At 38.5% G+C, this 72,089-nt stretch overlaps 2 protein-coding genes across 2 annotated transcripts; both read left to right on the top strand.

The window, feature by feature from the left end:
- The first annotated feature begins 8,507 nt into the window (after window positions 1–8,507).
- LOC113200885 (mas-related G-protein coupled receptor member X1-like) lies at window positions 8,508–19,304 on the top strand. Its single transcript, XM_026414477.2, has 2 exons — window positions 8,508–8,539; window positions 18,296–19,304. The coding sequence occupies exons 1-2, from the start codon at window positions 8,508–8,510 to the stop codon at window positions 19,302–19,304; spliced, it is 1,041 nt and encodes a 346-aa protein (XP_026270262.2).
- Window positions 19,305–49,306: 30,002 nt separating this feature from the next.
- On the top strand, window positions 49,307–50,434 carry LOC113200884 (mas-related G-protein coupled receptor member X2-like). Its single transcript, XM_026414476.2, has one exon. It carries the CDS (start codon window positions 49,307–49,309, stop codon window positions 50,432–50,434), a length of 1,128 nt encoding a protein of 375 aa, XP_026270261.1.
- The last annotated feature ends 21,655 nt before the right edge of the window (window positions 50,435–72,089 follow it).

Genomic DNA, 72,089 nt, shown 5'->3' on the forward strand with positions numbered 1-72,089 from the left:
ACAGGTAAAAGATGGAAGCAACTTAAACATCTATCCATCAGTGGATGATGGGATAAATAAAATATATATAAATAAAAAAAAAAAAAGAAATAATGATCTCCTATCTCTCTCTGCCTGTGCTGTTAGCAATTAGTCTTGTGTGGGTGTTGGGACATTGATGCAGATAGAAAGCTTGATTATGAATGAGTGAGTTCTGGTACAGTAAATCTAGCTGAATGCTGTCACTTTTGAAGGCAGAGTCTCTACTTGCATAACAACAACTCAGGAAATTAGTTCATGAAAAGTCTTCTGGTAACATTTGTCCATGGCATGGTGATAAATTGGTCTTGGCTTTCAGCAGTTAAAACCATGAGTATTAGTAAGTGGTTACTTAGCGGTTTACTGTACAAGTACTCAACCTAGAAACATGTTGCATAACCTGAAATTGTGGCATGTGTAGGGACAGAGATCCTGAGATCGCTAGATTATAGATTGTACAACACTTGGAGTCAGGACACCTGGATTCTCAAGTTGATCCCATGATTAAATTGGGAGATACGCTCACCCCAGGCACCCTAAAGAGGTACTAAATTTATTGAATAACCAAATCTAAATCTTATGCCATTTGTGAACTAGAATCTGTGTTTCAAAATAAGATAGGGGCATATAACTCACTATGAACATGGATTAAAGGAAACAGCATTGTGAGACAGCCAGCCTGAGAAGTTGACAACATTAGACCTTTGATTTGGGGGACTGGCTTGTTTTACTTAGCATGATAGTGTCCAGATCCATCCACTTACTGGAAAATGCGCTCAAGTCATTCTTCTTTATGGCTGAATAGTAATCCACTGAGTATATGTATTATATTTTCTTTATCCATTCATTTGTTAAGGAGCACCTGGGTTACCTCCAAAACTTGACTATTATGAATTGTGCTGGTATAAACATAGATGTTGCTGCATCACTGTAGTATTCTGATTTTCAATCATTTGGATATGTACTGACAACTGGAATAGTTGGGTTATATGATGGTTTCATTACCGTTTTTTTTTTTTTGAGGAATCTCCATATTGATATGCAAAAGCAATTCCAAATAAGGGGGGGATAAAAGAAAGCTCAATGGAGTAGACAAAGGGACTGAAGGGAAAGGATGAAGAATGGGATAGGAAAAGACAGTGAAATGGATCTGACCTAACATTCCTATGTACATATGTGAATATACCACAATGAATCTCACCATTGCATACATCCACAAGACACTAAAAACTATGGTTTTTTAAAAACCATAACAAAATAGCAGAAAGATCAGAAGAGTAGAGGGAAAGGAACAGGAGGTGAAAAGAAGGAATGGGAAGGGGAAGTAGTGGAGACTTGATTAGAACAAATTATATTCCATGCATTCACAATTGTGTCAAAATGAATCCTGCTGTCATGCATAACTGAAAAGAACCAATAAAAAACAGTCCGTGTGTCTACTTCTGGCTATAATCACAGTGAGCATGCATTCTTCAACCTATGTGGCAGGTACTTGCACTCAGTAGATCTTGTGGTATATTTTGGGAATCAATATCATTCATACAAAAAAGCTCACTTAGTAATTTTTTTCTTTCTTCTTTAGAAAACCAGTGTACAGTTTAAAAGAAATTATCTCCTTAGAGATCTGATGTACTTGGCCTAATCATCCCAGCATACAAACAGAGACTTAGGGATAAGCGTGAAAGAAGATTTCACAAGTAAGTGTGTTTGTGGTGGCCAGTAGAGAGGGAAGTCTTCTTGAAATACCCAGAATTTGAACTGATAATTCAACCGTTACCTAGCATGTGCCTTTGCCAATTTTTCAGTCACATCACTACTTGAGTTTGGCAATGAAAAATGAATAGGCCTTGGATGGATGGAAATGGGAAAAGAGGTGATTCATAGTGACAATAAAGTAAGGACACTTAAGTAGGTCACCATAAAGAAAGTGGAATACAATGAGGTCTTCCTGGACTTATCTGTCAATAATAACTTGAATGTAAATGAATTACATTCCCAAATACAAACATGGAGAGTGATTTATAGGATTTCAAAATGAAACAAAACCTTACTATATACTGCCTATAAGATATTCACTTCATTCCAATTGGCACACAAAAATTTAAAGTGAAAATATGAAGTCTGGAGATGTAGCTGTTTTAGAGAATTTGACCAGCATGCATAAGTCCCTAGGCTCAATACCCAGAACTCCAAAATTGTGGGAAAGAAAAAAAAGATATTCTATACCACTGTAAACCAGATGAAGTTAGATAGATAGATAGATGATAGATAGATAGATAGATAGATAGATAGATAGATAGATAGATGATAGATAGATAGATAGATTAACGGATGATGGATCAGATGAACTCAGCTTTAGGTCAAGCATATAAAAAGAGACAAAGAACACATTGTGTTATAAAAAGGAGGTCAATTAATCAGGAGGATATAATGATTGTAAATATATATGCACCCAACATGGGAGCCCATATACATATATACAAAGCAAATATTCAAGGACCTAAAGGATCAGATAGATTGCAGTATAATAATAGTGAGAGATTTCAAATATGCCACTTTCAATAATGGACACCTAATTCAAAAAGAAAACTGATAAAGAAACATTTAACTTGAAAAACAATTTAGGCTAAATTCAAACCTCACAGACATATAGAGAACACTTTATCCAACTGAAAGACAATACCTCTTCCCCTCAGGTGCACATGGAACATCTGCCAAGATTGATCATAAGTAGGATACAAAACAAACATTGGAAAATCTAAGAATATCAATATCATAAAATGTTGACAACTAAGATATAAAGTAAGAATAATAGAAAAAGAAGATGAAGATGAAGAAAAGAAGGAGGAGGAGAATTGGGGTGGGAGGATAGTTTGTTCACAGGATTTAAAGACAATACAAAGTCAACTCTGTCAAGCACATGCCATTTCTCATTCACTCAGGTACAAACTTGTCTTTTTTCCCCAGACAAAAATTCCTAAAATCCCCATTTTAGAAATAAATCTGCTTTAATGGAACGAAGCCCAATTCTTACATGCATTGAAAAAACAAGGTGATAAATAGGCATTGCCTTCCAGTCGTGAGGTGCTGTGAACCTGATTTCACTGATTTACTTGCTTTTCAAAATTATTCAAAATTGTGGATATGAAAATTCCAAAGGAGGAAACAGATGAATCAATCTGAATACTTAAGGAAGATTCTATGAAAGAACTGTGTACAAAATTGGGCAGAATGATGCATAAGTACCCTAAGCAATAGTGAAACATCATTTTCATCCTTTTAGATTTAAAATGACAAGGCAAAGAGCATGTGCCAAAGCCAGTGGCCATAACTGTAGCTGCAGCAGTAGGAGATGATGATCAGGCAGAAGAGGCCCTGCCATCGCAACACTGGGCCTGTGGGAACATGTATTCTTTATTCATTACAGTCAGACTGCTGTCACAGACACCAATTGTCATGAGTCTTAGACAAAATACAAAGGTGTTTTCTACCTGAGCTATAAGCTCCAAGGCCTCAGACATCATAACTCCTTCCAAACTGCTACTCTTCAATCCAGCAAAGGTGCCTTCATCCTGGTTTTCCTACAAGGTTCCAGGATGTGTCTACCAGGAAGTCTGGGAAGAGCAGGAGAGACTATCCACTTCTATTAATCCCATGAGCCAGGATTTGGTTACATCAACTCTTCTCACCTCCTCTGGGTCAGTACAGAGCCACATGGTTTTCTCAACATCAAGGAAAACAGACATATGGGTTTTTTCCTGATATAATCCTCTTAGAAATATTACGTGATGAAGGAAATAATGGAATTGAAGAAAATTGGGCGATTCTGTCTCTCAGATTCTGTGAGGATATAAAAATAATTTCAAAGCTTCCTAAGTAAAGAATGGTGTAAGAGAGAATAGTTAGAAAGCCCTGAAAAAAACATGAAGAGACCAGGGAGTGGTGTTGGAATGACTCTTCATGATATGATTTCAGGAAAATGCCTTGCTCTGTAAGCCTCAGTTTCTTCCTGTATTAAGTGAGGGTCTTATATGAGAAGGCCATGGAAGAACTTAAGGTCCAAATGTGAACACACCAGGAATTGCTCATTCAAATTCTCAGTGAATGATGCCAGGGGCTAATAGTTCATCCTTTTGAGCTGCAAATCCATCCTCTGTAAAATGGGAAAATACTGAGTTTCTGTTTCCTCCCTGGTAAAGGCGTTATAGTAAATCCCACATAGAATTGTGACCCTGAGACTAGTAATCATACAGCAGGTGTTCATGCCTGGTTTGTATTCCCAGGAGTACCAGTGGAGTATTCTGAGCATGAACCCAAAAAACACACCAACAAGTGGAACTTTCTACAAGAAGATTCTGAACTCAGAAATAGTGATCCTCATCTGTGTTCTTCTTGATCTGACAAGCAACATAGATGTGCTGTGTCAAATCCTAAGCTTCTGCATATGCAGGAACATTACTCCATCTACATCCTTCCTTTATGGGTATGCATTCTAATCCTATCTTCCTTTAAGAACACATGTCATCTTATAGAAGTTCCATCCTAATTGATTCTTCTTAACAATTAGCTCCAGAAGGACACCATCTCCAGATACAGTCATTCTGAGATAATGAGGAATTAGAGCTTCCAAATATAAATATTGTAGATCTTCCAGAAGTAAATATTGAAAGGACATAATTCAACCCATAACATTATCCTCACTTAAATATTTTCTGAATTAACCCACTGAAGAAATTTTCTGAATGTTTTAATTAGCTTATTTATGAGTCAGCATTTTTTGCTACAACAGAATTCCTGACACAGCCTACTCATGAAATCAAAAGGTGAAATTAAGCGAGCACTGGACCAAGATCCATGGTTAATGGTAGGAGTACATTTGGAAGTAGAATCATATCCAGCTAGGAAGAAGAGGGCTGTTTGAGGCCATCCTTGCTCTTTCAACTCTCTCACAAGAACTCTATAGGTAGCAAGAAAACCAAATATGAGAACAAATGCCAATGACCTAAGGAGCTCCCACAAGGCCCCATCCCTTAAAGGCTCCACAGAAGTCTCAACACCATCAACCGGCGGACCAATCACATGAATGCTTGGGGTGGCGGGGGGGGGAATTAAGCAATATCCAAACCATAGAGTTCCACCAATGACCCCCAAGGTTTATGTCCATCTTAGCTCCTAATTCAAGTTACATTATTTGAAAAATGACAAGTCTAACATGATTAGAGTATGAAGAGTCAAAGTGAAGCCATGTATGATAAGACTTCAAATGTTAAGTGCCTACACTGCGTTAAAATCTATAAAAATTTCATGAAGTGCAGAGATGACAAAAAATAAATGTGCTCAACATTTCATATTTCATATGGAAGTCAGTTAGTTAACTTCTTCATACTGACAATTTAAAAACAGAAATATAAGTTTTGTTTCAGAGGTAATAATGAGGAAATAAAAATTGGTAGGATGAGGAAGTAGTGAGATCAGGAGAGTAGAATTCAATAAGATTTTGATTTTGTTTACATTTCTCTGTAATTTAGAACAAAGTATACAGGTAAATACATTACTTCAGAAGTAAACTACTAAAAACACGTCAGGGTGTGATAAACCTTGAATGACCCAATGATATACTTTATTACTTAGTAATAAAGCTCCATTATAACAGCTCACATTCATAGTTATACTACTTACAATTATAGGTGACAACTAAAAGAGAGAGGAGCAATAACTCTAGGAAGACACACCAAAAGGAATAAGATGGAAGAGACTGATATGTGAGTGGACATAGGGAAGATTCCCAGAAAGATCTCCATGAGGGATGAAGTCTCAAATGGACCTGGTCTCCAATTTGCTCAGGAAATCAGAGGAGCCATTCACAATCTTGATAGACTATAGGAATTCTGACCATGGAAATGTACAGGGAAGCATTTCCTTATTTCCCACCCTTAGAATGCCCTGTAATCTCTCTTATGATCTAATAATATAGCTAATGAGTGTGCAATATCTAGCTGATATGGCAATGCCCTGAGAAGACTCTGTGTTAGAGCCTCACCAAGCCTCGACCTTAATCTGAAGCACATATCTCCTGGGAATAAAGGAAATTGCTTGCTTGATAACTACAAGATTTCACCAAGCTCAGGTACTCTGGGATCTGCCTGCCTAACAGTAACTTCAGACAATGAGCTTTCTTGAGAACTGCACAAGGCTCCTAAAATTGCATATTGTAACTGTGAAATGGAACTATAGAATAAGCAACTTTACTGATACTCTAAATAATGAAGTGGTTATGGTATTAGTGACCTAATGTAAGCAATTGGTACAAATAAACATGGCCACTTGAATGAAGAGCCACTCTACCACCTTCCCTGCCCCTGCACCTTGTCTCTCTTTCTCCTTATTATTATTATTATTCACTATACACTTAATTGGTCAGCAGATTTTACTCCAGCTTCTGTAGGCATCTCCACACATAAAGATCCAAGGAATGTACTGTGGTTCTGCTCAGTCTGAGAAAGACTTATCATTGTCAGTTTTCCAGCTCTGGACAGGAGAATGGAAGAGAGGTAAGGGTATATTTGAAGAACTCTCAGATTTCCTGTGATGGTGTTTGCTCTGAGTCACATCCTATGTTTCTCCCATAGGATGCTACGTGGAGGAGGTCATGGTGCTTCTATCAAGGAAATGCAGGAGACAGAATCAACCTTGTGAAAACTGGGTACCAGCAGCTCTTGCATGGGAGTTTAAAAAGGAATTAATGGGAAATTCCTTCACTTTAATCAAATACTACATCTTCTCCTCTTTCTTCCAACCATGCACATCTTCTATCTTGAATAAATTGCTGACTATTTAATTCATTTAAAAAGCAAAGCCACTTGGAGGTGTTGGATGGTAGAGCTAACATGCTGTACAATAGTTATATTTTCTTTTATATGATTTTCAAAATATTCTTCTCATGTGTTTCTGAAGGTTTCTATAAGAAACACACGGTTCCATTGGAATAATTAAACTGTCCTCCAGGAAGATCCATTTCCAGAGATGTGCAAGATTAAGGGGGAAATGGTAATGCATGGTGAAGTGCTCTGAGGAAAGCAAGAATATTTCCACCGCTAGTGTATGAGGAAGGGAAGGAGCAGCTCCCAGGGATAAAGCACAGCCATATCTGTAGCTGTGTTACTAGGAAATGGCCAGGAAGGTGAGGAAGTGCCACTGCCAACACAGGGCCTCAATGGAGAGATCTATGAGATCAAAAACTCAAATCCCTCTCCCTCTGCACTCCACTGTGCTGCTGGTGTCACCCAGTATCTTCAATCAGATACAGACAAGAAAAGGATGCCACTAAATAGATTTAAAAAAAAGGATAGTTGCACATAGACACAGCGCACACAGTCACCTGATACTCCACAAAGTTGTTGAAAACATGTTGGAGAAAAAATAACCTTTTTAACAAATGGTGATGAGACACTGGATATCCATTATCTAGAAGAATGAAACTAGATTCCTTTCTTTTACCCTGCACAAAAGACAACAAAAAGTGGATCAAAAACTTAGAATTTAAACAAAAAAAAAAAAACTACAAACACTAGAAGAAAACAGAGGATTAACACTCCAACATATTCGTGCAAGCACCAACTTCCTTTAATAGCTCCCACGAAGCTCAACAAATAAAGCCAAAAATCAGTAGATGAGGTGACATTAAAACAAAATTTTCTGCACAGAACAACCAAGAGTATGAAAAGAGTGCCTACAGAATGGAAGAAATCGTTGACACTTACTCTTCTGATAGATCCAGTATCTCAGAATATGCCAAGAACTCAAAAAACACCAAAAACATCAAATTACCCAATAAAAAAAATTGGCTAAAGTACTAAACACAAATTTCTCAAAAGAAGAACACATGACCTACAAATATATGAAAAATGTTCAATAACCCTAGCAATCAGAGAAATGCAAACCAAAACTACACTGGGGTTTCATCACATTCCAATTAGAATGGCAATCATTAAGAAAACAAATAATAAAAACTGCTTGTGAGAATGTGGGGATAAGGGTACACTCATACATTGCAGGGGACTGGACATCAATACAACCACTTAGGAAAACAGTACAGATTTTTCAAAGACTAGGATTATACCATCATATGATCACAGTTCTCTCACTCATTGGTATTTATCCAAAAGTACTCAAATCAGCATACCATAGTGACAAATGCACATCAATAATTACAGCAGCACAATTAAGAAAAGAATACCATAGACCCGGAGTACGAGCCCTGCCAGCCAGCGTTGGCCTTGTGACAGACTGGAGGAGGAGCCGGCGTGGGCTGCTGGGGGTGCAGACCTGAGGAGGCCCAGAATGCAGAGGCTTTGCTTGTGGGTCACCAGAAGGAGCTCTGGACAAATATAAGGTCTCCCCAGCACCCCCCACTTCACCAAACAACTTACGAGGGAAACAGAACCCATCCTGGAAAATTCCATCAACCCTTAAATCCCATCAACCGGGGCATGGCTACCAGCAGCGTTCTGCAGCTCATCAGGTACCCGGTTTCCAACTCCCCCACCCTTAGCTGCGATAACTCAAAAAATTTTTTCCACAAACTTTTGAGGGGTGTAGCTATCAACACAAAACAACAACTGTACAGGCACCTGGTTTCCATCTCAGAGACTAAGAGTAGGGAGGCTACAGGTGGAAGCTCAAGTCCTCTCACACTGGCTACCTGCACCACCCTGAACACAGAGACTCAAGCTAGGAATAGACAACGCCACCTACTGGAAGAAAAGAAAATAGAGTTCTGAGGGACTTTTTTTTTTTTTTTTTTTTTTTTTTTTGCTTTCTTTTCTTCTCTCTCTCTTTTCATCCATTCATCCAGTCTCTTCTACCCTTCCCCCTCTGGTCCTCACAACCTCAACATATGTGAAACCAAGAACTGTGCATGAAATAGGACTTTAACAACTGAATCACCAGAATAATATAATATAGAGGAATTGCATATGCCCCACCTCCCCCCCCCTTTTTTTCTTATTTTCTTTTTTCTTTTCTCTTTTTTCTCTTTCTTTCCTTGTTATTTTTTCCTTCTTACTCCCTCTATCCCACTTTTAATCATCTAATTTTTACTACTTATACATAGGGTATACTAGCTGTTTTAGAGCATTTGATCAGCATGCATAAGGCCCTAGGCTCAATATCCAGAACCCCAAAAATGTGGGAAAGAAAAAAAATTATATTCTATACCACTGTAAACCAAATGAAGTTAGGTAGGTAGGTAGGTAGGTAGGTAGGTACATAGATAGATAGATAGACGATAGAGCACATGAGCTAGTCTTTAGGTCAAGCATATAAAAAGAGACAAAGAACACATTGTGTTATAAAAAGGAGGTCAATTAATCAAGAGGATATAATGATTGTAAATATATATGTTACCTGGCATTGGAATATATATATATATAATATATATTCAAGTATCTAAAGGATCTGATAGATTGCAATATAATAATAGTGGGAGATTTCAATATGCCGCTTTCAATAATGGACACCTAATCCAGACAGAAAACTGATAAAGAAACATTGAACCTGAAAAACACTTTAAGCCAAATGAACCTCACAGACATATAGAGAACACTTTATCCAACTGAAAGACAATATCTCTTCCCCTCAGGTGCACATGGAACATCTGTCAAGATTTATCATAAGTAGGATACAAAACAAATATTGGAAAACCTAAGAATATTGATATCATAAAATGTTGACAACAAAGGTATAAAGTAAGAAGAATAGAGAAAAAAATGAAGACAAAGAAAGGAAAAGAAGGATTGGGGTGGAAGGATAGGCTTTTCACAGGATTTAAAGACAATAGAAGGTCAACTCTCAAGCACATACCATTTCTCATTTGCTCAGGTACAAACTTATCTTTTTCCCGGGCTAAAAATTTCTAAAATTTCTATTTTAGAAATAAATCTGATTTAATGGAAAGAATGCCACTTCTTACATGCATTGAAAAAATAATATGACAAAAAGCCATTGCCTTCCAGTCATGAGGTGCTGTGAACCTGATTTCAAAATTATTCAACATTGTGGATATGAAAATTCCAAAGGAGAAACAGATGAATCAATCTGAATATTTAAGGAAGATTCTATGAAAAGACTATGTACAAAATTGGGCAGAATGATGCATAAGTACCCTAAGCAATAGTGAAACATCATTTTCATCCTTTTAGATTTAAAACGACAAGGCAAAGAGCAGGTGCCATTGCCAGTGGCCACAACTGTAGCTGCAGCAGTAGGAGATGATGATCAGACAGAAGAGGCCCTGCCATTGCACCACTGGGCCTGTGGGAACATGCACTCTTTATTCATTACAGTCAGACTGCTGTCACAGACACCAATTGTCATAATTCTTTGACAAAATATAAAGGTGTTTTCTACCTGAGCTGTAAGCTCCAAGGCCTCAGACACCAGAACTCCTTCCAAATTGCTACTCTTCAATTCAGCAAAGGTGCCTTCATCCTGGTTTTCCTACAAGGTTCCAAGATGTGTCTACCAGGAAGTCTGGGAACGGCAAGAGAGATTTCCCTCTTCTATTAATCCCATGAGCCAAGATTTGGTTACATCAACTCTTCTCACCTCCTCTGGGTCAGTACAGAGCCACATAGTTTTCTCAAACATCAAGGAAAACAGAAACATGGGTTTTTTCTGATATAATACTCTTAGAAATGTTATATCATAAAGGGAATAATGGATATTAAAGAAAACTGGGAGCCTATCATATGTGAGGTCCTGGGTTCAATCCTCAGCACCACATAAAAATAAATAAGTAAAATAAAGGTATTGTGTCCATGTACAACTAAAAAATAGATATTTTATAAAGAAGGAAAATTGGTAGATTCTGAAGCCCCATTATGTCTCTCAGATTCTGTGAGGATATAAAAATAATTTTAAAACTTTCTACAAGTAATGAATGGTGTAAGAGAGAATAGTGAGAGCCCTGGAAAAAAACATGAAGGGACCAGGGAATGGTGTTGGAAATCCTTTGTCTGTAAGCCTCAGTTTCTTCCTGTATTAAGTGAGGATCTTATAAGAGAAGGCCATGGAGGAACATAGGGTCCGAATGTGAACAAACCAGTTCCTTATAGAGCTGAATATCACACACTAAAGAAAAATATGAATGCTAAGTCCCCTGCTGTGTGGGTTCTCTCTCATCCGGTAAGGACGTCCAGTGGTAGAGGAGAGTGTGGCTGTGGAGTCACTACTCAAGACCTCTGGAGACCAAGCAGGAAGCAGGTCTGATTTTATTGTGTAGTTGCCATGTATATGTACTCAGGCAATAGCTAAGCAGATTATAGGCAGCCACAAATACAATTCCTTACATACATCTAAAATATTGGCACAACTATCTCTGCATACTTCCAGGATTCAAAATGAGATGGGGAGGAGAGAAGGAGAAGATCTCATTAGCAAGGGTGTGTGCAGAAATGAGTAAATCTGGGAAGTCTTCTTGAGATTCTTAAAATTGAAACTGATGACTCTACGGTTTTGCCAATCACACCAACTTTTGGTGGTAGGCATGCAAGGACAAATAGAATCTACACAAAACAAAATGAGACAGAGGTAAACCATAGGGCATTTTAAATAAATGTTTATATTTCTTTAGTGACTGATGATCAGGATGCATAAGTTTAATTCCCTGTGCCTCTCCATATATTTGGTCATGGTTGAAAGATTCCTCTTCAGAAACTAGAGATCTCAAGCAAACAGCCATGTCTCTCATGGGCTTGAAGCAATTCAAATTGGCATAATGTTTAAAAATTCATTGGAGTCAACTCCAAAATAGTATCCGTTCCAAAACAACCAGCGAGGTGAGCCCAGGATAAGGCCAAAACCTGTGTTTTCTACCCTATTCCCAGGAATATGTCCAACCCATTGGGTCAGATGTCACAAAATGAAAACCAAAGAGAAATACAACAAGGAAAAGCTTGGGAATTACGGGGTAAAGAAAGAAGTAATGGAATATATCCACATTTCTGATGCTTTTTGACCTACAAAAAGCCCTTGTTCAGAGCAGGAAAAGTAATTCATCTTCAAAATAAATTAAAAATATTATTTCTCACATAAGAATTAAACACTAAACTATTTTTTAGCCTTCATATTATTGCTGGCTTAAGAGTTGATAAAGATTTTCAGGAATGTGTTTAAATTTTTCATGTCATCAACACCTCTTTGGGCATATAGTACCAACACTGTCTCTTTGGTTCATCTCTTTGTTCCAGTGCAGGTCCTCTCGCATGCATGGCTAGTGTTGTACCACTGAACTTGACCCCAGCCAATACTATCCTTGATGTTCAGATTAAATCTTTGTTTTAATGTCCTGTGACCCATGTGGCCGAATAATGCCTATCTACTGGACAAGTTCTGAAGAGAGCACAGTGGGAAAGAGCATCCTTGAGTCTGTAATTCTGCCTTTAAATTTTTATTTATTTCTTTTCAAATTGCTATTGACAGAAAAACCATGAAATTTTAACATTTGATTAATTGTAGTGGAGAATTCTTGTGATATTTTAGTGGATGAATTCTTATGATATTTTCTACTTACCTTGGTAACTGGTTTATAAAATTCTAACATCCCCTATGGCCTCACTGATGGTGATTTCAATATTTTCGTAGTTTTCTCATCCAATAAATGAACCCTTTCAATGATTTTAAAACCATTCCTTCCAAATTAATTAAAGGCAAGAAAAATTGCAAAAGCAGTATAGTTTATGTACCCCTAATACCTAGACTACATTATTGGTGATATTTTACATTAATGTAGTATATTACCAAAATCAGGCAGTTGATGGTAGTACAACCAAATCACCTACACTATAAATCTAATATGGGTTTCATTGTTTTATGCATGCACTATTTATGTGTGAAAATCTTTGACATTTAATTTTTTCAAAAAATGCTAAAAATTTTACCTGAGTAGCAGAATTATTTTCCCACTAGCAATATATAAAAATGCAGTTTATCCAAATTCTTCCTACATTTAAATTTTTTAAAATAGTATATATATTATAAGGGAAGTACAGTGGTTTCATATGGATGTGTTATGAGACATTTCCATGCCTGTAAATGAGATTCTTTTCTTCTGGTGTCTCCTTCTTGGTCTTCCTTCTATATATCTGTTTCTTCATATCCTCTTCTTATAAGTACACCATTTACTTTGGATAATACTCACCTTAGTGGAATCCTCTTAATTCTCTTGAATGATGCCATCTCCAAATAGTTATATCTGAAATTAGATATTAGGAGTCCCAAAATAATTTTTCTAAGACAATTCAACTGATAATTAAGGTTCTTATGAAATATTTGTTGATTCAACCCACAGAAAAAACATTTCTGAATTTTAAATTAACTTCTTTATTATGTAGATTTATTTACTATGTCAAAACTTATGGCACACACTACTCATGAAATAAAGAAGTTAAATTAGCTTATAGATTTGACTGAAAGTCAAAACTTTATAGCCCAGGATCTGGGTCAAGCCCCATGGTGGGTGGTGGAGGTGCAGGTAGATTAAGGGCTATACCTCTGGGCAGAAAGCAGAGAGTTGGGTGGGACCAGGCTTGCTCCTATATAAAGACTCACAACAAGTCTAGGGGTTGCATGATGATAAATTTAATAAAAAGCTTTCTATGACCCAAGGACCATTGCTAGGTCTTACCTCTCAAATATTTCACAAAACCTACCCTGACTGCCATTTTTGAGACCAAGCACTGATCACATAATTCCTGAGGAAACAAAATTAAACCATATCCAAACCATAGCATTCTACCAATGGGTCCCAACATTTACATCCATCTTAGTTTCCTATTCAAATTACAGTTTTAACAAATGATATGTAATTTATTATGAGTGTAACATGAAGAACCAGATGGGAAATCATATGAGCTAAGACATAAAATTTGGAGGTCTACACTGCATGAAAATTTTAAAATAAAACTCAAGAAGTGCAGGGAGGAAAAAAGAATATTTTATGTACGGAACACTTCACATTTTGTATGAAATATCAGTTGATTTACTTCTTTTCACTGACAAATCTTAAAATACTAATATGTTTGCTAATCAGAGCTAATAATGAGAAAAATAAGAATGGGTAGAAGTAATAAGTAGAGAATAGGATTCAGTGAGAATGGGATTCTCATCTTTTTGCTTGGTTGTTTGGAACAAATATATAAAAATGAATGCATTACTGATGACATAAAGAAATAAAAAAACATGGGACTGTGGCATGATGAACCTTTAATGAACCAATGATATATTTTGTTATTTAGTAATAAAACTCAGTATGAAAGCATACATTACCTACATTGTTACCTGGGAATATAGTTGGCAAAGCACATTAAAAAAGCAACTACTTACAAGTAGGTAGATTGAAAGGGATGGAAGGGAGAGGCCAATATGTGATTGGAAACAGCGCAGATGCCAAGAAACATCTTCATTAAAATGAAGCCTCAAATGACTATGTTCTCTAATTTGCTCCAAGTCCCAAGACAGGAAATCACAGGGGCATTCAGAATCTTAAAAGCCTCAATTGGTCACCAGCTTTATATACAGCTTCCATGGGCATCTCTCCACTTGGAGAACAAAGAATTATACCGTGGGGTCAGTCCATCTGAGAAAGATTCTCTCCTGTCAGCACAGCTCAGCTCTTCCACCTTCGGACAGGAGAATGGACAAATGGTAAGAATTTTCAGAATTTCTGCTATGTATGGACTTTTCTCTGAGTTCACATCACTGTGAACACATCTTCTACCATAAGATGCTACATGGAGAGGGACATGGTACTTCCTCCCGGGAAAGGCAGGAGACGGTTTTATACTTCTGAAGACTGGGTGCTTTAAGATCCTACTTTGAGAATTTAATATAGGCTTAGTGAGAACTTTTTTCCTTCTGATTGAGCTCTCATTCTCCCCCATTCCAACCATTTAAATATGTTGTGATGAATAGATTGCTGCCTTTATTAGAAATTCACTTAAAAAGTAAAGCCACATGGAGGAATTGCTTCCTAGAACTAAGAAGCTATGCAATGGGTTTCATTGCTTTCACTTGTTTTTCAGAAATAATTTCCTTTTGTATTTCTCAAGGTTCAAACAAGATGATTCAAATTGGAATAATTGAGAAATACACCAGAAGGGACTATTTACAAAGATGTTCAGGATTAAGGGAACAACAGCAATGCATGGTGAACTGCCCTAAACAAAGCTAGAGTGGAGCACTGTTTCCATACTAGACTATAAGGACGAAGGAAGAGCACCTACTAGGAATAGACATAGCCTTAGTTGTAGTTGTATTACTAGAAGATGACCAAGCAGGTGGACAAGTGCCACTGCCAACACCCTGTGCCACTGCCAACATCCTGCTAGCAGGAGAGAATAAGGAGATCAAAAACTGAAATCCCTCTCCGCACAACCTCTACTGTCCTGGTTGTATCACCAGATAGCTCAGTTCACCCAGAAACAAGAAGGAAAATAATGCTTTTGATGGGGTTTGAAGAAGCCACCAGTTTGGGAAGTCTACAAAGGCAGAGATGGAGGATGGAATAAAAACTAGCCCAACACACAAAACTATCCCTCACCACTACTTGGACCTTCTTACTCTCTTGGGTTTTCTCAGTCTATCATCATTGAATCCTTTCCATCTTTTCTGCTATGAAACAATTATTCCTATTTACATATTGTTTCTCTTGCATCAATTTTATGAAATAATCACCTATATTTATCAAACAAAACTTGAAAGTGGAATCTCATTTCAAAAGGCAAAAACTTCCTTCTTCTTTAGAGTGAAAATGTGGCTATAAAAAAAACACTAATTACCTTAACTGGATATGTGTTAGACCTGTGCTGTAAGCTCCAGAGCATCAGACTCAAGGAATTATTGATAGTTCTGGTCTCCAACCCTGGGAGGGCCCAACGTCTTGTGGTCCTAAATGACTCCCAGTGGTATCAGAATGGATGCCTGGGAAAAGATAAAGAAGGAAATGCTGATTATGCTCTGTCCATTAATCCTATAACCCAGAAGTTGGTTACATCACTCTCCTCACTGCCTTTGGTCAGGGCCTAGTCACATGATGATATTAGCATTAAGACAGGAAAGGAAATAGGATCCTTGAGACCTAAAACCCAGATGATCGCTGTTACAGAAGACAAAAAATGGTATGTGGGGACTTTAGAAGTTGTGACAGGTGCTGATGGTGTCTCAGATTCTGTGGTCATATGAAGATTCTTTGGAAGCTCTAAAACTAAAATAAGGCAAGATGGGGCAGAAAACAGTGGCAAAGCATCAGATAGGGCTCTAGCCAACCTGGAAATGGAATTGGACCTCTTCCTCAAGATATGCTTTGGATAAAATCCTTTTTGAGCCTCGGTTTCTTTTCACAAAAAACGAAAGGATATTACAATAGATAATCTGTAAAGAACATATGCTAAATAGTGAGGTAGAGCAGTAAATAATGCAAACAAGACATACCTTGAAAGTAGAAGTTCATTATAGAGCTTCATGATTGATGACAAAGAAAAATACACCATGCCCTAAAACAAATGTAGAAACTGCATTAATTCAGGACACCAGTAATTCCATTTTTCCTCCTGTTCCCTGTATAAATCAACCAATGCTGAGGGAACTTGTCCAGCTAAGAAAACTCATTATGGATGTTACATCAGGATGCCTCTCTGCAGGCCCTGAGGAGAATGTGCCCTCTAGCCCCTTGGAGGCCTCCTGCCATCTGGGTGTCCTCTGGATTCTGAAGTCATAGCTGCCCTTGTGAGACAGCAAAGGGCTTGAGGATTCTCATATCTGCTCCTGATTTTTACCCATTTCCCTTTTGTACCCTATTTGATTGGCTTCTCTTCCTCTCTATTTCTGATCTTTGCTAATGTAGATTTTATTTTATTTGCAATTTGACTGCCACCTGAGATATAACTTTGGATTTACTGTTCTACTCTTCTGTCATTTACATATAATCAACACAGATGAGTGGAAGGTCCTAAGAGCTGTAAAACCTGGGGTATTGAAAACCACCCTGTGTGATACCAGGGGTAATCACTCATCCTGCTTGTGCCCAATTCCATCCTCTATAAAAGGGGATAAATAAAAATTCTTATTTCAGAGACTCTTGGGAGAATTCAAAGAGAAATTATGTGGTAAACTCTCATTTAACTCCTGTTAATAATTAAGATATGAGTGGGTCCCTTTATCTGTTAGGAATCTGCTTCAACAATTCTCTTTATGCTTCAATCCAAGCCTTCTTTCAATTTCACTTCGTATACTCATCTCACACAAAAGCTTTCATCAAGAAGAAAAATACTACTGAGGATTTCCTAGGAGGGGGTGGAGTAAGTTTATATTATATATACCCCTTATTATCCCTCCACAGACATTCTCCCATTTCAAATACCTCATTTGTGTGGCACTCAAACCTCACCCATATTCACACTGTCCTCTTCTATACTGTCAAGCAATTCAGCTGATATACAAATCTGATCCCCACACTGTGCACCAAAGGCCTCTAGGTGCTAAACAAAGCCACCTTTAATCCACACTCCAAAGGCACATCAATAGTCAACATCAGTCATTTGGTCACATAGAAGTAATTCTAACTACACCCAATACTGCTCACAAAAAGATTATGATGAAGGCATTTTCTTCATCCCATTTATGTGTGTTAAGACTTTTTATTGTATTTTTATTTTTATTTTCCATTTAACCCAATCATCCTGCGCTGTCATGTATTCAGTCATTAAATAGATATTGAGGGCCTGTGGGCCACCCATAGAGCTCAGTTCTGGGGATTAAAAAGTGAACCTGTCTTCAATGCCTGACACACTGAGCTATGTTTATGACCAGTCATTCTCAGCCCTGTTTTACCGAAAGCTCACATTATCTTAGTAGCCATAAAGCCAGGTCTTCTTTTGCCTCCTTGAATAAAAACCTCTTTGCGATGGAGATGTTATAATCACCTCTGTGTCTGTATCAATTCCAGCACCTGAGAGAAAACTATCCCAGGTCATTATAGTACTAATCCCACTCTGAGTGGAAGTGTCCAGATTACAGCATATTTCCTTGTCATTTAGGTTTAGGCCAGAGAACTCCAGCTGTTCAGACAATAACTACTGGATTTAATTTCATATTTCATAAATCCTCTGCTGTGGATAGGTGATTTCACCTATGCAATCTCTGTTCTCCTTCTCCACAGAGCAGGGTGATCCTGATATCTGAGCTATTGATGCAAATGCTCAAGTCTCCTTTGTGTTTTTAGGGGCTCCGCCATAGCGTTTTTGGAAGAGGATTCCATCATCAAAGAAATGAAAACAGAATCCACATCAATCAGTGGAAGTTATAAGGACCTTCCTTCAATTTGTGACAATAATAATCTGATTGAAAAAGTGTTGACCATCATCATTTCCTTAGTTGGGCTGACTGGAAATGCATCTGTCATCTGGTATTTGGGTTTCCGCATGGACAGAAATGCATTTTATACCTACATCCTAAACCTGGCTGCGGCTGACTTCCTCTATCTATGCTTCCATATCACTGAAGTCCTGACGGAAGTCATTGAAATCATCCTTCCCATCCACATCCCTACATATGGCATCATACGAACTGGGGCAATCATTTTCTACATTGCAGGCCTGAGCATGCTGGGTGCTATTAGCACTGAGCGCTGCCTGTCAGTCCTGTGGCCCATTTGGTACCGCTGCCATCGCCCAAGACACACATCCACTGTCATGTGTGCCCTGCTCTGGGGCCTTTCCATGTTTCTTAGTACCCTGGAGAGAGTCTGTTTTTCTTATTTCAATACAACTGAAGATCCTTGTAAAAAAGTTGAATTTACTATAACTGCATGGCTGGTAATTTTATTTGTTATTCTCTCAGGGTCCAGCCTGGCCTTGCTGGGTAGGATGCTATGTGGATCCCAGAGGAAGCCTCTCACTAGGCTCTATGTTACCATTCTGCTCACGGTGCTGGTCTTCCTCTTCTGTGGTCTGCCGTTCGGTGTCCGTTTGTTCCTGTTAGTCTGGATTCAGAATGACTACAACACACTTATTTGCCTTCATCTTGTTTCGAGTGTTTTGTCCTGTGTTAACAGCTCTGCCAATCCCATCATTTACTTCTTTGTTGGCTCCTATAGACAGCAGGTACAGGGGCGGAACCTCAAGCTGGTGCTTGAGCGGGCTCTGCTGGACACTCCTGAGGAGGGTGAAAGTGGAGGCAGCCTTCCTCGGGGAACCCTAGAGATGTCAGGAGGCAGAGTGGAGCAGGGATGAAGACCCTCTGCTCTGGTCCATCAGATGTGCCTTCAACGGTCAACAATGCCCAGCCACACTTGACTGTTGCCCACTCTTCTCTCAGGCTTGTGCCCAAGATATTCTTGCACTTCTTTCTATGGCTTTATGTTAACCTGGATTTTCAACTCTCTGTTATTGAAACCAATATGAAGTAAAAATGTCTCAATTAATTTTTGATATTTTTAATAAATGTCTCATCATACCTTCATCTAAACATTTTCATTAATCTTTTACCTATTCATTCAGATAGAAAAATGATCCTTGTACTAAATTATAAACTTCTTATTTTTGACTGTTTTCTACCTGAAGTTATAGAAAATAATGATCTTTTATCTCTCTCTGTCAATGCTGTGAACAATTAGCCCTGTGCTATGTGTTGGGACACTGATGCAGATAGAAATCTTGATTCTTAATGAGTGAGTTTTGGTATAATAAAACTTGTTGAATTCCCTGGGGTTTGAAGGCTGAGTCCCTACCTGCATAAGAAGAACCCAAGAAATTAATTTATAAAAAGTCTTCTGGTAACGTTTGTACATGGCATGGTGAAAAGCTGATGTTGGGTTTTAGCAGTTAAATCCTGACCTTTGCCCCTGAAAACTGGTGTGTGTGTTTATTTAGCTGTTTTCTGTACAATACTGAACCTAGAAATATGTTCTATATTTATCTATTCTTACACATGCCTGAAATAATGGCATGTGTAAGGTTAGAGGTCCTGAGAGTGCTAGATTATAGATTGCACAAGACTTGAGGTCAGAACACTTAGATTTTCAAGCTGATCCCATGATTAAATTTGGTGATATGCTCACCCCAAGCAATACAAACAAGCACTAAGGTTATTAAATTTCCAAACCTGACCTTTTTGCCATTTGTGGACTGGAATCAGTTTTCAGAATGAGACAGGGGCATTTGACTCACTATGGATATGGACTAAAATAAACAGCATTGCAAGACAGTCAGCCTCAGAAGTTGTGAACATTTAACCTTTGACTTTTGGGACTGGCTTGTTTCACTTAGCATGATAGTGTCCAGATCCATCCACATACTGGCAAATGGCATAAAGTCATTCTTCTTTATGGCTAAGTAGTATTCCATTGTGTATATGTACATATTTTCTTTATCCATTCATCTGTTGAGGAACACTTAGGTTGGCTCCAAAACTTAGCTATTGTGAATTGTGCTGCTATAAACAGTGATGTTGCTGTATCACTGTAGTATTCTGATTTGAAATGCTTTTGATATATATTGAGAAGTGGAATAGCTGGGTTATAGGGTTCCATTACTATTTTTTTAAGGAATCTCCATGCTGATATGCCAATTCTAATCTAAATAACAGGTCTATAGGGAGGATAAAAGAAAGATCAGTGGAGTAAACAAAGAGGAATTAAAGGAAAGGTTGAAGAATGGGATAGGAGAAGACAGTGAAATGAATCTGACCTACATTCCTATGAACACATGTGAATGCACCCCAATGAATCTCACCATTGCATACATCTACAAGACACTAATTTAAAAAAAAAAACTATACCAAATAGAAGAAAGATCAGAAGAGTAGAGGGAAAAGAAGAAAAGGTGAGAAGAAGGGAGGGGAAGGGAAAGTACTGTGGACTGAATTAGAAATTAGAACAAATTATAATCCATGCTTATATAATTATGTCAACATGGATTCTATTGTCCTGTATAACTAAAAAGAAACAATAAAAAATAGTCATGTCTCTACTCCATGGCTATAAACACAGTGAGCATATATTCTTTGACCTATGTGTGTCTGGACTCAGGAAATGGTGTGGAATATATTGGAAATCAATATCGTTCATATACCAGAGCTCACTTTAGAGTAATTTTTTTTACTCTTCTTTGGGAGATTAACATAGAGTTTAAAAGCAGAGAGATCTAATGTAACTGGTTAATCCTTCTGCATGCAAACAGACTCAGGGATATGTGTGCAAGATGATATTACTAGCATGTGTGTGGTACCCAGTATATAGGCAAGTTTTCTTGAAATACTTGGAATTTGAACTGATAATTCTACCATTTCCTAGTGTGTGCCTCTGACAATTTTTCACTCACATAAATACTTGAGTTTTGCAATGACAGATAAATAGGACTTGGATGGACAGAAGTGGGAAAGGGGGCAATTCATAGTGACAACAAAGGAAGTAAACATATAGAGATCACCATAAAGAGAAGTTTTATTATTCATTTACTCATTCATTTATTCATTTATTCATGGAATAAAATGAAGGTGGCTTGAACTTATCTATCAATAATTACCTTGAATGTAAATGAATTATTTTCCCAAGTACCAAGACAGAGAGTGGCTTATCAGATTTTAAAATGAAACAAGACCCTTCTATATACTGCCTATAAGAGACTTTCTTCACTCCAAATTGCACAAAAAATTTAAAATAAAAACATGAAATCTGATGATATAGCTGTTTTAGACCACTAGTTCAGCATGCATAAGTTTCAATCTCCAGGACTCTAAAAATGTGGGAAAGAAGAAAAACTGTATTCTGTACAACAGCAAACCAAATTAAATCAAGGATTATATGTATGCGTGTGTGTGTGTGTGTGTGTGTGTGTGTGTGTATATGTACATATATACACATATATACCAGATGAAATAGGCTTTAGGTCAAACATATTAAAAGAGATAAAGAACATGTCATGTAATAAAAAATGATCAATAATTCAAAAGAATATAATGATTATAAGTACATATGAACCCAATAGTGGAGCCCATAAATATACAAAGATAATATTAAAGGATATAAAGGATCAGTTAGATTGCAACATAATAATAGAAGGATATTTCAATATGCCACTTTCAAGGATGGACACCTAATTCAGAAAGAAAATTGATATAGAAATTGAGCTTGAAAAACATTTTAGACCAAAAGAACCTAACAGACATATGGAGAACACTTTATCCAACTGAAGAGAATACACATTCCTCTAGGTACAAACAGAACATCTTCCAGAATGCATCATGAATAGTACACAAAACAAATATTGGAAAATCTACACATATTGATATCATATAATTTTTTGACAACAATTGTATAAAATAATAATAGAAAAAAATAAGATGAAGACAAAGAAAAGAAGAAGGAGGCAGAGAGAAGAAGGAAGAGAGAAGAAATGGAAGGAAGAGAAGTAACTAAAAAGAAAAAATATATACATATATATGGATTGCCATAAAATGCAATAAAATGAGATATACCTGGACTTAAATATCAATAATAACCTTTAATGTAAATGAATAAAATTATCAAATACAAAGACACAATGTGACTTATAGGATTTTAAATAATCAACAAGTGAAATTTTGTAAAATTCACAAATGCATGAAAAGTAAACATACTTTTGAACCACAGATGTACCAATGAAAGAATTTATTTTTTAAAAAAATGCTGCAGACCCCTCCCCGTGCGAGTGTCTCCCTCTCCCTCTCGCTCCCTCTCTCTCTCCCTCTCTCTCTCTTTTGTGAGTTATAGCAACCGTTGCCTTGTGAATCAAGCGCCATAGTCACCGTAGTCCTGGCGACTGTTACCCATCAACAACAACTACTCCTCTCCTCCTCCTCCTCCTCTCCTCCTCCTCCTCTTCCTCCTCCTCCTCCCCACCACCACCATCTCCATCACCCACCAACAACATCACAATAATCCACAGCCAAGTTTTAGATGGACACAATATATTTTATTCCTACGTGGTGTTGAGGATGGAACCCGGTGCCTTATGCATGCAAGCATTGTATGAAAATTCCAGTTTTTCTACATCCTTGCCAACATTTGATATGTTGTAGATGGATGCAATACCTTTATTTTATTTATTTTTATGAGCTACCGAGGATGGAACCCAGTGTCTCACTCATGCCAGGCAAGCGCTCTACCAAGAAGCCTCAACCCAAGCCCCATGATTTTATTCATGAGTGCAATTCTCATAAAAGTCAAAAAATTTCAAATATGAAAAAAAAAATGCTGCAAATACTAAGACAAAGATGAACAACATACCAAAACAAGTGGGGTGCAGCAAAGGAATTACTAAGAGGAAAAATCATAACACCAAACTAATGCATTAAAAGCAAATAAAGATTTCACATAAACAACTTAAAGCAATGGCTCAAGAAAATAGAAGAGGAACAAACTAAGCCAAATATGAATCCAAGAGAAAAAAAGTAAATATCAGAGAATAAATAAATGAAATATAGTTGATTAAACCAATATAAAATATGAATGAAAACAATGATTGATTTTTAGACATACATAAAATCAAAGAAATTATATTAACAAAAATTAAATACACTAAAAAGAGGAAAAGAAAAGAGTCTGGAATAATTAAAATCAGAAAACAAAATTAAGAAACTACAACCAATGTGACAAAAATAAAAAGGATTCTAATAGGCAATTATGAAGAAATACCTACCAAAAATTGGTACCATAATAAAATGAATAAAATCCTAGACATATATAATATGTTAATACTTAATCATGAGCAAGTATAAAATATGAACACATACATAATATACAAAGAGATTGAAGCAGTGATTAAAAACAGAAAAGAAAAACTGATCAAAGAAAAACCAGGACTTGATATTTTCACTACTCAATTTAAAATTTAAAGAATTCACCAATTACTGACAAACTTTTCAAAAATGTAGAACAGAAAAGATTACAGTAAATTCTTTTAGAAGACCAGCATTACCTTAACACTAAACCCATACACAGACATCCCAAACAAGAAAACTATCATATAATAATCATGATGAACATAGACACAGAATTCCTCAACAATCTACAAGCAAACCCAATTCTATACATTAAAATATTATGCATCATAATTTATCCAAAAGATACAAGTATACTTAAACATTCACCATTCAATAAATATAAATCTACATATTAACAAAATGAGGGACAGAACTTATTTAGTCATTTTATTAGATACATGGAAATCATTTGACAAATTCAACACCATTTAATAATAAAAACTAACAAATTAGGTATAGAAAGAATGTACTTCAACACAATAGGTACATACAGAACATCTTCCAGATACCTTTGGGTATAGATTGCAGAGTGTGATAGCTGGGTCAAATGGCTTACAACTAACAATATATTCAATAGTTAAAACTTGAAACCCTTTCTCTATGATATGGGGCAAGACAAGAACACCCACTCCTGCCACTTCTATTCAACATAATAATAGAAGTCTTGTAAGAGGAGTAAGGCAAGCTGAGAAAAAGGATAATCAAAATGAAAGAAAGCAATGTCACTCTTTTCTTTCCTTTTTTTCTTTATTTCTTTATTCTAACTAGGTATATATGACATCAGAATGCATTTTGATTCATTGTGCACAAATTCATGGCAACTTTTCATTTCTTTTTTTATTGGTTGTTCAAAACATTACAAAGCTCATGATATATCATCTTTCATACATTTGACTCAATTGGGTTATGAACTCCCATTTTCACCCCAAATACAAATTGCAGAATCACATCGGTTACACACTCACATTTTTACATAATGGCACATTAGTGACTGTTGCATTCTGCTACCTTTCCTATCCCCTACTATACCCCCTCCCCTCCCCTCCCATCTTCCCTCTCTACCTCATGTGCTATTGTTCAATTCTCTCCCTTGTTTCCCCCCCCCTTTCCCCTCACAAACTCTTATATGTAATTTTGTGTAACATTGAGGGTCTCCTACCATTTCCATATGCTTTCCCTTCTCTCTCCCTTTCTCTCCCCCAACTCGTCTCTGTTTAATGTTAATCTTTTCCTCATGCTCTTCCTCCCTGTTCTGTACTTAGTTGCTCTCTTTATATCAAAAAGACATTTGGCATTTGTTTTTTAAGGATTGGCTAGATTCGCTTAGCATAATCTGCTCTAATGCCATCCATTTCCCTGCAAATTCCATGATTTTGTCATTTTTTAGTGCTGTGTAATACTCCATTGTGTATAGATGCCACATTTTTTTTATCCATTCATCTATTGAAGGGCATCTAGGTTGGTTCCACAGTCTAGCTATTGTGAATTGTGCTGCTATGATCATTGATGTGGCAGTATCCCTATAGTATGCTCTTTTAAGATCCTCAGGGAATAGTCCGAGAAGGGCGATAGCTGGGTCAAATGGTGGATCCATTCCCAACTTTCCCAGGAATCTCCATACTGCTTTCCAAGTTGGCCTCACCAAGTTGCAGACCCACCAGCAGTGTACAAGTGTACCCTTTTCCCCACATCCTCGCCAACACTTATTGTTGTGCATGATGTAGCGTAGCATCGTATGTGCAGTCATCCATTGCATTCCACATTTTTCCTGCCCCCATTCCTCCTCCACTCCCTCCCTTTGCCCAAAGTTCCCACATTTTTCCCATGTCCCACCCCATTATGGATTAGCATCCATTAATCAGAGAAATCAATCGGGTTTTGGTTTATTAGGATTGACTTACTTTGCTTAGCATGATATTAATCAACTCTATTTACCTGCAAATGCCAAAATTTTATTCTCTTTTAATGCTGAGTAATATTTCATTGTGTATATCTACCAGAGATTCTTTATCCATTCAAATCTATTGAAGGGCATCTAGGTTGCTTCCATAGTTTAGCTATTGTAATGAAGCTACTATGAACCTTGATGTGGCTGTGTCACTGTAGTATGCTGATTCCACGTCCTTTGGGTATAGATTGCAAAGAGTGGGATAGCTGGGACAAATGGCTTCCAAGTTTTCTAAGGAATCTCCAGATAGTTGCACCAATTTGCAGTCCCACCGGAAATGTATGTGTGTGCCTTTTCCCTACATCCTCACCAACACTAATTGTTGTTTGTTTTCTTAATAGCTGCCATTCTGACTGGAGTGAGATGAAACCTTTGAGTAGTTTTGATTTGCATTTCTCTAATTGCTAGAGATGTTGAATTTTTTTTCATATACTTGTTGATTGATTGTATATCTTCTGAGAAGTGCCTGTTCAGCTACTTAGCCCATTTATTGATTGGGTATTTTTGTTTTGTTTTGTTTTTTTGGTGTTCAGGTTTTTTTAGTTCTTTATATTTCCTGGAGACTAGTGCTCTATCTGACATGGTGTGGCAAAAATTTGCTCCCAAAATGTAGGCTCTCTCTTCATCTAATTGATTGTTTCTTCTACTGAGAAGAAACTTTTTAGTTTTAATCTATCCTATTTATTGATTCTTGATTTTGTTTCTTGTGATTTAGGAGTCTTGTTCAGGAAGTGGAGGCCTAATATAACAGGATGAAGATTTGGGCCTACCTTTTTCTCTGTTAGGCAAAGGGTCTCTGGTCTAATTCCTAGATCCTTAATCTACTTAGTTGAGTTTTGTGCATGGTGAGAGATAGGGGTTTAGTTTCATTTTGCTACATATGGATTTCCAGTCTTCTCAGCATCATTTGTTGAAGAGACTATCTTTTCTCCAATGTATGTGAAAGAACGAACAAGGCTTGCCTTCAGAGAAAATGCCTGTTTATTGAGGAACAGCTCTGCATATTTATAGAGCCAGGGGCAATTTCACAGTTATGACAGTTTGATAGTTGAACGGTTTGACAGTTGGCATGGGGTGCTTTCTGATTGGTGGGTAAGGATCATGTGAGCCAGAAGGGCTAGTCTGATTGGTGGGTAAGGATCATGTGAGCCATCAGGGCTAGTCTGATTGATGGGTAAGGATCATGTGAGCCAGCAGGGCTCACCATTGGACGGCTCTTCTTGGGGGGATGGGGAAGTTAGTCATTGGAGCCAGGCGACTCCCAACAGTATGTTTTCAGCTTCTTTATCTAGAATGCAATAACTGTATTTATGTGGGTTTGTCTCTGTGTCTTCTATTCTGTACCATTGATCTACATGTCTATTTTAGTGTTAATACCATGCCATTTTGTTACTATATCATCATAGTATAATTTGAGTTCTGGTATTGTGATGCTTCCTGATTCACTCTTCTTGCTAAGGATTGCATTGGCTATTCTGGGTCTCTTATTTTTACAAATGAATTTCATCAATGATTTTTCTATTTCTATAAGGAATGATGTTGGTACTTTAATTGGAATCACATTGAATCTGTGAAGTGCTTTGGTTAGTATGGCCATTTTGACAATATTCGTCAAATATGCATATTTGTATGTGGAGTAAAGTTGCATAATAGTACGTAAAACATGACATCTGGGAAAAAAATATATGAGAATGTCCCCATTTTCTGGCAAAGCATACTGTAAAGTATTAAATCTGTGATACTGAAGCAAAAATGAATAAATGTATTAGTTATCTAGATTAATAGTGACTCTCCGCCCAAAAAAATCAATCCATGAATCAATAATGACATGAAGAAAATAAATGGGAGAAAAGAATGTGTTTCCTTCCAACAGAATACCAACTGAAAATTTAGGAACACAACTCTTGGGAACCATTGGAGTTCACACAAGAAAAAGTAATGGATGCTAAAAATTAAACTGGGCTCAGGAAAGAAAACACAAAGCCTACATGTAAATTTTTGAAGAAAAAACACCAAGTTTTCTTGAGGAGGAGCCCCTCAAATACCACATAAATGTATAAATTGTGATTCCTAAAGTCCTTTCCCAAAGAGACCTACTGTTAGTAATCAGACAATCACAGGGTACATATCTGAATAAAAGGAAATACCTACATATATTGAGGGCCCTAAATTATGGTCAGAGCTGACACAGAAGCCCAGAGACCTGAGCCTGCATCATGGCTCATACGTTAAATGAAAACCAAGTAATAGACTCCTGGGCCATTTGTATATGAACCCTCTGACACTATAGGACAACCCTGGTCATCTCTCCAGTTCTAAAATACATCATTGGAATAGCAGCCTGACTTAGCAGTTTACAAAAACCCTCCTATAGCTATTGGTGTAACTAATATGAAAAATCAGGTGGGTGCACCTGAAATGTTATCCTCTTATACTCAAAAATAATAAATATAAATAACATTTTATTCAGGGAAATGGCAGAAATTGATCACCTCAAACATTTAACAGATGTGTGGGTGGTTGTCCTGATGGCATGACCATCTATTTACCAGATCTGGCCCCCATACAACATTAAGGGACATGTCTATCAGATGGTGGATAATTGATATGTGGGCTCACTCTGTCCAGCTGAAGCTCACTGAACAGCTGAGGAGGGTGTGGTGACGGAGTCGAAAAGAAACCTCCACAGACCAGTTCCAGAGATCTCAATCCACTTTATTATTGCATGGACAAGTCTTTTATGCATAGTCTGTTACTGGGAAAATTTAGCTGAGGGTCATAATAATCCAACGACCCAGCAACACTCTTATGAGCAGCAACCAATGGTCTAAAAGGTCAGTGGCAAAAAGCAGAAGGAAGGGAACATGCTGTGCACCTGAGGGTGGCCGGGTTACCATGGTGATGGGGCTAGTCAGTCATGGTCAGTGTTCCAAACCACAAATATCTGGACCCAGTGTTACAAGCCCTAAGAGCCCCTCACAAAGGCAACATAGGCTGCTTTCCAGCTCATGGGCCCAACACTGACATTTATTAAACAGCAGTAGTAATTATTGCAGCTGCTGAGCCAGATTTGGCATCATTATTGGAACACAGAAACATGGACTTGGCATTTAGCATTGCTTTTGACCCAACAAATGCATTCTTTTTAATACCCATCAGGAAGGAGGATCAGAAGCACTGTGCTTCAGATAGGACAGGAAAGAGTTTACAACACTTACACACTGTCTGTCAGAACATATCCTGAAGGTAGAAGTATTATATTGCTACATTATATTGATGGAATTGTAGTAAGTTCAACTGATGGTTAACAACTAGCAACTATTCTGGATATCAAGGAAAATTAAAATCACAAAAATTCGAGGTCCTGATCACTTGTGACACAATTTTTAGAAGTTTGATGGCTTTAGTCATGCTGAAACATCCCCTTCAAAGCAAAACATTAGATATTACTTCTGCATCCAGCTATAAAGAAAAGAGCTGAAGGGCTGGGGATATAGCTCAGTTGGTACAGAGTGCTTGCCTTGCATGCACAATGCCCTAGGTTCAATCCCCATAACAAGAAAGAGAGAGAGAGAGAGAGAGAGAGAGAGGTGCTCAAAGACTCAGGGGTCATTTTTTCCCAACATTTTATACTATCTAGCTTTTTAAAACTTGGGGCATTACAATCATACATAATAGAGGGATTCATTACCTCATATTTGTACATGAACAAAACATAATTTAGTAAATTAAATTGGTAAGCCTCTTAATTTTTGAAGGTAGCATATTGCAAACAGGGAGATACTGAACTGATCTAGTTTTCCTACCATTGCTTTGAGCACTCAGGGCCTGAATGTCTCAGAAGTTTGTTCTAGATTCTTGTACAAGGTTGAAGAAAGCCGGCAAACTGGGATGGGCTGTAGGGGTTTGTGCAAAGGGGATGTAGAACACCCAAGACACTTATCCTCTGACCTTGCTTGAAAGACCCAATGGAACAAAAAGTGTAATATTTAGAAAGACAGGTGAGAAATTAGTAGAGTAGTAGGAAATGACTCTAATCTTTAGGAGAAGGTCTGTTTCATATAAAGACAAAAACAAAATACATTTTAAAGTTTTTATTTAAAGAAAAAACTTGTTCTGTGAAAGAAGTCAGACAAGAAAATCACATTGTATGATGCCATTTTTGTAAAATACCCACAATAGACAAATCAATAGATAGAAAGTAATGAGGATATAGAGGTGCTGTTTCAAAAAGAATATGCTGAAAACAGTGTCCAAAACAAGAGTATCCCTGATCTTGTGCTGGGGATATGGCTCAGTTGGTAGAGTTCTTGCCTCACATGCACAAGGCCCTGAGCACAATCCCCAGAACCACAAAAAGAAAGAAAGAAAGAAAGAAAGAAAGAAAGAAAGAAAGAAAGAAAGAAAGAAAGAAAGAAAGAAAGAAAGAAAGGAGGGAGGGAGGGAGGGAGGGAGGGAGGGAGGGAGGGAGGGAGGGAGGGAAAGAAAGAAAAGAAAAGAAAAGAAAAGAAAAGAAAAGAAAAGAAAAGAAAAGAAAAGAAAAGAAAAGAAAAAAGAAAAGAATATCCCTGATCTTGACAGGATCACTGCCCCTGGTCTCATTTGCTCTCCATGCCAATAAACCACCAAAGAAAAGCATTAGCATACTTTCAGGAGCAACTGACTCTTATCACCATGAGAATGTGGAGTTTCTGCCACATAAGGAAGGAGGCAGGGAGGAATGTGCTGGCCCACACGTATCTCTTCTTACTCACATGCCAACTTTAACTATAAATGGGCAACATAAATGTAAATAAGTCTACCCTATTTTAGCACCCACAACCACATAAGGATATGACCAAAAGAACTTCAGATCTTCAAGGGTGAGAGTTTAGTCACTCTATTAGATAAGCTACCAACACAGACAGGAACTAACAAGAGTGGAGAGAATCAGTAATGTGTGGTAAAGAAAGGAGATAATATGTATCAGTTGCAGCCTTGGGACCAGCTGTAGAAATGGGCACTATGACTCTTCTCATATCCCTCTCTAGTAAATTTTCCCACAAGTTATGGTCATCATGAATCCTGAAGAAGCTGTAACAAGACAGGGTGAATGCAATAAGAGGAGTAAATGGGTCTCAGGGTGCAAGTGTGGGAACAGCAGACACTGTTGGTGCCAGCTGGGCACACTTATCCTCCGGTATCAACTGAATTCCTCTTCGTAGCTCACAAGGGAAACTCCACCAATGAATTTCCCTCAGGAGACTGGACCTGCTTCAAGTGTTTGTACCTCAGTGCAGGCTGCCTGGAGCCAATGATTGACCAATGTGTGTGGTGCACAGGAGCCCAGTTCCCTGAATCAAGGAGAAACAAGCTCTCTGCTGATCTACACTCCAGAGACCCCTGCAAGACTATGCTGGGGCTAGACTTTGATGAAAACTTATTTTTGCTCAGATTCTTCTCTTTTCCCATAATCCTTTACTCATTTCCTTACAGGCTTCTCTTTAGAGCATTTCTTAATAAATCACAGGCACACCAACCCCCATGTCCAATTCTCCTTCTAAAGAACCTGGCCTGAAATTAGAGAAGTGATCTCAATTTTAACATGGATACAGAATTTTAGTGAAGCTTAAGTTAAAGAAAAGTAATTTGAAAGTCAGTCCATAGACCATTGACTGCCAAACCTCACTGTTCCTGAAATTATTTGATAGAGTTCTTCAAATGACATTTCCTAGGTCCTACCCAAGAATTCTTACCAAAACTCCAGAACTGTGACTTAGAAATCTCATTTTTTAAAGTTTTATTTCTGTATTTTTATCAAGGGGTTGTAAGTCATTGGTTTAAAAAAACTCACTAAATGATTTAGATACGCCTCTGTATGAACTGGGATGTGTAAAATGAAATTTTGAGGTTCTACCCTATTTTATAAGCCTGATTCAGTTGCCTATTACAAATCAATAGTCCTTAACTTGAAAAATGATCTTGATTTCAAACCAATCATCATAGGATGGTTATAAATTAAATGTGATATTAGTATGATGACTTCTGATTTTTGGCAAAAAAAAATACATTTTTATTTAGTTGATAGCATTTCTTAAAATAGTATTATTAATAGTACACGGTTTGTGTGTGTTATTATATCAAGTGATATAGATTGGGTTATGCTGAAGAAATAAATACCACAAAAATTTCAGTGACTTAAAACAGTGAAAGTTTATTTTCTGTTCATAAAATGATAACATCATATCTAAACACCCCTCCAGGACTCCCCCAAGTCTACCATGCAGCAGTGCTCCAATTTCATCATTATTTCTTTAGAATATGAATTTTTCCTTGAAATTCACGAGTGCTTTTAAAGGATGACAAGAGCTTTAAATTAGTTGCACCAAACAGGAACATTGTGGAGTCTGATTCAGCTCAGGTTTCTAGTCTTGCCCTCTGGCATAGGTGACAGTGGATAGGGCCCTCAAATCTCAACATCATTCCTGGGGAGACTCCCACTGGAAGTTAAGTGCTCTGGTCCTGAGGCATCACTGACCTTTGCCATTGATAATGTAGATCACAATCCCTAGGCCCAAATTGGTCCCATAATCTGATCATGAGAGCAAGAGCCAAGGCAGGCTAACCTTGCTGTATGTTCAGAATGAGATGCCAAATGTATACTGGCCAGACTATCAATGTCAACACAGTTATTAAATAAAATGTGGAAGATATAAGAAAGTAGAAAAAAGAAAAAAATATATATATAGGGCACCACTACTGATAATTAGTGGTTTATTTCATTTGAATATTTGATAATATAATGTCTTTTGAATAGCATTTTTATTGACAATTATTCATTTCACGGTAAAGTATTTTTCAATTACATCCATACACACAAATGAAAAGTTACAACCCTTGCACACTCACATCAGATGAGTTTTAATTGGTTTGGAATGATTATTTGCAGTTATTTGTAATATACTTGTTCTCCTTATTGATATATGTTAATTCTATTTTAATTCCAATTTGCCTCTGACTACTGATTGTGATTGGGGGTAAGATACTTTTTTGAGATTAAGTCACTCCAGCTCCAAAATAAGGTTATTACAAGAGATTTTCTCTAAGATGTTTTCCAGTTCTGGTGGATTGTGAGTATATGTAACCCCTGATGCCTGTACATCTTTCACTCATCCTCTCCTTTCTCCCATAGGCCACATACAGGACCATTTCAACCTTGAAGAATCAGCACCTTGAAACAGCTCCCTCAGAGCCCACTTTAAGAACCTAGAACTCTTCCAGTGTTAGGGCTCCTGTCTGTGGAGGTGATATCCAGAGGCCTCTATTTCTTTCGCTGGCATGTACAAATATCATGAATTCTAAAATCGTGGTTGAAAATTCTTGCCAAACTAGAGTACCATTCACATGGAATTCAGGAATCTTAGACTGTGGTTAGAAAAGAACATTAAAAAGTGTTTCCCTCCAATAAAACAATCTTCTCAAACAAGGACTTTCTTTTTATCACAACTGCAACACCTGTTAAGACAGTTTTGGGAGCAAAGTAGGTACCCAATGATTACTTGTCATTTGAAGAAGTGACTCTAACCTTCACCTCCATAAGATTCAATTCTCAATAAGGATTAATACAACATCAGCTTCTACATCTCTAGCAACTAAGATCTAATCACCTGCTGAAACAACACAGCCCATTTTTTTCCCTGGGAGATAAGTGTACCTAGAAGAGGACAGTGCTTAGCTTAATCTTCTGCCCCAACTGCTAAGTCAAGAACTGAGAGGCAGAGAGATGGACAAGCCCAATGAGCAAATGACAGCTCAGAGACAGGAAGTACAAGTTTCAGAGAAATTTCCTTCACATTTGTAAACTGTATCTTATTTTTTATTCTATCTTGTGGATTAGATCAAGGCAAAATTTATTAAATACAATGATGTGAATGACAGAAAATTTCTGCATTTTTACATAGGTTACCAGAGGGGCATATGATGCTTAAATGCTCATAGCCCCAGTGCTGAGGACCTACAGAATCAGAGGGCTCTGCTGGACTTCAAGAATAAATAATCAGAAATATTCAGGTTTTGTCACTGTCCCCATCTGTAACCAAGAAACTCTTCAAAAAGGGAAATTACCAGCATGGCAGGTACTTGAGATAAATGGCATCTAGCAAGAGAGGTAGGTAGAAATCCCTGATTTAAAATATTTTTTATCTCATAAAAAAAAAGAAAAGAAAGAAATCCTGACTTATTTCTTATTAGGCAACCAGATGAGAACTAAGAAACCTACAGCTGCATGGTACGGCTTTGAGGAGAAGGGATCCCAGGGCCTTGCAGATGTAGAATTGGAGTGGTGCAGCTGTTACCTCCTGGTATCGCTGCACTCCCTAAAATCTGGCTGTCTCCTTGTAAAATATTAAGGCTGCAGGAAAGTATAAGAGCTTCCAGACTTTTCTCCACCCATCTCTTTTTCATATAGGGAATCTGAGGCCCACAGAGAAATAAACTATTTGTTGATATTCAAATGATTACATATATGCACAAGGCTGGATTAAAACCCAGAAAGTTATTTCACTGAATATTTGTTTAAATGTGGGAGGTGCTCTTTCAAAATAACCTTTTGGGTTTAGAACAATCTAACCTCTATTGAGGAGTAAGACCGGTCTTTATAGAAGGGATTATTCACTGTGATATCTTTGCTCAAAAGAGAGGAAGGGAAAAGAGGGAGGCAGGAAGAGAGAAAAGATGTGAGGAAAAAATAAATAGATATTTTGGTGGGCCGGTCTTAGCCACCTTCTTCTGCTGCTCTGACTTCCTATCAACTGCAGCTTTGCTGAGTAGTTCAAAATCCTCATTTTTTTCAAAATCAAGAATCAGTCTGTGCTTTTGTAATTATTTCAAGGTGTATGCTTGTGTTGTAACATAAGTAAAAAGAATTTTAAACATAAAAAAATCAAAGAACAAGGATAAACTCCAAGCCAATGATATTTTGGCCCATGGCATAGTTATACCATAATTCAAGGCAAAATAAAAGAGCAAAGGGTAAGCAATTCCTCTAAGCCATTTGCAAAATAAGCATTGTGAGTAGCACAGCTCATTTATGAAGTTCAGACTTGGATTGGAAAACCTGGGAGATAGAAGGAAAAAGGTCCTTGAAATTATCTTATTCAAAAGCTTCATTTTGCAAAGGAGAAATGTGTGTTTCTGGGGGCAAGGGATAGAATCACAATTCAAAAATTCACAGAGGCCAAGGAAATGAAGCAACCTAGTCAAGTAAGAGATATCTTAGAAATGTTACAGGAAATGGTGTCTTTACCCTTCATGAAAAACAACAAGGTAAATATACTCTAAATGACAAGCAAAACATAGCAACTGTGCTGATAAATGACAAGCAACATGTGGCCTCAGCATGAGATTAAGAGCAAGGGCTGTGGCAACAGGGACACACCCTGGGCAGGGATCAACCACTGCCCAGCTCCATTTGCAAACTGTCATATAGGAATGTGACCATGATGTTGCCCAATATTCTGTTACTTCTTTATAATTTTTTCCTTGAAATTCGCCAGTGCTATTAAAGGATGACAAGTGGTTTAAATTAGTTCCACCAAACAGGAACATTGTGGAGTCTGATTCAACTCAGGTTTCTAGTCTTGCCCTCTGGCATCTGGTGACAGTGGATAGGGAGAAAGGAACCTCTAAAATGTCCAGGATTCCAGATTCTCCTCAGCAGTCCGGTTGCTCCATGAGCTTCCCCAAATCACTGTTTATACACTAAAAAAAATACACTTAGAAAATAGAGATCCAACCTGTGTCCACTGCCATAAATAAAAAGACCAAGGAAACATGAGGGAGGATAACAGAGATTGGGATTTTCCTTCACATTCTCCTCAGACCATGCAGGACTGCAGGAACTGAGATGGATGCCTTCAGTCTTGATGCACAGAGGTCCCTGCCTTCTTTCACTAGTATCCCCCTGTTTTGTTGATTCCTTGGCAGTCTGGAGTGATTGGGGCCTTTACAGAGGCAGGAAGAGATCCCTTGGCACTAGAGTCTGTTATCTGTTGTCCTCCACCCAAGTCTTCTGTTTTCCATGTTAAATGGGTTGTTTATACTTGAAGTTTCCAAAATTGACCTATGCTGCTTTAATAAGGCAAAGAGGAGAATTGACTTTTCTACATCACTGAAAGTAAAGGTTTCAGCCTCCATGCTTTCTCCATGGGTAGTGGGCACGTGAACTGGCTGTGGAGCTTCAGGACTGAAGAATGAGGACTCTGATACAGACATGTGATATAAATCCCAGATCCTGTCACATTTTGGAATGAGACCAGGAGCAAACCACTCAAACTCCTTGTGCCCCTGTTTTCTGGTAGGCAAGATGGGAATAATAACAGGGCTTGTCTCCTGTGGCTACTGGGGATTAGAAGAAGTACCAGTCAGTCAATCAGCAGACACTGTTCAACTACCTGTAAGTGTGTCCCTGTTACCCAGATAAAATCTGCATGACCACCTTTACTTACACCCAAAGCTCTCATAATGTGGAATATGGAAAAAAGCACAGCTAAAATAAAATAAAAGAATTCCCAAAAAAATGCTTTGTGGTTAGGATGAAGACCCTGATTCTGGGCCTTCTGAAACTCAGTGCAGCTCTGGTTGGGCTGGCAGGTCTCACAGCTGTGCTCTACCTTCAGGGCTTCCACATCACAGGATGTGCTCTCAATGTTCATCTTCAACATGGCCAGGACTGATCTCCTCCTCCTGTGCATCCAGATTATAAATGACCTTGAGAAACCTTCAACTTCCTCCATCCCATCTCCATCTCTGCATCTATATTATGCTGGTAAGTTTTCCCCACATTACAGGACTGAGCATGCTCAACACTATTACCAGTGCTGCCTGTCTGTCCTTGACCCATCTGGTACCACTGCCACCACCTGAAGTACATGTGAGCAGTATGCCTTGCTCTAGGCCTTGTCCCTGTTGCCGAGCAACATGTAAGGGAATTGCTGTGGCTTTTATTGTGTAGTCTGATTTTATTTGGTGTCAAGCATTTTGTCTCTTCATTCTTATTTGTGATTCTTTCTGGGAACCAAAGCTACCATGTTGGTCAGGTTCCTATGTGGCTCCAGGGATGCAACACCTGGTCCTTTGTGACCCTCCTGTGTCTGGTCCTATTCTTCCTCTCTTGCCACCTACCTGATGGATCCAAAGGTTCCCTGGGTCATGGGCTCAAACTGATTATGTTTTATTCTTTTGTGACCTCATTGCTGATTTCAGCTCTGAAACAGCTGAGCCAACCCCATTGTTTACTTCTTTTTCGGCTCCTTCAGGCATTAAGCACAAACCCTCCAGATGCTTCTCCAGAGGGCTCTATGACACTGGGGAACTGGACAAATGCAGAAGCAGCTGTTCTTAGGAAACCCTGGAGATGCTGGGAAGCAGAGTGGAGCAGTGGTGACGAGCCTCTGCCCAGTGACCAGAAGTGGCTTTGCAAATGAACACAACCCAGTCCCACTTGACTCTTGTCTGCTCTTCTCTCAGCCCCCTGCCCCTAAAATTCCACAGTGATGCCTCAGTGTCGTCAAATGCATTTCTATTAACCTGGTTTTCCTGGGTTTTCTCAGAGTATCTGGTAGTAGAATATCTGAGACTAACTGTATCCTTCTCTAAACTAAAAAACTTCTTATGTTATCTTCTCTAACTCATTTTTTATTCAGCTATTATTACTTAGTGTAACGGCAATGAGAGGAATCGTTCTCCAAACCACAAAACCCTGTTTATAATTGTTCTTTATGTGATATTTTAAAAATGATTCCTACTGCCTTTCAGGCTATGCTTTTCTAGGAATCATGATCTGGTCTGAAGCTGGGACATTACTGCAGGTAGGAGTTTGGTTTTAAGTGAATGAATCTATAAATCTCATTAAATGATCAAATCTTTTTGAAGCAGTATATTTAAAGATAACCTCTCTGCCTGCACAGGAACAGTCAGTTTTTTATGAAAAGTTTTCTGGAAACATTTGTCCCTGACATGGTGATACGTTCACCTTGCATTCTGGTGGTGAAAACCATGGTCTTTGCCCTTGAAATCTCATTTTTATGTAGCTCATAAAAAGACAGATATAGGGCTGGGTTGTGGCTCAGTGGTAGAGCACCTGTCCTGCACATATGAGGTGCTAGGTTCCATCCTAAGCAACACATAAAAATAAATAAATAAAGATATTGTGTCCATCTACAACTAAATTTTTTTTAATTATTTAAAAGACAGATATAAAATCTAGAAATATGAGGAACCCATCCCACTTTAAAGTAGAAAGTATCAGAAACCATTTACAAAGAATTTACAGATTTATTAAGTTTGGGACAGCAACTGATGTCTCAAGAGTTTGTACCAAATGTTCTGGATCTGACTTTCCCTCAGTCTAATGTTCAGTCTTCATGAGGAACAGAACTAAAAACAACAACAACAACCTCTCCATATTAGTCATATTAACTAAAATTAGGATCAGTACAAAGTCAGGACTATCTAGTACCAGGGGTTACTCATTCCACAGAGAACTCAAGTAGAGAGAAGGGCCCACTATGGGTGTCCTAACAACACAGCGGATCCCTGTGGCACACAGACACTGAGGCTGCCCCTCAGATTTATCCTCAGAGCTGACAAGTGAACTCTGAGGAAGCAGGAGACAGTAAAATGACTTTATGGAAATGGTGGCACCATATTGTTCAATTTTCCCAACCAAATATACTGATGACTCTTACAGAATAAGTCAATACAGAGAACTCGGGTTCCATGACTCCAGATCCAATGTTCTCCTCAGGTGAATATCCGCTGGTGATTTTGTATCCTGCGTGTTCTCCCTTGCTTTCCAAAATGCTGTAACAGATATTGGCTATAGAGTAGGGCATCTTACAGAAAGGAGGAAACAGAAAGACAGGGTTACATCCTCCGCCCAGGCAAAGTTCTTCAATGTGATATCATCAGGCCAGGTTTAGGATTATTATGAAAGTCGCCTCTACTAAATTTTAAATCTTTTTATACTTTAATATATAGGGTACATAAATAGTTTAGTCACCATTGGAAAAATTGTCATTAAATTTAAAGAATACATTTAAATTATTTTCAAATTTGTTTTCTATGGCAACTTAATTTTTAGTTACTCGCTTTTCTAACATCTTGTTACACATGTAAGGAATAAAGTACACTGATTTCAGAATCTAAGTACAGCCATAAAAAGAGGTGATATAAGGCTGGGTCATTAGTTGCATCTGTGCATCTATAGTTTTATATATTCTTTTTTAAAGAGAAATTAGTAGTAAGTAAAAAATAAATAAATAAATCATATGCTTGATGTCACTCACAGGTGGGTATGTGAATATTTACTACTCATTTAGTAGTATAAATGTCTACTTTAAGGACTTCTCCAGCATCAAACTTATCCTTATCTGTGGTGTCCCCAGTATCCACCAAGATGGTCAATCCAACATTCTACCCTCTCCATTTTCTAGATACCTCCCCACTTTAACCCTACTATCCACTCCATTCTAACCACCAAGTTCTGCATTTTCTCATTGGCCACATTGGTGGGACCTCTAAAGTCTCATTCTTGAGATCACCCTCCCTGTGATCACTCTTTCTTATCTCTGATCTGGACCATAATTTTCCTGACAGACAGCTCCAAAGACCCTCCCGCTCCATCCACATTGGATCCAGTCTCTTGGCCTGACATGTCTCCCTGGCAGTCTCTCTCTCACGTCCATCCTTGAGAGCTTTAGATTCTAGAACCCGCTGTTAATATCACTACCTTGAACACACCCTCTACCTCTTGGCACTCCTCACTGCCAATTTACCAAATAAACCCCATCTGGTTAAATCCATCTCTCACTCTCTGCAAGCCTGTTCCTAAGTCTCTATCTTCTTTACACCTCGCAGGGCGAAATGACTTATACACTTGTTAACACAGTGCAATTTAAAAATAGAAACAAAAAAAATTACTGCTCAAAAGGTAATTTTAACTAATAAAAGATATAAGAACAAAAACGAACATATTGTTGCTTCTAGTAAATAGGGTTTAGGAATCCATTCGTCTTTCATTTGATACACTTCTGTGGCATTGGGAAAGAAGTTGGAAACATGCATATTATTAGTGCTTTAATAAAGCAGTTTCCTAGATGAGAAGTCTTCCAACATGGCTCACATTACTTGGCATTGTTTGGCAGGTGGCAGCAAGAGGCTCCAAAATAGCAATCACTTAAAGGAAGGAGGGCAGGAAGTGGAAGGTAAAGGCAAGGGGTTGAGTAGATAGAGTCGTGCCACATCAAGTGTTGAGAAACCTCCCATCATGAACCTGACGCAACAGACTCCACACTCTCACTGTCCAACAGGTCTCTGCACAGGAAACCACTGGGCTGTCCAGCATCTCGATAAGACTTATGCAGGCACCAAACTTCCCTCCAGCTGCAGGAGGCCCTTCTCCTGGCAGAGAGGAATCCTATAGCAACTGTCCATCCCAGAGGCTCTTCCTTTCAAGACAGGCCAACTTGCCACATCCAGCAAGAAGAATGGAGGAAAGGTAAGACTTTATCAAGAGCTTATTTCTAAAGTCACTGCTGTGCCTTTCCTCTCCGTCATGTCCACATTGGGTGGAGTATTCAGGGAGCCCTAGGGCCCAAGGAAGAGAGCACAGGAGACATGAAGCCCTCTTTCAGTGACTTTGGCTCTCTAAAGGTTAACAGTGGAGGAAAACAAGCTGCTAACCAAGATTGTTCATTAGGATCCATCTTCATTCATTTAACATTAGTCTTCTCCTACAAACTTTTCAATTGATGGATTCAAATGATTGTATTTTCTGATCACAAATATACTCTGTGACCCAGCCAGATCTGAGCAATTGTAGTTCACATCCAGTAGCTGAGCTTATGGCAGATCTCAGCCAGTGGTCTTGGCACTTAACTACCAAGCCATATCCCCAGCCTTTTTTTGTATTTTATAGAGAGAGAGGGTCTCACAGAGTTGCTCAGCATCCCTCTGAGTTGCTGAAGCTGGTTTTGAACTCAAAATCCTTCTGCCTCAGCCTCTGGAGTCATTGGGATCACAGGCATGTGCCACAGAGCCTGGCAGAAAGACTGGATTTAGTATAATAATAAGAAAGTCTGATTGAAGAAGGCAGGAAGGAAAGAGTTACCCACATTAACATTCCTTCAAATGGTGTGGAGAAAGATGCTGCTACCTGGAAAAGGAAGAAGAAATTAAGTCCAGCCCTTAGACTTGAAACCCAATGCCAGGCTGTCACAGTCAAATCTGGTACCAGATAGAGTACAGGCCCTGATCCCAGGCCAGTATCTAAGCACTGATTCTCTAGACCTGCATTAGTCAGGGGGCCAAGGGACTATCTCCACCACCCTCTCCCAACCTCAGGTAGCACATGGTGCGGCAAACTCTACCTGCTGGTAGATAGGACAGCAAAATGAGCATAGAACTTTGCCTTAGGGTTCAGTCCCTAAGAGTGAGCTCTAGGCAAAGCTAAAATATCCCTATCCCTGGGCAAAAATTTGCAGGCATAGTGGAGACTTGCCCTGGAACCAGGCAGAGAGATCTTTGCCCTAGAGGGACAGACCTGCAGTTTGGCCAACATTGCCATAAATCTCACTGTGGGCCTGGGGAGCACCTCCAAGATTTTGAAGGTCCTTGAAGCTGTGACACTTAGATGTGACCCAGCTTAGAATCAGCCAAGGGAAGGTTTTTTTAATTCCCTCCCCCAACTTCAGGTTGCAAAGAGGGAAGCAAAGCTCCATCCACTGAACATTAACTCAGGGTAATTAGCATAGAACCTTGTCTTGGAACTCAAGTCAGTAACAGCTATCACTGTGCAGATACTTAGAGCCTCTGTCTTCTGGCAGGTAGCCATAGATAGATGTATAGACCTACCTTGCTTCCAGGCAGAGAGTCATGTGGCTCAGTTGATTGGACTTGTGTTCTGGCCAGAATCACCTGTGGATAGTTGAGTCTATCATGGGTCTCAGACTTGACTTTACTACAGCAGCAGGCAGCCTATGACAGCATGGGTCCTGGTGTACACCTGGGGTGCACTATTTTAAGTGGATTGTGCAATCTGAGTGTGATCCAGTATGGTGGCATGGGCCTGGGGGCACAGAATTGCCCATCACATCCAATACAGGCAGTACAAACAAAGAGAGAATAATTGTCTGTCTGGGGTCAGAAAAGGGAGGTAGGAGCCAAGTTGTTGCATAGAGGCTTGGAGCTGATCCTCTATAAAGATGGACAGAGCTGAAGGGACTAGAAAAAGTATGTATGACTACCATGGCCTCAGGCAGAGGATTAAAGAGAGAAACTACACCTTTAAGCACTCTGTTAGATCCTTCAGAACACGCCAACTGTGGTTTTGGGAAAAGCTTGGACTTGGACCACACCCTAGTGTTGAAAAAGCAACACACCAAGAGCAAAATCACAATCCTGGAATGAGGGTATGAAACCTAGGTATGAAACAGGAAAATGGACCACAGATTCACAGAAAATAAGCAGGGTGATTGGAATTTCTGGATCAGAGGAGGCACAATGTCAGATTGTAAAAACCGGAAAAATAGTCAACCCTTCAATATGCAGATGACCACATAAGCCAACAAGGATCAAAAACCATCAGGAAGGGCTAGGGCTTCAACACACACCTTAAGTTCTATCCCGAGCATCAAAAAAATATTTTAAGTAAATAAATAAATGACAACAACAACGACTTTCAGGGAACCATGACTTCACTTAATGAACAAAGCAAAATTCAGGAAAAGGGCCATAGGTAACCAACACGTGAAAACTGATAAGTAGGCAGAGAATTTAAATGGCTGTTCTAAGGAAAGTGAGCAAGCTTCATAAAAGCCCTGAAGAACAATTCACAACTCATTCAGAGAACAGAGAGGTCGAAGTGAGTTTTCTGTTATATTGTGTGCACGTATCAATATGTACAACAAATGCCATCAACATGTACAACTATAATGCACCAAGAAAATGAGTAAATAAAAATAACATAAAAAATCTGTAGGTTGAAAAGTACATTAAGTAAAACTTTAAAACAAACAGAAGACAAAAATAGGAGAGGTTAAACAATCAAAATCAGTGAACTCAAAGTTAGGCTGTATGGTTGGATGTACATAAAGGAGAAAAAAGCAAAAAATAAAGGGGGGGAGGAGAAAACTAATGAGAGCTTTGGGGCAGCCTTAAAGAACAATATTTTGTGTTATTGAGATTCAAGAGGGACCTGAGAAGGCCAAGGGGGCAGAGAGATCATTCAAACAGGTAAAAATGAAAATTTTCCTGAACCTAGAGGTGGATACAAATGTCCAAGTTCTGTAAGGTCAAAGTTTACCAGTCTCAGTTACCTCAACCAAGCACAGCCAAGACCATGCTAATCAAGCCTTCAAAGCTGAGAGACAAATATAAAATTCTCAAAGTAGTAAGCCCGAAAAGGAATAAATAACACATTACTGTGGTCTAATTTATCTGACTGCAGACTTCTCAGACACACCTCATAGGCCAAGAGGAAGTAGGAGGATATTTTTCACAGTTCTGAAGGACAAATACTACTGACCCAGAATACTGTGCACATCAAAGCTAGCCTTGGAAATGAAGGAGAGGTAAAGGTATTCAAAGCTGAGAGAATATATGAGCACCAGACCTGCCCTACAAGAAATGCTGAAAGGAGTTTTTTAACTAAATGAAAGAGATGATAATAAGGAAGAGGAAAACATCAAAAGTTATAAAAATCACTGGTAGGAGTAATTATATAGAGCAATACAGAAAGTTCTAATATTATAAACATGTTCTAATATTTTTTAGTATGTTATAAACATGGTGAGTAAAGCAACCATCTGTTTAGTATGAAGACTAAAATACAAAACCACTAAAAATAACAATAAATACACTAATATTTTAAGAGATAAGCAAAATAGAATGTTGTAATTGGAATGCCAAAACCTTAACATCTAAAGAGGAATGGATCTCAAGTGTAGAGTTTTTATTTGTATTTTTTCCTTGTTTCTTTTACTACCTTTGTGATCAAAGTTTAGTTACTCTCGCTTTAAAATATCTTGTTAAACTCAAAAGATATATTTTGTTAGACTCATGATTATCCTAAAGAAAAACACTAAAAGAGATATCAAACGTAATAAGCAAATAACAAACCATACTATGAGACTAAATCATTTAATCACATAGAAAAACTATACAAATGAAAGGAACTACAAACAAATAGAAATTAACTACAAAATAGCAGTAGTAATAAAGTGTGTATCAATAATTGCCTTAAAAAATAAATGCATTGGGAATGAAGGGAAGGGAGGGAGAAAGGGAATAGGAAGGACAATAGAATTAATCGGACAAAACTTTCCTATCTTTGTATTTTAATAGACAACCAGAGTAACTCTGTATCGTGTACAACCACAAGAATGAGATCCTAATTAGAATAAGTTATACTCCATGTTGTATAATATGCAAAATACATTTTACTATCATGTATATCTAAAAAGAACAACTAAAAATAAATAGATTGAATTCTCTAATAAAAACACACCAAATGACTGAGTGGATATTTTAAAAGATACAATACACTACTTACAAGAAATAACTTCATCTCTAAGGGCATACATAGATGAAAAGAGAAGAAAGTGAATAAGATATTCCATGCAAACGGATTTCTAAAGAGCAGAAGTAGTCAAAACTATATCTGATAAAGTATATTTTAAATCAAAAGCCAAAATAAAAAAGGAAGGTCATTGTATTATGATAAAGGGGTCAGGTCAACAAGAGCAAGTAATACTTGTAAATATATGAGCACCCCATACTGAAGCACCCATATATCCAAATCAAACATTAACAGACTTTATTAAAGGGAGAAATAGAAAAATATGATAATAGTAATGAACTTCAAAATCCAACTTAAAATAATTAACAGATCAGACAAAATACCAATAAAGAAACAGCAAAGCAAATCTGCACCCTAGATCAAGTGGATCTAAGACACATCTATAAGAGACTCTGTCCAATACTTGCAGGACAGAAATGTGTCCAAACGGCACATGGAACAACAGCACAAGGTAACAACTAAGCAAGTCTCAAAAAAAAATCTTCAAAAAGTGAAATCTTACCATGCATCAACTCTGAGCACAATGCATTGAAATTGTAAACCAATAAAAAAATGCAAAACACATATACATTTAAATTACTCAACACACTCCCAACCAACAAATCAGAGGTTAAGAAAGTTTGAAAATTTCATCAAATGATTGAAAACAGAAACACAACACATGAAAACCTACGGGATGTAGCAAGAACAATACTAACAGGCAAATTTAGAGCAGTCAACACATCAGAAAGAGCCAGTCGTGCTAGCTCCTGTCTGTAGTCCCACCTATTTGGAAGATGGAAACAGGAAGATTTTTTCACCCTGTATTTCAAGTAGCAAAACCCTATCTCAGAAAAAAAAAAGTGCAGAAAGATCTCAAATGAATAACCTATCAAGGACAATAAAAAACAATAACTAACTAAACATAATATTAGTAAAAATAGGAAAATAATAAAGGTCAGAGCAAAACTAAATTAAATAGGGACTAAAACACACAAAGCTCAACAAAGAACTAGCTCCTCAGAGCAATAAACCAGATGGACAAGCACTTAATAGTGTAGAGGACTATCTACAGAAATGGCAGGATTAAAGGAAAGGAGACACCCTAAGGAAAGCAAGGGTGACATGCTATTTCCACCCCTAGACTATTGTGAAGAAAGGGAAGGAGCCATTACCAGGGAGAGTGTAGCTATGGGTACAGCTGTATTACAGAAGGCAACAGGCAGGTGGAGAAGATCCACTGCCAACACACAGCCTCACAGCACAGAGCTAAGGGTTCGAAAACTCACACCCCTCTCCCCTGCCTTCCAGTGCCCTGAAAGTAAAACCCAGTAGCCCAATTCAACCAGAAACAAGAAGGAAAATGATGCCCTTGCAGGGCTCTCAGAAGCCACCTGCTGGGAAGTCAAACAAGGCAGAGAAGGATGCAAAGAAAATTCTCCTGACACATGAGACTATCCTTCACATCTCCTTGTATCTTCCCATTCCAGGGGGGGTTTGTCAAACTAAATATCAGTGAAACATTTCTCATCTGCATTGAAGTTATTTTCCCTGTTTGCATATGCTTTCTTTGTGTAGATTTTATTTAGTAATCACCCACCTTGATCAAAAATACCTTCAAAATTGAACAGAAATTAAAATGAAAACACATTCCTTATTGCTTAAAGTCTAAGTGTGGCTATTGAAATGCAGAACAGTGACAACAATGACCTTAAGAAGATATTTATGAGACCTCAGCTGGGGCTCCATGGTATAAAATCCAAAACCTTCAAAATTGCTATTCCCAAATCCTAAAAGGGTATGATCATGCTTGCATTCCTACATGACTCTCAGCCATAGGAACATTCCATCTGAGGGAAGAGGAAGATAGGAATGGGAGGCTATGACACTTCTATTAACCCCATGACCAGAGAGTTGGTTACATCAATCTCCTTACCTCCCATGGGTCAGTGCCCAGCCACATGGTGCCATCAACATCAAGAGAGGATGGGAAACAGGATACATTTTTGGACCTAAAATACAGCGAATCACTGGTACAAGATAGAAGAATGACTACTGGGAAATTCTAACAGTCTCTACAGGCCCTTGTGGTCTGTCAGATCCTATGGCATATGAAAATTTTGAGTGAGCTCCTAAGAAAAAGGATTCATCAGACCAAGAACAGTGGCAAAACCTCAAACAGGTCTCCAGAACATCAGGGGTTGATACTGGGCCTTCCCTTGAAGATATCTATTAGAGCCTCAGTTTCTTTCTCTGTTTAGTGAGAATTTTAAAATTCCTTAAAGCTCTTCAGGAATGCATTCTAAATATCAGGATATAGTAATAAATAAAACCCTCATGACATAGTCCTTATAGAGCTTCATGTCTGATGAGGCAGACAGATACGTTGCACCCTAAAAACAGGTGTAAAGACTGTGAAGGAACTGGAATAGAGACAGCAAAATTTCTACTTTGTCTTCCATTTTCCCTTAAAGCCAACCAAGGCTGTAGAGCTTGGATTTCTAGAGGATCTCATATGGAGGCATTCACTTCTGGGTGCCCCTCTGCAGGCCTGGCGTGTGTCCTCCTCATTCCACTTGAGAGCTTCCTGCTCTGGTGGGTCCTCTGGATTCCAAAGCAATGTCTACCTTTTGGGGGCAGCTGCTATCTGTTCCTAAGTGACTTCCACCCACCTCTTTCATGTTGCCCTATTTGATTGGTATTTGGTATTTCTCCCCCTCTGTTTCTAAGGCTTGTTTATCTAGATTTTGTTTCATCCACAATTTTGACTGCCAGGTTAGATATAACCTAGGAATTACTCTTTGCTTTTCCCACATACACCTATAATCGACGCACAGTGGTGGTGATCTAAAATGCTGGTCAAAAGGATAAAACCTCATGGGTTCAATTCCACCCTTAAGAGACCAGTGACTCTCATCCTGTTTGTTCTCTAATTCCATCTGCTATAAAATGGACAAAATATTATTTTTATCTCATAGATCTTGAAAGGATTCCAAGAGAAAATAGGGTAAATTTGAGATTCTGTTCATTACAAAGATATGCACCGATCCCCTTTTTCTAGGTAAAATCTGTGTGAGCAACTTCTGTAAAACTTTAAACCCTGAACAGTTTCTATTTCCCCTCATAGATTCCTTTCACATAGAAATTTTTATCAAAAATAATACTCTATGAGTGTACCTTTCCTCCCACATTCTCACCAACCTTTATTGTTGTTTGTATTCTTGATAATTGCCTTTCTGACTGGGGTGAGATGAAATATTAGAGTCGTTTTGATTTCCATTCTCTAATTGCTAAAGACATTGAACATTTTTTCATATATTTGTTGACCAAAAGTGCACTCATACATTGCTGGTGAGAATGCAAATTGGTGCAACCATTATGCAAAGTGTTATGGAGATTCCTCAGAAAACTTGGAATGGAACCACCATTTCACCCAGCTAACCCACTTCTCAGTTTATACCCAAAGGACTTAAAATCAGCATATTACAGTGATGCAGTCACATCAATGTTTACAGGAGCTCAACTCACAATAGCTAAACTATTAAACCAACCTAGATGCCCTTCAATAGAAGAATAGATTAAAAAGAATGTGTTATATATTCACAATGGAATATTACTCAGCCTTAAAGAAGAATGAAATGATGGCATTTGCTGGTAAATGGATGAAGCTGGAGAATATCATGCTAAACAAAATAAGCCAATCCAAAAAAAAAGCCTAATGTTTTCTCTGATATGTAGATGCTAATTCACAATAAGGAAGGGCAGCTAGGGAAGAATAGATGATACAGAGGGGAATGAAGAGAGGTGAGAGGGTATAGGAGTAGGAAGGATAGTAGAATGAAACAGACATTACCTTATGTACATATATCACCGCATGACCAATGTGATTCTATAACATGTGCAATCATAAAAATGAGAAATTATACTCCATTTATGTATGACATATCAAAGTGCATAAATGTATTCTACTGTCATGCATAATTAATTAGAACAAATTTTAAATTTTTTTTAAAAGAATGCTAAAGATGTTCTGGAATAGAGAATGAAATAGGTTTAGAGATTCCCTAACACATCAGTAAGCAGTCCCTCATTCCTGCACTTCAAATACCTCATTTTAATGGAATTCAGACTTCACAATTACTTTGTACTTTATTTTCTATAAAGCAGAACAATTCTGATCATACACAAATCTCACCTCCACACTGTGCACCCAGTTGACTCTAGGTGCTTAACAAAGCTACACTGAAACCTCACTTCAAAGGAACATTGATGGTAAAAAAAAAAAAATTACTAAAAGAATGATGATGAATAAAATTATCTTATCTCATTTTACATGTGTATTCTGATACTTTTGTGGTATTTTCATCTTTATTTTCCACTTAACCCAAACCGTCTAAGATCACAAGATGCCTCCCTCATGTGTTCATTCATTGAATAAGTGTTGAGCACACATGGGCCACACAATGGTAGGCACCTGTCTTCAAGGCCTCACACACAGAGCTACTTCTAGGCCCAGCCATCCTCAGACCTGCCTCTTCCTGGCTCTAAAAGGACTTCTTTGGAAGGACCCATTTTAGTCCTGGGCATGTCATCATCTCTTCTGCATCTGTCTCAGTTCTCCTTCTTGAGAGAAAACGTCTGGCCCAGATCAGTATAGAGGTGGTTCATAGTCTAGCCCATTAAATGGGAGTGTTTGAACTGCAATGTGTTTCCATATCACTTAGAAGTCTTGAGGGTCAAGTCTGGGAGCTCAGGGTGTTCAGACAATGGGTACTGAGTTGAATTCAAATTTGAATTCTGGGCATCTCTAAATCTTGGTAGGAAACTTCATCTCTATAATCCTGTTTTCCTCCTCTTTAAAATGGGGATAGCAATTTTCACATAGCAGGATGATCCTGAGAATCAAAGGTCATGTGGCATGTGCTGATCTTGTTTCTGTTCCCAGGGCTACCAGAGAAGAGTTTGGGAGCCTATATCCAACTTTCCCATCCTGGAGGACAGAAGCCACACCAATCAACGGAAATTACCAGGACCTTCCTCTCACTTGTGACATACAGAATGTGGTCCCTCACTTGCTAGCCTTCATCATTTCCCTGGTTGGACTTGCAGGAAATGGAGTTGTGCTCTGGCTCCTGGGCTTCCACATGCACAGGACCACCTTCTCCGTCTACCTCCTAAACCTGGCTGCTGCCGACTTGCTCTTCCTCTGCTGCCACTCCACTGGGTCCCTGGCGATGCTCAGCATCTTCCCTCACACCCCTCCCCTTATGAATGACATCATAGAGAATGTGAAAGTCATTTCCTACATCACAGGACTGGGCTTGCTCAGCATCATCAGCACAGAGCGCTCCCTGTCTGTCCTGTGGCCCATCTGGTATCGCTGCCACCGCCCCAAACATACATCAGCTGTCATGTGTGCCCTGCTCTGGACAATTTCTGTGCTGCTGGACATCCTGAAATGCTGCTTCTGTTCACCAGCAAATGACAATTTTGAACATGATAGGTGTAAAAAAGTTGAGTTTTTCATAGCTGTGTGGCTTATGTTTTCATTTCTGATTCTCTCAGGGTCCAGCCTGGCCCTGCTGAGCAGGATCGGTGGCTCCAGGCAGATGAGGCTCACCAGGCTGTATGTGACTATCCTGCTCTCAGTGCTGGTCTTCCTCCTCTGTGGCCTGCCTTTTGGCATCTTCCAGTTCCTGATACTCTGGATTGAGTATAATATCAGTGCTCTGTCCTGTCTTTATGTGGTTATAGTTGTCCTGTCCTCTGTTAACAGCTGTGCCAACCCCGTCATTTACTTCTTTGTAGGCTCCTTTAGACAGCAACTGCAGAGGCAGCAGACCTTCAGGTTGGTTCTGCAGAGGGCTCTGCAGGACACTTCTGAGGAGCATGAACGTGGCAACAGCAATCTTCAGAGAAGACTGGAGATGTTGGGAAAGAGGGGAACAGTGATGAGAAGCCCCTGCCCTGCTCCATCAAGCGTATCTATGAAAGTCAACCCTGCCCTGCCAACTTGACAGTTATCTGCTCTTCTCTCAGCTTCAACTCCCTAAAATGCCTCAGCAATTCCCCCAATGCCTTCAAATGGATTTATTTTAACTATGTTTTCTTACTTAGAGTGACCAGTCTGTAATAAGAATGTCTCCATCCTTTTTGACATTTTCAATAACTTTCTCATCTTTTTTCCTCTAAATCTTTTTATTTATGATTTTCCTTGAACATTTCATTCTGATGGGAAATATAATTATTGTTTAGAAAATTATAACTCTCTTATTTATGACTGCTTTCTACATGAAGTTGTAGAAAAAGATCATTTCTATATATCTCTCAGAGTATGTTCTGAGGGAATCATGTTGGGTTCTGTGTGAGGGCATTGCTTCAGGAAGAAATTTTGGATCTGAATAAGTGAATTCTCATACCTATAAGTCTCAATGAAATCCTAAGATATTTAGGAGTACAGAACTTGGAATGATAGATCAGAAAGAGCCCTGGATGTGTGAATTCTCAAGCTGATTCCATCACTAAACTGGGTCACGTTCCCCATGGGCAACCCAAGAAGGTCGTGAGGTTATTGAATTTCCAAATCTGAATCTTACACCATTTGCGATTTGAAATTTGTTTTCAGAAGAAGACAGTGGATTTGACTTCATCATACACTGAAGGCAACCACCAGCGGCCTCAGAAGTTCATGTCTTTTCAATATGACTGATTATATTGAACACATACTTTTCCCACCAATGAGGCAGCTCCCTGGACTTAAGACATAGTACAGTATGTATTGGGCCCAGATATTGTCAATACACCAATGCTGGCTGTAAAAATAGATTTTTGGCTTTTCTCCAGGATATTAATGTAAAGTATAGAAGAAGAGCTCTCCTTGTACATGCTGGTCATACTGATATAGTTGGTATAAATATTTTACAGATGCAAACATACAGACAGGGATCAGAGTGCAAGGAGATCTCATTAGTGTGTACATGGTAGCCAGTAGATAGGGAAGACTTCTTGAAATATCTAGAAATAGAATTATGTGTGTACATTTCACCAGGCTTGTGCCTCTGCCGCTTTTGCCAGCAACATGATTTTTGAAATTGTCAAGAAAAGAAAAATAACATCTGGACAGATGGAAATGAGAGAAGAGGCAATTTATAGTGACATTATTAATTAAAGCATGGAAGTAGCTCTGGGAATGCTATTCAGCAGGTAAACAAGTTTCAGTGGTAAACAGTTTTTCCTGTGACACCACAGTATGTAGTTGTGGTTGCAAGGTCCCTCTTGAGAAGGATCTTAAGGCTGGAGCACTGTGAGCCATGATCAATGACGGTGTGGCCTTGAGTGATAGGGTTTGACATAAGTTTTGCAAACTTATTTGGAGTCCACTGTATAATACTTGCAAGTCCAGAAATGAGCATCTGGGTCACCACAAAAACTTTCTCGCTGGAATTTATTCCCAGGAACATGTCCAATCCAAAGATTCACACTCCAAAGACACAAACAATAGAGAGGCGAAACAAGAAGTATAATTTGTAGGAGTGAAGAGAGAAACAGTAGAAGGTACCCACTTCTCTGGATCAGTTGTTTTGCCTTCAAATGATTGAAAAGTGGGTACAGGGGGATATTGTGTTTTTAAATCAGTGCAACATTTTATTACTTTATAAAAGAAAATCAACTCAACATATTTTTATAAGCTCAGATATCTACGATGGCTTAACCATTGATAACCAGTTATCAGAAACCCCATATTCAAAGACTTCAAGAAACTTTATTTGAAGTGCAGCATCCTGCGATTTACAATAAACTTCTGCTTTAATGTGCTGTTTCACATGGGACAAAATAATGCATATAAGCTCCAGAACTTCTGAAGAGTAATCAGAGATTATAGGTATATCTGCAAAATTCTATTGATTCATTTTTAAAGAGCAATCAGAAACAAACATGATAAAATTTTAACATGTTTCATTTTATTAAAAAAGTCCTACTTGCCAAAGCCTTGGCAATCACTGTTCATGTCTATAATTTTGTCAGTAGTGGATGTGAAAATGTTTATGATATAGTCATGCATTACTTGAAGATGGGGACATGTTATAAGGAAAGAATCCTTAGGCAATTTCATCATTGTGCAAACATCATGGTGTACTTACATGAAGCTATATGGTATAACCTACTGCTCACCCAGCCTGTGTGGTGTATGTTTGTATTTACACACACACACATATATGAACATACATGTAATATACACACATACACTATAGCCTACTATTGTTGGGTTACTATGAGAAAATAGTATAACATTGCATCAAACACATGAAAAAATGGTATAATCAAGGAGTTGTATTAACATGAGATGTGTGTGGTTCCTGCCACATAGCGTGGTATTCAGTTTTATGTTTTTCTTATGAGTAGGAGTATACTCTTAATTATCCATTAAAGTATACTATAAATAAATACATAATCCAGTAATATAGTCTCTTATTACCATCACCAGATTTTACATATTGTACATAATTGTATGTGCTATCTTATATGCCAGTGGCAGTGCAGTAGTTACATTTGCACTGGCCTCACCACAAACACATGAGCAATGCAATGTTATACAAGGTGGAAATGGCTACAGCATCACTAGGTGAAAAGAAATTTTCGTCTCCATTACAATCTTGAGAGGCCACTGTCCTATATATGGTTTGTTATTGATGGAAACATCATTATATGTACATAACTGTATACACTCTTACTTGTTTATGTGGTTCACAAAGTTCTGTCTGGCATACCAGCCATCCTCATTCTGATTGACTTCAATATCCCTGGAGGTGGTCTAGTCCACAAACTGAACTTTCAGGAACCGTTTTTTAACCTTTTTATTCTGAGTTAATTACAAGACTAACCAGAGTTACAAAGCTAGTACATAGAGTTCTGTGTTCCCATCACCCAGCCTACACCAATAGTAAAAATATTATAGAAATATAGTATATTGTCAAAATCAGAAGCTTGACATTGGTTTAATACAATTACCTGTGCTATAGATGTCACCTGAATTTCACCAGCTTTGGATGGATTTCATTTTTATTGGGGGGAGGATTTGCTTTTTTCTACCACATTTTGTCATGGGTAGAGACACACATAATCAACTTCACACCAATATACACACTCTTTACCACATAAAAACCGCTTTGTGTTTCCTCTAATAATCAAAGTTCTACTAGCCAAAGCTTTGACAATCACTGTTCATATCTATAATTTTGTCATTTCAAAGTGTTAAATGAATAGTATCATACAGTATCTAAGTTATATATATATATACACATATATACATATATATGTGTGTATATATATGTGTGTGTGTATATATATATATACTTTTAGTTGTAGGTGGACACAATACCTTTATTTTGTTTTTATGTGGTGCTGAGGATCCAACCCAGGGTCTCATGCATGCTAGACAGTTGCTCTACCACTGAGCTACAACCCCAGCCCAGTATCTAAGCTTTTAACTGAGATTTTTTTAGTCAGTGAAATATCCTCAAGATCCATGCAAAATATTGCATAAATCAACACTTTGTTATTATTGTTGTCTTAATGTATAAGTGTTTGTGAGTTTTATGGATGTACTATGGTTTGTTTCACTGTCCACAAGTTGAAGGATGTTTGGTTTATTTGCAGTTTTTCTATTATACACAATGCTTCTATAAATACTTGTGGGCAGATTGTCAAGAAAACATGGTTTCCATCCTCTAGGATAAATTTCTGGGGTGAAATTCAGGAAGATTTAATAGTATATATTTAACTTTTTCAAAAATGCAAAGGTGTTTTACAGAGTAGCTATATTATTTTACTTTTTCTATAGTGATATACAAAAAAAATTACTTTCTCCAAATCCTGTTCAATATTTGAAACTCTGAGTAGTAATAATTTAGTCATTCTATGAGGTGAGTAGTGATATCTTATGTGGGTTTCTTCTCAGGGAACTCTCCTTGTTATGTAGATGGAGTCTTCTCCTGATGTTTCACATGGACTTCCCTCTGTGTCTCTGAGTGTTAATCACATTTTATATCAATACACCATTCATGTTGGATTAAAACTTATTCCAATTACCTCATTTTAACTTAATTAGCTAATGAAACACTTTATCTATGATTACAATTATACTCTGAGACACAGAGGATTAGGACTTTACCATCTGAGTACAACACAGACACAACTTAGCCCATATCAAGGTACTTCTCAATTATTTGCAAAGTGAATCACTAAGGAACTTTTCTTAATGTTTCAAAATAATTTTTATTCAGATGACACTACTAAAAAAGTAATAAGTAGCATAATTTGTAGAATAAGTCACAAAAAGGGAAGCCATAGGCAATAAGGCAATATTTTTAAGGTCTACTCTAAGTGAATATAAGTAGCAAATATTATGAAGTAAATAGAAGAAAAAATGTGTGTGTTGAACTCTTCAGATTTCATAAGGGAATTCATTTGACCCAATTCTTCATACTGATAAATTAAAAATAGAAATACAAGTTTACTATTCAAAACAAATAATAATAGAAGTGAGAATGGGAAGGGTAGAAAGTGGCAGTCTCTGGAGCTTGGGGTGCAGGGAGACTTTGAACTTGCATACACTTCTCTGTCATTTGGAACAAAACTTGTACACATAAATGTATTACTGCTGTGACAAAGAAAATTAATAACAATAAGTAGGGTCACTCCATGATGATTCTTGAATGATCCTATAAAATCCGTAATTGTTTAGTTATAAAGCCTCTCAATGTAAGCTCAGATTGTTTGACATTACCACCCAAGCTTATAGTTGGCAAATAAACACAGAATAGCAATTACTTACAGGGAGGTGGACCATATTTGAGACAGGAGAGGATGGTATGTGGGTGGAAAGGGGAAAGAGCCCTAGAAACATCTTATAGGAATCTCATGAGAACAAAGAAGTGTACTCTTCTGTTACTCAATGCAAGAAAGCGTCTTTCCCTTGAGAACTTCTGCACAGGTGAATGGAGACAGGTAAGATTCATTCCAAGTCCTGTCTTATTCCTGAAGTTCGTTCAGGTGTTGTGGTCTAAAGTCATATCCCTATTTTTTCCACTTAGGTGTGCTGCATGCATTGGGTAATGGAGCTTTCTTGAGGGAAAGACATGAGATGTGGATATTATCTACCATGGGAGATCCAAATGGAGTCAAAAAGACATCGTTCTTTCTGATCATGCTCCTCATATACTCCATGTATTCCAATCATTAAAATCACTTTAACAGTGACAGTAATGCCCTACATTCATTTGGGGAGCAGGTGATGTACAGGCATTGCTTTCCAGAGCTGAGTTGCTGAAAATCCAGATTTCAATGTTTTATATGCATTTTGAAGTTTCCTTTGTGTATCTGGAAAGGTCCCAGGAAAAAACTGATGGGCAAACTGGAATAACTGAGTAGTACTAAATGACATTATTACTTACAACAATGGGCACATTTAAGGGAAAGCAACAGTACATGATGAAACACTCCAAGGCAAGCGATAGTGAAACACTATTTCTACATGTAGGCTTAAAAGCACAAGAAAAGGACTGGTTTCCACACAGATCATAGCCATACTACAGCTGCAATAATAGGACAGGATGATCAAGCAGGTTGGAAAGCACTGCTATTGCCAACACAGGGTGTCATGGCAGAAAACAGAGACATGAAAATCTGAGCTGAGCAGTTCGGCTGATACACACCCTATGCCACATGTGCCACAATGCTTCTGGGTACCCAAAAAAGCTACATGAATCCTACATCAAAGGCAGTTCAATTGTCAACATCAGTTATATGGGCATACACAAGTCCTTCTCAATGTACACAGGTATGTCCTCAATAAGAATTATAATGAATGAAATTATCTTCATAACATTATATGTGCATGTTCTAATAGCCTTTTGCACTTTCGGTTTTTTTTTTTTATATTCCATTTAATCCAAACCATCTAACACTCCTTATCCACGCATTCATTCTTTGAATGACTATTGAGAACACTGTGGAGCATGCAGAAAGAGGTACTAGGGACATAAAAGTGCTCCTCTTTTAGTGCCTGATACACTGAACCTTTTGTAGCCCACCTGGAATAGCCGGGCTCCCACCTGTCCTAGAAAGGACTCATTACCCTCGGAGTCCCAAGCTATGATCTTCTTTTTCCTCCACACCTGGGCCAGTCTTTGTCATGAGATGGCATTGTTCTCTGTGTGTCTGTCTGAATTCTCTGAAAAATGGTCCTGAGGATCAATGATAAAGTATCAAGAACTAAGTCTATTTTTGTATCCCAGTGTATCAGTGGAGGACTTCTGAGCATGAATTCAAGTATTCCAGCCTAGGCGATGAAACTTACATCACTGAATGGAAGTGACAAAGCCAGTCCTGGAATTTTCATCATGAAAATCTTGATCCTGAATCAATCAGAGTTGAGGAAAGAAGCTCTCACATCTAGGTTATGTCCAGGAAATTATTTCTACTATGCATTATTATCATAGTTATCATTAGTTTCATAGCTACATTTGTTGAGCATTTTTATGGGTTATGCTCTGCATATGCTTCTTCACAAAAATTAAAGCATTTGAGCTTCACATTGGCCTTATAATTTTTTTTTGCATTTTTTTTGTTTTATTTATTTATTTATTTAGTTAGTTAGTTAGTTAGTTAGTTATTTTTTTTTATTGGTCGTTCATAACATTACATAGTTCTTAATACATCATATTACACGGTTGATTCACGTGGATTATGAACTCCCGCTTTTACCCCGTATACAAATTGCTGTATCACATCAGTTTCCCTTCCATTGATTGACATATTGCCTTTCTAGTGTCTGATGTATTCTGCTGTCTGTCCTATTCTCTACTATCCCCCCTCCCCTCCCCTCCCCTCCCCTCCCCTTTTCTCTCTCTACCCCTTCTACTGTAAATCATTTCTTCCATTTGTATTATCTTGTCTTGCCCCTCCTTTCCTCTTATATGACATTTTGTATAACCCTGAGGATCGCCTTCCATTTCCATGCAATTTCCCTTCTCACTCCCTTTCCCTCCCACCTCTCATCCCTATTTAATGTAAATCTTCTTCTCAAGCTCTTCGTCCCTACCCTGTCCTTGTTTACTCCCCTTATATCAAAGGAGTCATTTGGTATTTGTTTTTTAAAGATTGACTAGCTTCACTTAGCATAATCTGCTCTAATGCCATCCATTTCCCTCCAAATTCTGAATGGATAAAAAAATGTGGCATTTATATACTATGGAGTATTACTCGGCCTTATAATTTTTAAGTCATTACTATCCCAGAATTGTTAATGATATTAAAAGTGACATAAAACTAACATTTATTTTAATGTATTTTATCTTATCTTCATTGATGTTAAAGAATAAAAGGACAAATTACAGACTGGAAAAAATATTTGGCATTTATATATTTTAGTTTTCTCCAGAAAAAAAATACCTTTGTGTGTGTGTGTGTATGTGTGTATAGTGAGAGATTCATTTTTTTATTGGCTAACACAATTGCGGAAGCTGGCAAATTCAGATTTTATAGGCAAGCAGGAAGAAGCCTAGAGACCCACAGGGAGGTGATGCCGCACCTGGAACGTGAAGGCAGAATGAAGGCCGTTTCTTTCATGCTTGGGAAATCTGAGCCTCTTTCATGAAACATCTTGGACTGATTGGATGAGTCCTTCCCACATCATGCAGAGTAATCTACTTTACTCAAATTCTACTGACATCCAGAAAGCAAGACTAGCATTTAACCAAACATCTGTATACCCTAGACTAACCAAGTTGACCCACAAAATGAACAGCACATATCCAACAACAGAGTGGCATTCACTACCTATGAAGAACATCCAAACTCAAGAGTAAAAAAATAACACTTTTTAGAATAAGCAAATATTTGAACTTTTATCAAGGAAGATATATAGAAAGTCAAGTAGTATATACAAGATGTTCAACACAATTAGGCATCAAGAAATGGAAAATAGGCCACGTTAAGATATCACCATATACCTATTAAAATAGTTCAAATAGAAGTACTGACAATATCAAGAACCTACAAGGATGCAGTACAACTAGAAATTGCATATATTATTGGCAGCAATACAAAATGATACAGTCATTCTCGAAAATATCTTCTTCTGAAAACTTAAACATATACTTATCACATGACCTAGGTTGAGAAAAGCTGAAAACCTACTATGGGCTCTAGGGATTTATGCAGATGGGTTGTAGAATGTACTGGACACTTCTCCCAGACCTTGCTTAAAAGGCACACTAGAACAAAACTTTATTATTCAGAAACAGCAGTGGCAAATTAATAGAAAGAAATGACTCCCATCTTAAGGGGAAGTTTTGTTTCATATCAAGACAAAATTTTAAATGTTTCTTTAAAGTCCTTCTCTGTGTAAGAAGCTAGATAAGAAAAAACAGATCATATGATACCATTTACATAAAATGCCCACAATACACAAATCAATACACACAGAAAATCTCTGGGACTGAGAAAGTGGTATGGACGAGAAACAGGAACAGGGAATAACATTTAAAAGATACAGGGTTTCTGGATGTGATAAATATGTTCCAAATTTAGATTGAGATGGTGTTTACACAACTCTATATATTCTGAACACCAGTGCACTGGACATTTGTATCGCATTAATACCCCCTAGAGGGCGCCCACTGCTAAAAGGGAATTTAAAAAACAAGTGAATGAATAGCATCCACTAGATGTCACCCAGCCTCTGTACATTGCCACCCTAATGCTGGCACAATGAAATCATGGATGGAACAGCCATGGTCACAGAGATGACAGTGATGCATGTGGCCTGCAGCCTGATGTCACTCACGCTGTTATGGTTTGGATATGAAGTGTCTTCCAAAAGCTCCTGTTTACGTAGAAATGTTCAGAGGTGAAATGATGAGATTCTGAGAGATGTGACTTAATCAGTAGATTGATCCATTCATTTCATTAATAATTTGAAGGGAATAACCAGGAAGTAACTGTAAGCAAGTGGGAGGTAACTGGAGGAAGAAGGTTGTAACTGGTGGTGTGCCTTTGGAGTTTTGGAGTTTTTATTTTGTTCCTCATTCTCATTCTCTCCTGGCCACCACCACCCCCCACCCCCGACTCCCGTCTGTCTGTCTCTCTGTCCGTCTCACTTTCCTTCTCCTCTCTGGCTGTCATAAGCTGAGGAGTCTCCCCTCTGCCATGCCCTTTGGCCTTAATTTTGTGGCTCACCTTGAAAGGCTTAGAGTGATGGGGTCAGCCAACCATGGACTAAACCTATTTTACATCTGAAACCATGAGCCCAAAATAAACTCCTCTAAGTCATTAATGTCACTTACGTTAGGTACAGCAACAAAAGGCTGACTAACACACTCACCAAGGTCCATCAGGCTACTGCACTGCTGCTGAATGTCTAACCTGTCGACAACAAAGACCCATATTAAGGCCCCCAGCAGGGTACCACCAATGGAGGAGGCCCAGCAGCCACATATTGACATCTGAGTTATAGCGGAAACTTGCATCCAGAAAATGACAGCAATTCATCCTGACCAGGGTTGACATATAATTTTTGTGTTACCATTTGCCTTTCCTTCCCACAATACCTCCATCAGTTCCATTATCCAAGGGCTCACAGAATCAGGGTCAGAAGCAAGATGAGCAAGTGAGATACCTAGTGTAAAATAGAAAATTTTATCTTAATGTTGGATTCCAAGGCAGATTACTCTCCTCACCTTAATTCCATCCCTACAGAGAGAATCTGCTTCACCAACATGAAACCACATGCAGCATTGTGTTGAGCCAAGAGAAACTCTAAGTGGCCAAAGAGGAAAGCAGTGGGGGCATGGAATACACTGATCATTCCTTGTACCCCATCATCTGAGACTGATAGCAGTGAAAAGCCCTCTCTTAGATACAATTGAGGTGTCAAGGATCCTTAAACCAAGGGTCACTCAAGACAAAGGAATGTTCATGGGAAGAACATTGAACCCATGTAAGAAAAGATGGAATCAGGAGTGGCCCCACTAACCATCACTCTCAGAGACTGTTCAGAGAATTTGGGCTTCTCACACCAGCAATTACAGGTTATGAGTATCTAGAGATTCTCTTTCCCAAAAGACCATGTTCACAGCAGTGTCCAAAACAAGGGTCTCCCTGATCTTGACAGGAGTGCTGCCCCTGGTCTCATTGTGCTCTCCATGCCAACAAACCACCAAAGAAAGCTATCAGCATGCTTCCAGGAGCAACTGACCCTTATCAGCATAAGGAGGAGGGGTTGCTGCCACATTAGAGGGGCAAGGAAAAATGTGATAGCCACAAGTGTCTCTTCTTATTCACATGCCAACTTTAACTGTAAATGGGCAAAAATTAGCACCATTACCAAGTAAGAATCTGACTAAAAGAAGTTTAGACCTTCTGGATCTATTCACTGTAGCAGATAAGCCACCCAGACCTGCAAAAGCTCTAGCAAGAATAGAGAAAACCAGTAAGTTGCAGCCATGTGATCAGTTACAGAACCAGAGGCTGTAACCCTTTCCATATCCCTCTCTAGCAAACTGTGGCCAGCATGAATCCTGGAGAAGCTGTGTCTAGACAGGGTGAATTCAATATGAGGAGTAAATGGGCCTCAGGGGTGCAAGTGCGGACAACAGCAGACACTGTTGGTGCTAGCTGGGCACACTTATCCTCAGGTGTCAACTGAATTTCTCTTCATAGCTCACAAGGGAAAGTCCACCAATGAATTGCTCTCGGGAGACTGGACCTGCTTCACAGTATGCATACCTCAGTGCAGGCTGCCTGGAGCAATGACTGACCAATGTGTGTGGTGCACAGGAGCCCAGTTCCCTGAATCAAGAAGAGACAATCTCTCTGTTGATCTACACTCCAGAGACCCCTGCAAGACTATGCTGAGGCTAGACTTTGATGAAAGCTTATTTTTGCTCAGATTCTTCTCTTTTCCTATAATCCTTTCTCATTTCCTTACAGGCTTCTCTTGAGAGCATTTCTTAATAAATCACAGGCACACCAACCCCCATGTCCAATTCTCCTTCTAAAGAACCTGGCCTGAAGTTAGAGAAGTGATCTCAATTTTAACATGGATACAGAATTTTAGTGAAGCTTAAGTTAAAGAAAAGTAATTTGAAAGTCAGTCCCTAGGCCAGTGACTGCCAGACCTCACTGTGCCTGAAATTATTTGATAGAGTTCTTAAAATGTCATTTCCTAAGTCCTACCCTAGAATTCTTTCCAAAACTCCAGAATAATGACTTAGAAATCTCATTTTTTAAAGTTTTCTTTTTATGTCTACTTATCAAGGGTTTGCATTTTTACATTGGTTTAGAAAACACATTTGTATTGAATGATTTGTACATGCCCTATATGAACTGGGATATTTAAAGTAAAATTTTGAGAATTCTTCCAATTTTACAAGTCTGTGATTTAGTTGCTTATTAAAAATCCTTTAACCCTTAACTTAAAAAATGATCTTGATTTCAAATCAATCATAAAGTGGTTATAAATTAAATGTAACATTAATGTGATAGTTTCTGAATTTTGCCCAAAAAACACGTGTATTTATTTGATTATATTTTATGAAATAGCAATAGTATTAGTAATACTACATAGATTCTTATGCTAATTACTATAACAGCTGGTATAAATAGGGGTACTCTGAGGCAACCAATATCACCAACACCACTGATGTAATATAGTAAAAGTTGATTTCTTTTTCATTCAAACACAACAGCATGTCTGGGCACCATTCCAGGACTGTCCCCCAAGTTTGCCATGTAGCAGTGCACACAGCTTCCACCCTGAGGCCCTCACATCTCAACATAATGTTTAGAGGTCATTGTTGCTAGGGATACTTCTACTGGAAATTAAGTGCTATGGTCCTAAGACATCACTGACCATGACTATTGATCACATGGATCACAACCCCTGGGCCAGAACATGTAATATTGACCCCAAATAAGAACAAGAGCCAAAGAATGCTAATCTGCTTATTAGTTTATTTCCTTTGAATCTTTGATGATATCATGACTGCTGAAGAACATTTTTATTGACAATTATTCATTTCACTGTAGAATATTTTTCAATTATATCAAGACACACAAATGAAAAATTATAACCCTTGAAAACTCACATTATATAAGATTTAATTGGTTTGGAAAAATTATTTCCAGTTATTTGTAATATACTTGTTATATATATATATATATATATATATATATATATATATATAAAATCTATTTTAATGCCAGTTTGCCACTGACTACTGATTGTGATTTGGGGCAAGACACTTTTCTGACATTCATTCACTACAGCTCTAAAATAAGGATATTATAAGAGAATTTCTCTAAGTTGTTTTCCAGTTCTGGTGGATTGTGAGTATATTGTAACTCCTGATGCCTACACATCATTCCCTCATCCTCTTCTTTCTCCTGTAGGCCATGTGCAGGACAATTTTCACCTTGGAGCATTAAGACTTTGAACCAGCCTCCCTCAGAGTCCACTTTTAGAACCTGAAACACTTCCAGTGATAGGGCTGGTATCTGTCAATTGATGTCCAGAGACCTCTATTCCTTTCACTGTGATGTATAACTATATGAGAACTCTAAACTGGCCAAAATCATGGTTGAAAATTCTTTCCAAACTAGAGTACCATCACATGGAATTCATTAATCTTAGACTATGGTTAGAAAATAACAGTAGGCAGTGTTTCCCCCAATAAAACATAATCTACTCAAACAAGGACTTCCTTTTGCTCCCAACTGCAAAACCTGTTAGTTAAGACAATTTGGGGAACAGTGTAGGTACCCAGTGAATACTTGTCATTTGAATAAGTGACACTAACATTACACCTCCATAAGGTTTAATTCTTAAGAAGGACTCATACAACATTAGCTTCTACATCTCTAGCAACTGAGACCTGATCCTCTCCTGAAACAACCCAGCTCATTATTTCCCTGAGAATTAAGTTACCTAGAGGAAGGTAGTGCTTGGCTTAACACTCTGCCCTAACTGTTAAGTCAAGAAGATAGGGGAAGAAAACTGGACAAGCCAAACAGGAAATGTCAGCTCAAAGAAATTGTTTCAGAGAAATTGCCTTCCCATTTGTAAACTGTAATGTTTTAGACAAAGGCAGGATTTATTAAATATAGTAATGTAAATGGCAGAAAATTTCTGCATTTTTACATAGTCACCAGAGAAATGACCTATGTTTAAATTCTCATAGCCCTGCTGCTAGGGACCTGCAAAATCTGAAGGCTCTGCTGGACTTAAAGAATAAGTAATCAGAAATATTCAGGTCCTGTCACTCTCCCCATCTACAACCAACAAATTGTGCAAAAATGGAAATTACCAGCATGGCAGATACTTGAGATAAATGGCTTCTAGCAAGACAGGTAGATAGAAATCCCTAATTCATTGCTCATTAGGCATCCAGAGGAGACCCAGAAGGAAGAGACCAACAGCTCCATGGTACAGCTTTAAGGGGAAGGGATCCCAAGGCTTTACAGATGTAAAATCAGAGTGGTACAGCTGTTACCTGCTGATGCTGCTGCACTGCCTAAAATCTGGTTGTCTCCTTGGAAAATGTAAGGCTTCAGGGAACTATAAGAGCATTCTGCCTTTTCTCCTCTCTTTTCTTTTTCATATGGGGACTCTGAGGCCCACAAAGAAATAAAAAATTGTTCACATTCTAATGATTGTATATTTGCACAGGCTCAATTAAAACCCACCAATTTATTTCACTGAATATTTAATTGCTTAAATTGTAGGAGGTGCTCTTTCAAAATAACCCTGTGGGTTGAGAACAATCTAACCTCTATTGGTGGTTAAGACTGGTCTTTGTAGAAGGGCTTATTCATAGGGATATCTTTGCTCAAAAGAGAGAAACAGAAAAGAAAGGAGGGAATAAGAGAGGAAGATGGGAGGAAACAGTAAATAACAGATATTTTGATGAGATAGTCTTGGCCACCTTCTTCTATTTCTCTGACTTCTTAGCAACTACAGCTATGCTTCCTTGTTCAAAGACCTCATTTTGTTCAAAATCAAAGATCAATCCATGCTTTTGTGATTATGTCAAGGTGTATCCTGGTATTGTGTAATAACTAAAAAGAATTTAAAAATTAAAAAATATCAAGATCAAGGATAAACTCCAAAGGCAAGTACATTTTGACCTAGAACATAGCTATACCATAATTCAAGGTAAAATAAAAGAACAAAGGGTAAGCAATCCCTTCTAAACCATTTACAAAACAAGAGAGCATTGTCAGTGGCACAACTCACTTCTGAAGTTCAGATTTTATTGAAAAACCAGGGACTCAGAAGGAGGAAGGTCCCTGGAATCATCTTATTCAAAAATTTCACTTTGCAAATGAGGAGTGTGTGCTTTACAATCACAACTCAAAAACGTACAGAGGCCAGGGGAATGAAGCCAGATGGGTCGGATAAGAGATATCTTAGAATTGGTATAGGAAATGGTGTCTTTCCTCTTCAAGAAAAACAACAAGGCAAATTTTCTATAAATGGCAAGTAAAACTTAGCCTTAGAATGAGGTTAAGAACATGGACTAACTGCTGCCCAGCTCCATTTGCAAACTGTCATATAATGATGTGACCTTGATGTTGCCCAATATTGTTATTTCTTTATAATATGAATTTCTACTTGAAATTCACCAATACTTTTTGAGAACGACAACTGCTTCAAATTAGTTGCAGCCAAAAAGAAATCTTCCAGAGTTTGATTCAATGTCAGGTTTGTAGTTGTGCCCTAGTCTAAGGGAGAGTAGGCAGGGAGAAAAGGATTCTAAAAAGCCCTGGGTTCTAGTTTCATCTCAGCAGTCCAGTTGCTTCATGAGCTTCCAGAAATCATTTTTGTCATTTAGGGGAAAAATTGCTTGAGAAATAGAGCTATAACCTGTGTCCAGCACCATAAATAAAAAGATGAAGGAAACATGAGGGAAGATAACAGAGGCTGTGGTTTTCCTTCACATTCTCCTTGGACCTGCAGGGCTGCAGGAGAGCACATGATGGATGCCTTCAGTCTTGACGCACAGAGGACCCTGCCTTCTTCTACTAGGATCCTCCTGCTCTGTTGAGCCCTGGGCACTCTGGACTCCCTGGGCCTTTTTAGAGGCAGAAATGGACCATTGGGCTTTGGAGTCTGTTCTCTGTTGTCTCAACTCCTCTGATTTGAATATTAAATGAATTGTTCTTACTTGAAGTTTCCAGAGTTCACCTATTCTGTTGGCCATATCTACACCACTAAGAGTAAAGCTTTCAACCCCATGCTCTCTTCCTGTGTAGTGGGCACACAAACTGGCCATGGAGATTCAAGGTTGAAGGATGAGGATTGTGACTTGGTATGACTTGCTCTAGGCCTTGTTCCTTTTGCTGAGCATCATGTAAGGGAACTGCTGAGGCTTCCTGTTGGGCACTTTGATTCTATTTGATGTCAAGCATTTTATTTCTTCATCAGCACATTGCAATGTTCTTATTTGTGGTTCTTTCTGGATCCAGAGTTATCATGTTGATCAGGTTCCTATGTGCCTCCAGGGATGCAACTGACCAGCTCTTTGGGACCCTCCTGTGTCAGGTCCTAGTCATCCTCTCTCACCACCTGCCTAATGGCATCCAAAGGCTCCCTGAGTTGTGGGTTCAAACAGAGAATGTTTCATTATTTTGTGACTTTATTGCATTGTGTTTATCCTGCTCTGAAACAGCTGAGCCAACCCTGTTGTTGACTTCTTCTTTGGCCCCTTCAGGCAGAGGCTGAAGCCGCAGACCCTCCAGATGCTTCTCCAGAGGGCTCTATGACACTGGGGAACTGGACGAATGCAGAAGTAGCTGTTCTCAGGAAACCCTGGAGATGCTGGGAAGCAGAGTGGAGCAGTGGTGACGAGCCTCTGCCCGGTGACCAGAAGTGGCTTTGCAAGTGAACACAACCCAGTCCCACTTGACAGTTGTCTGCTCTTCTCTCAGCCCCTTGCCCCTGAAATGCCTCAGTGATGCCCCAGTGTCTTTGAATGCATTTCTATTAACCTGGCTTGGCCGAGTTTGCTCAGAGAAGTTATATGAAAGTGAAACAACTGAGAATAACTGCATCCTTCTCTAAACTAATAAACTTCTTGTAGTATCTTCTCTAAATCATTTCTCATTCAGCACTTATTACTTAGTTTCACTGCAGTGAGAAGAATCCCTCACCAAACCACAAAATCCTGCTTATAATTGTTCTATACATGACAGTTTAAAAATGATTCCTTATTTTTCTCTCAGGCTTTGTTCCCCTGGGAATCATATTCTGGTCTGTGACTAGGTGTTGCTATAGGTAGACACTTCGTTTTTTGATTGAATGATCCATAGAACTCATTAAATCATAAATTCTTTTGGAAAACAGTGCCTACAGTGGAATAGTCAGTGGTTTATGAAAAGTCCTCTGGAGACATTTGTCCCTGATATGGTGACATATTGGCATTGGGTTCTGGTAATGAAAAGTATGGCCTTTTACCCTTGAAAATTCACATTTATTTAGCTCTTAAAAAGACATACTTAAGTCTAAAAATATGAGTGACTGATCCCATTTCGACATGCAATCCCAGTGTTTATTTCAAAATCCCAGTGTTTATTGGAAACCATTTAAAAATAGTTTGGAGATTTATTAAGCTTGAGAAGGCAATGAGATCCAGGAGTTTGCACCAATGTTCTGCTTAGGATGTTGGATTGACCATCTTGGTGGATATTGGTGATACCATACAGAAAGACAAGTTTGATGCTGGAAAAATCATTAAATTTGACATTTAGACTATGAAATAATATAGTTAATATTTAGATACCCACCAGTGACATTTTACCAACTTTTATTCCATCCAAACCATCATCCTATTGGTCAGTGCTGCCCACCCGTAGGTCAGATGGTTCAGATAAGAGATATCTTAGAAATGGTATAGGAAATGGTGATTTTCCTCTTCAAGAAAAACAACAAGGCAAATTTTCTATAAATGGCAAGCAAAACTTAGCCTTAGAATGAGGTTAAAAGCATGGACTAACTGCTGCCCAGCTCCATTTGCAAGCTGTCATATAATTATGTGACCTTGATGTTGCCCAATATTGTTATTTCTTTATAATATGAATTTTTACTTGAAATTCACCAATACTTTAGTCTAACTGCCAGTCTTCATGAGGAGCAGTTGTGTTTACAACTGGCCTTTCCATATTCAGGTCAACTATACTAACTAAAACTAGGGTCTGTACAAAGTCTGAACTATTTGGTACCAGAGGTTACTCATTCCACAAAGAACTCAAGTAGAGAGAAGAGCCCACTATGAGATGCCCTAACAACACAGTAGGTCCCTATGAAACACAGACATTGAGGCTGCCAAGTAACTCTGAGGATTCGGGAGACAGTAAAATAATTTTATTAAAAAGATGACATTCATATGATTTTCAGTTTTTCACAGCCAAATGTATTGACTGCTCTTATAGAATAATTCAGTAAAAAGAACTCAGGGTCCCTGAATCCAGATCTGATGCTCTCCCCAGGCCAGCACTATGTTTATTCTATATCTTGGTATGCACTCCCTTTTCCCAAATGCTACAATAGAGATTTGCTATAAGGTGGGGCATCCTTCAGAATGGAGGAAACAATGACAGAGTTATCACCTATGCCCAGGCAGAGTTCTTCAATGGGATATCATCAGCTCAGCTTTAGGGTCATTATGAAAGTCACCTCTACTAAACTTTAAATATTTTTGTACTTTAATATAGAGGGCATGTTAGTAGTTTAGTAGCCATTTAAAAAATTGGAGAGTATATATAAATTCCTTTCATATGTTTTTTATAGCAACTTGATATTTAGTTACTTGTTTTTCTAACATCCTGTTACACGTGTAAGAAATAATGCACACTGATTTTAGAATCTAAGCAGAGCCACAGACAGAGAGGTGATAGAAGGCTGGGTCATTAGTTGTCTCTGTAGTTTAATATATTCTTTTTTAAATAAAAAATTGTAGCAAATATTAAAAAAATTATATGCTTAATGTCACTGGTGGGTATCTAAATATTAACTATATTATTTCATAGTCTAAATGTCAAATTTAATGATTTTTCCAGCCTCAAACTTGTCTTTCTGCATGGTTATCACCAATATCCACCAAGATGGTCAATCCAACATCTTAACCTCTCTATCTTCTTGACACCTCCTTCCTTTAACCTTACCATCCACTCCATTCTAACTATCCAGTTCTGCATTTTGTCACTGCCCACATTGGTGGGACCTCCAACCTCTCAGTTTTGAGGTCATCCTCCCTGACCCTTATCTCTAATCTGCACCATGATTTTCCTGAGAGACTCCAAAGACTTTCCCACTCCATCCACTTTGGATCCAGTCTTTTGACACTATTGGCTGTCTCACTGACAGTATCTCCTTCACTTCCATCGTTGCCAGCTTTAGATTCCAAACCTGCTGTTACAATGGCTACCTTGCTCACACACATTCTTCATCTTCTCACCATATTCCTCACTGCAAATTTACTAAACAAAACCCCATCTGGTTAAATCCATCTCTCACTCTCTGCAAGCCTGTTCCCATTACTCCACCTTCTTTATACCTCACAGGAGGAATCTGTTTATACACTTGTTGTAATAATCAATTTGAATTGTCAGCTTGATTGGATTAAGAGATGGCAAGGATTAAGAGGTTTATGGATGTGTTGGTGATGGTGTGTCTAGGAATGACTGGCATGTGGGAGAGCTAACTGAAATGGTTAGTCAATGCCCTCCTACGGGTGGGCAGCACTGACCAATAGGATGATGGCTTGGATGGAATAAAAGTTGGTAGAATAAAGAAGTTGATGCAAGTCGATGCAAGCTTGATTCTTCTTGATTCTTCTTGATTCTTCTTCATGATTGTCGCAGTGCTTATCTGAGGATATTGGTCTCTTGCTTCTTAACTCCAAAGAGTACTCTGACAATGATTCTTCAGAAGGCTTAGGTCTCAGACTAGGGCAACACTATTAGTCCCTCTTGTTCTGGGGTTTCAGCCTCTTGGACTATGCAGCTACTAGTTCTTCCAGCTCTCCAGCCTGCAGATTGTGGCCCTCCAGTAAAAGCAGGATCTTATTGAGGTCAGGTAATCAATGGAGTTTGGGCCAAAGTCCTACTCATAGTTGGTCCAGTGGGCCCCTGAACTCATCCTGTGGTTATTTCCCCAGCCCCAGAATGTATAATTGAGATAGATATACTTAGCACTTGGCAAAACTCCCACAATGGTTTTCTAACCTGTGGAGTGAGGGCTATTATGGTGGGAAAGGCTAAGTGGAAGCCTCTGGAGTTGCCTATACCTGGGAAAACAATAAATCAAAAGCAATACTACATCCCTGGAGGAAGAGCAGAGATTAATGTCACTATCAAGGACTTGAAGGATGCAGGGGTGGTGAGTCCCACAACATTCCCATTTAACTCTCCCATTTGGTCTGTGCAGAAGACAGAGATGGCTCTTGGAGAGTGACAGTTGATTATCATTAGCTTATCAGGTGGTAACTCCAATTGCAGCTGCTGTACCAGATGTGGTTTCTTTGCTTGAGCAGATTAATACATTTCCTGATACCTGGTATGAGGCTATTGATTTTGCAAATGCTTTTTTCTCCACCCCAGTGCGTAAGGAACACCAGAAACAATTTGCTTTTAGCCGGCAAGTCCAGCAATATACATTCACCATCCTTCCTCAAGGGTATGTCAACCCTCCAGCACTGTGTCACCGCTTTGTTCATAGAGACCTTGATTGTCTTTCTCTTCCACAAGGTATTACACTGGTCCATTATATTGATGACGTTATGTTGATTGGATCAACAGAGCAAGAGGTAGCAACCACATTGAACTTGCAAGTAAACATTTGAATATCAGAGGGTGGGAAATAAATACCACTAAAATTCAAGGGCCTTCAACTTCAGTAAAGTTTTTAGGAGTCCAGTGATATGGAGCCTGTTGAGATATTCCTTCTAAGGTGAAGGTAAGTTGTTACACTTGGCCCCTTCTACAAATAAGAAAGAAGCACAACACCTGGTGGCACTATTTGGATTTTGGAGGCAGCACATTTCTCTCTTGGGTGTGTTACTTCAGCCCATCTACCCAGTGACTAGAAAAGCTTCTTGTTTTGAGAGGCGTCTATAACAGGAGAAGGCTCTGTAACAAGTCCAGGCTGCTGTGCAGGCTGCTCTGCCACTTGAGCCATATGACCCCACAGACCCAATGTCAGTGTCAGCGGCTCAGAGGGATGCTGTCTGAAGCTTTTGGTGAATCACAGAGGAGGCAATTGGGATTTTGGAGCAAGGTCCTGCCATCATCTGCAGACAACTACTCTCCCTTTGAGAAACAGCTCTTGGCCTCCTACTGTGCCTTAGTGGAAACTTAACCATGGACCACCAGGTTACTGTGTGACCAAGCTGCCTATTAGGACTGGATAGTATCTGACTCACCAAGCCATAAAGTTAGATGTGCTCAGCAGCACTCTGTCATTAGTGGAAATGGTATATAGGCAATCAGGCATGGGCAGGACCCAAAGGCACAAGTAAATTTCATGAAGAAGTGGCTCAATTGCTCATGGCTCCTACTCCTGCTGCAGTACCTTCAGTCCCTCAACATGAATCTATAGTTTCATGGGCTGTGTCTTATGATCAATTAACAGAGGAAGAGAAGACTAGGGCCTGGTTCATAGACAGTTCTGCAGGATATGCAGATACCACCCAGAAGTGGACAGCTGCAGCACTGTTGATCCTTTCTGGAATGACCTTGAAGGAAGGTTGTGGAGAGCAGTGACAGAGAATGGGAGAGCAGTGTCTAAGATTGGGATCTCTGATGACATCATGGCTGTGGCAAGCCTAGTACCTGGGAATATTCCTGTGCAGGGGTGCAGGATACCTAGCTGCTGTGGCAATGCCCTGCATGAGAAGGCTCTGCAGAAGAGTCTTAGCCTCAACCTTGATCACAGGCACATAGTTCCTGAGAATAAAGGAACTCTCCTGCTAGACAACCACAATGTTTCACCAGCTTCACTACTTCTGAAGCTTCCCACTTAACTGTAACTTTAAACAATGAATTTTCTTGAGAGCTACACAAAGCTTCTAACACATTGCAACTGTAAACAGCACCTACAGAAAAGCTACATAAATGTTTCCAGCCCTATAACTTTCTTACAAAGAATAGTCTTTAACCTGATAATAAGACATATATAAATTAATATTGCTGGTGTAATTCTGTAGACCTTCTTCTCCTTCAGAGAGCAGCACTCCACCTGACCCCAACTAAATAGGTAAGTTCTTCAAAACCCTCATCTGAGAGTCTTTATTTTTCTAATGCCCCCATAACCCTTTGCTGAAACCTGCGAGTTTGGCCAGGCTGATCATGGCAGACAGTGGTGAAGGGAAATCTTCACAATAGGCAGAACTTTGGGCAGTGCATCTGGTGCCTGGAGGGGAAAGTTGCCAGATGTGCAACTGTAAACTGACTGATTTATGAGCCATCAAAAAAAGGTTGGCTAGCTTGTCAGAGAACTGGAAAAAAATATACTTGGAGAATCAGTGACAAAAACATTTGGGGAAGAGGTATGTGGATAGACCTCTCTGAATGGGCAAAAGATGTGAAGATATTTGTGTCTCATGTAAATGCTCA

Source organism: Urocitellus parryii, chromosome 4 (assembly GCF_045843805.1).
Source record: "Urocitellus parryii isolate mUroPar1 chromosome 4, mUroPar1.hap1, whole genome shotgun sequence".
In the NCBI taxonomy this organism is placed as follows: domain Eukaryota; kingdom Metazoa; phylum Chordata; class Mammalia; order Rodentia; family Sciuridae; genus Urocitellus; species Urocitellus parryii.

Bases quoted from the DNA above. Each gene is read 5' to 3' on its own strand.
- LOC113200884 (XM_026414476.2), top strand. From the start codon at position 49,307: ATGATCCTGAGAATCAAAGGTCATGTGGCATGTGCTGATCTTGTTTCT.
- LOC113200885 (XM_026414477.2), top strand. From the start codon at position 8,508: ATGGCTACCAGCAGCGTTCTGCAGCTCATCAG. The intron at 8,540-18,295 runs GTACCCGGTTTC...TTGTGTTTTTAG, and splicing joins AGCGTTCTGCAGCTCATCAG to GGGCTCCGCCATAGCGTTTT.